Raw genomic sequence first — 72,089 nt, forward strand, 5'->3', positions numbered from 1 at the left:
CAATTTAGAGGGCCCATTTTGTTTTTCATGGTTTTATATTTAAATAAATTAATATTAAAAACTGAAGATGAAATTAGGTGCCACCGTGCCACACGACCAAACCTTATCCTCCTCTTTTTTCTGCGTTCTGTCTCTCCTCCAGCTCTCCTCTCGTCAATTCTCATCGACCATTCGACCTCAGTACCTCTCTACTTAGCCTCTCATCAAAGATTCCGACTTGCTCAACAAGAACGACACCCAACCCAGACGCCTCAGCCTCATCGACGTTTCTTGCGAGGACGATTCCCTCATCGACTCCTTCGCCTCAGGTCATCTTTTCTTTCTTTCACTCTGTTAGGTTTTCCGACGAATTTGACTATCTCTTCTTGATTTCAAGCTTATTGATCTTGTTTCCTGCAATTACAGCTCAGATGAATGCTTTGATTTGTTTTTGGAAATTCAAACTCACTTGAAAGCTTGTTGCTTTAGTAATTTCCGATATCTAAATTTGGGGATCTTTTGGATACCTGGTTAGGTTTACAGTTAGATTCCCGAGTTTTTATATTAATTTTATTGAAAGAGTAATCTTGACTTTTGTTCTTGTTTGCCTAGTTCAAAATTAGAACACAAAATTATGATAAGCTAATTGATCAGTTTGCAGGTAAGAAGGCAAGGAGATGGATTTTCAAATGAATATCAATCAACACGGCTAGAATGTGTTATTTTGAGGGTTTCAGATCAAAGCATCTTTTTGTAATTATTTTTTGCTGCAAACTTTATATTTGTATTGAATATTTAGCCTCTTTTGTAGGCTAATTTAATGATATTGATCATATATTATTGGTTATTTGATTTTACATTGTGAGTTTGTTCGAGTATAAATTTCATATGAGATTGAAGTTTGGAGGGCCGCATCTTAAACTTTCGCACAGGGCCTCCGAAAAGTTTGAGACGGCTCTGTGGGCAACTCCAATTCTTCTACAATATCTCCACCACTTATGAGCGGCTCCAGATAAGTTCTCATCTACACTTTCTTAATTTGAGCTAATACTGTACTTCACATGCTTCATTGATTACTACAATCTAAGCATGCCTACAAATTAAACGTGATAGTCTCGATATCATATCTATTATGCCTACGTGTTAATACTTAATTTAATTGTCTATCAATTAAAAATAGCTACATGTATACATATGACACTAAATAAGTGTAACGTACGGTACTTAAAATCCCCGCCCCGAGTGAGGTACCCCAACGGGGTTACGAGGCTAAGGCAATCATTCTACCCGGGGCCACGCCACAGGGTATCGGAGGCCAAAGCCACCGGACACCCCAACTGGGTTACGAGGCTAAAGCCATCATTCTACCCGGGGCCACGCCACCGGGTAAAGGAGGCCTACCGGCCCTCATTCAACCCCATTGGGTTAAGGAGGCTCAAGCCCTTATCTACCCATCGGATACATGAGGCTCGAAGCCTATCTACTCCACAGGGTGCTAAGGCTCAAGCCTATCTACCGCACCGGGTACACAAGGCCTACAGCCTCTCATAAATCCTCTACTCGAGTGAGGTACCCCAACGGGGTTAAGAGGTACAATCCCTTATTCTACCCGGGGCCACGCCACCGGGTACCCCCACGGGGTTACGAGGCAGAATTCCTCATCCTACCCGGGGCCACGCCACCGGGTACCGGAGGCCTACAGGTCCTCATTCGACCCCACCGGGTCAAGGAGGCTTAAGCCCTCATAAATCCTTTACCCGAGCGAGGTACCCCCAACGGGTAAGCCAAGGTCCAATCCCTTGCTTCTGAGTCACCTGACCTCCCGAGCGTTCTCTACACTTGGGGGACTTATTCATACTACTTATCACAAGTGGAGATAGTACCCGACCGGGACTATCATTGAGCTTCACGCTCATACTTTTTGTCTTATGGTCTATTAATGGAAATATTGAAATTTTTCACCTATTGTTGATCGCAACAGTTAAATTTATTTTACATCCCATTAATAAGACCATAGGACAAAACTCACACAACTATCACCCGCTCGACACGAGCGAACTCAAGTCCTAACTTCGATTTTTCTAACTACGTGACTTGGGGGACTCGGAGAGTAATAAACACTCCCGGTCCTAACACATGCGCATCATATGCATACAGCATATACATATCATTATGTACATGTCATCGTGTTCATCACACATCTATGCATCATATGTACTTCATATGATCTCATATATGTCGTATTTCACACTCGACAAATATAACCATCCACACCATGTGTAACATGCATTTCACATAAACATTCATACACCTCGATGCATTTGACTCAAATGTCACTTAGATTGCTCTAGCGCAATCAATATGCTCTTTGTACACTCTTATCTTATTTGCAGGTACTAGCTAGATGATGGGCCCCGTGGCACCAACCTGTCATGGAAACTTCACTAGACCTGGAAGAGTCCCTTCTTACTTACGGAGTTGGGGGACTAGTATAGGTATGGCATTCAACAAGGTCATCACTCATACTTGGCGGCATCATATTTAAACTCCCCAACCAAGAAGCGCCTCTTACTCGGGGACTTGGGGGACTTGTTGATATCACTTATACCACATACCGCCAAGCATAAGCAACGACCTCTTAGGTGGGCCCCTAGTCCCACCTACGACATGCATTCGGTAGTCCGACACCCGAGCTACCTCGCTATGGTGGAGGTCGGCCGGTACCTTGCTAGGAGGCCACCCTCCCATGCTCTCCAAGAGGCTTCAAGAGAAGTAAATATGTGTATTATGTCCCACATCAGAAATATAGAATAGAATGGGACTTCCTTTAGCTATAAAGGGATTTAGCTATAAAGGGAAGTCCTCCCTTTCTTAGAGAATGATGGATCCATGATCCCCCAACTTGTATCACTATCAAAGGCTACTTGGCCTCACTACTAGTAGAATCTCTAAGTGGACGTAGCCTTGCCTCAAGGGAAAGGTGAACCACTATACATGCTTGTGTCTCTCTCTCTCTCTCCCCATCATGATCCATGCTTAGTTCCCATTCCGTATTCTCACACAGAAACAGCTGAAAACCTTTCATAACCAGCCTTGCCCTGTAACATTTGATCCCATCAACATCTTGCTTAATCATGTAAATCCACTTGTTATGCAATGCTGTCTTGCCTGTTGGTAACTCAGCTAACTCCCAAGTATTGTTGGACATGAGAGAGTCCATCTTATCTTGTATAGGACCCTCCCACTTAGCAGAATCTTCATGTTGCATTGCATCATCATAACTCAAGGGTTCACCACAGTCAGTTAACAACAAATAGTTAGCACAAGGCGAATATCTATCAGCTGGTATTCCTTTAGTACTTCTTGACGATACTCTTGGTAGAAAAGGAGGTGTCACTGGCTCAACACTAGGAACTTGTTCTTCAGGTTGTGTGACCTCAGGAGCTTTTTCTTGTTGTTGTTCCTCCCCATGATTTACCTTAGACACATCTTCATTGGACAATTCTTCCAATCTTGCAAACTACCGATCTTTTCTTACAGGACTTTTACGCTCTACTGCTTGCCTGTTCTTGTACATCACCTCTTCATTAAAGAAGACATTCCTGCTCTTTACAACTTTCTTGTTATGCATATCCCAAAACCTATAGCCAAGCTCATCACCGCCATAGCCTATGAATACACACTTCTGACACTTAGGATCCAGCTTGCTTCTTTCACCGGACTCAATGTGAACATATGCCGCACAACAAAACACTCTTAAATGCGATAGGCCTATCTCTTTTCCACTCCATTTTTCCTCAGGTAGGTGATGATTCATTGGTACTGATGGTCCAAGATTAATTAAGTAAGCAGCATTATTAACTGCATCAACCTAAAAGATGTCTAGCAATCCTGCGTGTATCCTCATACTCCTTGCGCTCTCATTCAGAGTCCTATTCATGCGTTCAGCCACTCCATTCTACTGTGGAGTTCCAGGAATTGTCTAGTTCATTCTTTTCCCATTCTCTGCACAATACACTTTGAAATATTACCATAGTATTCACCTTCATTATCCGACCTCAGGCATTTAACCTTTAACCCAGTCTCATTCTCTGCGATCGCCTTCCACTTCTTGAAAGTATAAAAAACTTCTCATTTATTATTTATAAAATAAACCCATATCTTTCTTGTGGAGTCGTCAATATAAGTCACATAGTACTTTGAGCCACCTAACGAAAGCTCCGGTGCAGGCCCCCACACGTCAGTATGAACCAACTCTAGTTCTGTATCTTTTGGCGACTTGCCACCCTTTGAGAAACTAACAACCTTTGCTTCCCAAATATGCAATCTTCACAAAGCCCAATCTTCACTGAGTTCACACCATGTAGTTTACCTTTCAACTGAAGACCGCCATACCTTTCTCGCTGATGTGCCTAGGTCTATGATGCCATAAGTATGTATCTTCACTTTTCTCAACGATCGAAGCACCTTTATTTTTCTCAACAACGCCAATAAAATTCAAGGTCGTATAGAGTGTCCCTGTCTTTATTCCATATGAGCTAACACCATAGCTCCTTTACACACCTTCCACGTACCTTTCTCAAAGGTAGTGCGACATCCTTCATCATCCAACTGACCCACAGAGATCAAATTCCTCTTCAACCGCGGTATGTGTGTAACATTGGTCAAGGTCCACGTTCCACTATTCCTGAGTGAGATCTTCACATCACCCCTTCCCACAATCTCCAAGGCTCCACCATCAGCAAGAAACACTATGCCAAAATTAACATGTCGGTAATTCCCCATGAGCTCTTGTTGTGAAGTTGAGTGAAAAGATGCTCCAGAGTCTACGATCCATGACTCCAACGGTGCTTCAATAACGCTTAGTACAAGTTCATCCGAATCAAACTCAGTTGTGTTTGCCATCTTCATTGCATCCTTCCATTGGTTACTGTACATACCTCCAATAGTATGGAGGATTTGCTACATCACCAACCATAAGTAACACCCTCTTAGTGGGCCCACAAGCCATGGTGAGACCCAACCGCGATATGCATACCGTAGCCCGACATACAACCTACTCCGTGGTAGTCGGAAGCGGCCAAGACCTCGCCGGGAAGCAACCTTTCCGGCCTTGCCAATATGCCTCCACAATATGTATTTCTAGACTAGAATGAGACTTCTTGTCCCACATTGAAGAAAATGTAAAGAAAGGAGCCTCCCTTCCCTATAAAAGGAGACTCCTTCCCACTTACTCTACATCCCATTACAACATCTCTTGTAATCATGTTTGGGCCGCAAGGCCCAAACACATATAGTGCAATATTGAAGTGGACGTAGTTTCCCACTAAGGCGGGAGACGAACCACTATACATCATGTGTCCCTCTTTCTCTCTCTTCTCTCTCATTCTCTACGTTAATTAGACCCCCTCGGTCACCAACATTAACATTGGCGCCGTCTGTGGGAAGCCAACACAAAGGCTTCGTCACGTACCATGAACTTTGGCCTGCTAGCGTCAAGTCAACGCTCGCTCAACGCCCATCAAGGCTGGTCAACCTCGATTAAGGTTGGTCAATGCCAACTCAAAAATGGTCAACGCTGCACCACCCAAAAAAATATATATATATTTCGCCCAATCCCATCCTTGGCGGCAACTCACTTAGCGGTAATAATAAGTTTTTGTTTGCTTCTCTACGCAAGAAGCTCGCACCGCTAGCTCAAATATTTTCTCATGAGAAGCTTGCTCCGACAAAACACCAAGTGCTAGCTCCAACTCCAAAAAAAAAAAAACTATGTGCCCATTTACTCTGGACACCTAGTACCGCCAAGCCTCAATCCCTCCTCCTTGTTGCACCGCCAATGTTCACATTCGCCTCCATGCGCTCATCATCATCAGCGTCAAGGCATGGCGTTTCATCATCAATGGTATCCGCTAGTGCAGCAATTGTGATCCGCCCAGCACAGCTAACGAAGCAACTGTCCGCCAAGCACGGCGGTGCTGTCACCGCTAGCAAATAGCAGGCATCAAGCGGTCAACGTCAATACTAAGCCCAAAATAAGAAATCAAGGTCCCCGCTAACTTTGCTCGGCCAGCGACAAGAGCTTCCGACTCATCCGTCATCAATTATTGGCTCCATCTTCAAACATGACAGACGACACACAGCATGATGACCTCGATGCACCGTCAAGTACCAGCGGGCAACTACCGACCGCCAAATTGCAGCACCAAGCATCAACCACTACGCAGGAACACAACCAGTCTTTGGCGCTCCGCTAGACCGCTGGATGAAGCTACCGCTGGGCATACACCGCTAGCCGTCGACGTCAACAAGCTCCGCTCCGCTAGCTGCCAACAGCTAGGATCCACCGCTTGCCAAAGCTCCACCACCGCTGGCCAAAGCTCCTCACCGCCGGCCAACCTCCGTTTCGTGAGGCTAACAGCCAACACCAACCTCCGCTTAGCGAGGCTAGCGGCCATCTTTGTCGGTGCAGCGATCATCTTTGTCGACTAGCCTGGAGGATGGACACCCATCTACTTCTCAGCCTGTTACTCCGCCAAGAATCTCTGTCAAAACGCCAGTGCTAGTGCAAGCAAGACGCTGTTTGCACAAAGCATCTCAGTCCAAACAAGGACAGCCTAGCGGCACCGCCAAACACACTCCGCCAAGAGCCATCCGCCAAAATCCACTTTGGATACCCAGACATGCTCTTGACACCCAATAGCTTGCTCTACGCACCCATGCTTCACCCAGAAAATTTCTCTCGGTGGCTCTTCCCTGCAACTCCACTCTTGCACCCACTTTGCTTGCAACTGCATGAAGTCGAGAACGCAGCAACTAAAGGAAAGGTAAGCAATCTCAGCCTCTTGGTCTTAATTATACCATAATGCCAACTTATTCCTTTTGCATATATATACATTATGACAGCTTGCCAAGCATAAAGCATATGTATCGCACAACGCATACTAGCATGCATAGTTTTAAATTGACATGTGTTCCTTGCTAGTCTCCCATGCTCCTGGTCAATTCATTAAGTTGTACCATGCTCCCGGTCAATTCAAGGGCCCATGATTTATATATGCTGAGCCTATATATACTTGTCATAAAGCCATATTTTATCTCATAATTAACATAATGGTCAGTAGGCACACAAGTTAAGCATGATTCATAACATGATACACTTGTCTGCTAAAGCTCTTCTTATCTCTTAATCCATCTGGTCATTGAGATATATATGAAGCTATAGACGCCAAACGTCGTATACTAAGGCTGCTAAATTCTTGCCTCTTATAAATAAGCTTGATAAACATACGGCACAACGCATGCCTATAGGTGTTTTACATGATCTACCATTACTAAGGTTTACTTTGTCTTCTGTGGTTACCTCAATTCATTTTCAGAGGGCATAATGGCATATATATAGATACATTTTCAGTAAACGCATACAGATGCTACACACATATGCAGACAATCTCTTATCTCAAAACCATATCTAAACTTCATAAGTATAAATGCCCCCATCATTCAGTAATACTGAGCCTTAGCATACTTTCTAACTAGCACATGTCATGCAGCAATACTTTCTAAATTCTAATGTTCTAGTAACATGCATGCCTACACCTCACCTCAATTGGACCACCTAGCTACGATAGCTAATCACATGTACATATATTGCTCGCTGCACCTTTTCATGTACATATTTGATAGGTGATTAACTTATTTTGCCTCTATCATTATCAAAATTGGCATTTACTAGCATGCCTCAATTAGTCTGCTGCACAAGCAACCTTGCTCTTTGTTCATATTGTAGTCATGAGCATATTCAACTACTTAAATTACATATCAAAGCAAGCATACACATTGCCGCTATGTATATAATCATCTATGTATAGCAAATGGTGATCTCACTTATGCCATATGATTAGTACACTCACACATAAATTATGCATTTGTACCATCACTGCCATGTTTCAATTGACATCACACATAATGAGAGTTTGTATGTTCCCTGCAAATTCGACACATAAAATAGATATATATGCATGGTGTCATCAACCACTACATTTGCTTATACACTCTGCTTACAATTTTATCAAAGTACATATGCAAATTATTGATGTTGATTTTACAAATCCACATATTAATCATCTATTTTGTTTCAAGGAAATTCAACTATTTCTACCGAGCATTCAACTACTTGCAAATGGTACCTCAACTACGAGTTGATGTACATTATCGGAGCACTTTATCCGCCAAAGAAATGGAGCGTCATGCTTGGACAACTCCAACATGATTTGGGTACTTGTATTAGTTCCAATTCCAACCTACTCCAAACCGGCACGAGATAAGTAACTATATCTCACTACACGCTCTTTCAATTAGAGCTATTGCCATGCCTTTACGTGCTTTTACTACTTCTAAAGCATGCCTACAATATATCATACTTGATATTCCTTAAACAAGCTTCCATGATATCTAATCATGCTTATAATACATGTTATATGTAGCACACCTACTATGCACACATCCTAGTGCCATGCTTCAAATGTCTTCATAACCCTTAAGCATGCTTACACTATGTTACTGGTACATGCTATACACATATGCCATGCTTCTATTTAATTGCGATCTAATTAAATAAATATGTGACACTCACTTAAACATACCATGTCATGTCTAAGCGCTTGTGACACTTGTGACTTAATCAAACATGCTCGGATAAACGATTTGCTCAAGTTACGACTCGCTTGGGTATCGAGCACGGCCACAACCTGCTTGGGCCATGCCCCGCATGCTTGCACAGCGCCTACCCGCTCAAATACACCCAACTTGCTCAAACATATCCAACATGGTTTAGTTAAGCTCCAAGTTCACAAACGCTTCATACTATCCACCGGAGCTACTCCCAAAATTTTATATGGACAACCATCACACTTGCAATTATCTAATATGCATGTCACATGGCAATAAGATCCATATATTATTACTTGCTATACTTATTTGTCATTGTTCATACAATTGCAAACTTTACATATACTCTATATGTAAACATATGGTCTAGCCTCCGGGCACCATCCTTTGTCAAACTCTCCCCACGGGAAAGAGACCTAAACTGGTCTACGACTCCACGAGTCTATGGTCCACGACCAACCGCTAAGCGGTAAGGCAACGCCTCATAATGACAATGACCGCTACGCGGCATTACAGTCAAGCTTTTCTCCTCAAGGAAAGAGTAAAGGGACAGGTTAACGCAGCCCACAGCAGCCATTGATCCGGCGGTTAACCTCCGACGCTTAGGTATCAAAGATTAGGTTCGCTACCTAACACCCACTGCTCATACGCAGCTCCCCTCATCAAACAATTTTCCGACCATACGGAGGTCTATAGCAAGGAGTTGGGGACTCCTCGGAGGGCCTAGCAAGGGGCCCACCAGAAAAAGGGCATAAGCGTTCGCTCCGACAAAATTCTAGATGGACGACGCACTTGGACTAATTATGCTCGTTATACGGCACAAAGCTACGCTTTGGTATCAACCCCGCAAGAATACCCTCATTGACTAGGGACTTGTACATACAACCCAGCATAATTAGCGACCGTTACACTATGCCTCATGGCATCAACCTCGAGCTTCCCGCTCACGAGCTCTAACGCTCATGCCTTCCCGGCACCCTCGAGCTTCGCGCTCAGACCTCCGCGGCACCCTCAAACTTCGTGCTCATGCCTTTACGGCATTCCCGAGCTTCCCACTCACGAGCTCTAACGCTCACGCCTCCACGGTACCCCCGAGTTTCATGCTCATGCCTTCACTGCATCCCCGAGCTTCCCGCTCACGAGCTCTAACGCTCACGCCTCTGCGGCACCCCCGAGCTTCACGCTCATGCCTTCCCGGCACCCCCGAGCTTCACGCTTACGCCTTCCCGGCAACCCTGAGCTTCCGCTCACGCCTTCCCGGCAACCCCGAGCTTCCCGCTCAAGCCTTACCGGCACCCCCGAGCTTTCACGCTCTTGCGTTCCGGCAATCCCAAGCTTCACACTCACGACTTCCCGACATAATACACATTAATGGAATATTGAATTCTTCTACTGTTTCTACTGAAGAATACGGTAACTAAGAAGCATGATGGGGAGAGAGAGAGAGAGATGACACCGGATGTATAGTGGTTCACCTTGCACTTGGGGCAAGGCTACGTCCACTTAGATATTTTACTATGAGTGAGGTCAAGTGACCTTTGTAGTGATACAAGTGTGGGGATCATCGATTCATCCCTTCCAAGAAGGGGAGGACTTCCCTTTATAGCTAAGGGAAGTCCCCATCTATTCTATATTTCCGATGTGGGATACAATGTACATATTGCTTCTCTTGAAGCCTCTTGGAGAGTATGGGAGGGTGGCCTCCCTACGAGGTACCGGCCGACCTCCACCATAGCGAGGTAGCTCGGGTGCCGGACTACCGGATGCATGTCGTAGGCGAGACTAGCCATGTCGCGGGGCCCACCTAAGAGGTCGTTGCTTATGCTTGGCGGTATGTGATATAGGTGGTATGTACAAGTCCCCCAAGTTCCCGAGTAAGAGGCGCTTCTTGGTTGGGGAGTTTAAATATGATGCCGCCAAGTATGAGTGATGACCTTGTTGAACGCTATACCCATACTAGTCCCCCAGCTCCGTAAGTAAGAAGGGACTCTACGGGTATGTTGGTGCCCCGGGGCCCTCATCAAGCTAGTACCTGCAAATAAGATGAGTGCACACAAAGCATATTTGATTGCGCTAGGGCAATTGAAGTGACATTTGAGTCAAATGCATCGAGGTGCATGAATGTTTATGTGAGATGCATGTTACACAATGTGTGTATGCACATATTATGTAATGTTTGAAGTACGAGGTATAAGTTGAAAATGTATGTGTTATGATAGTATAACGAAGTGCATATGATGCATAGATGTGTGATGAACACGTTGACACATAATGATATGTAATGTTGTATGCACGTGATACATGTGTTAGGATCGGGAGTGTAGTTACTCGCCGAGTCCCCCAAGTCACGTAGAAAAACAGGAATTTGGATTTAGGCTATGGTAGACGAAGCCGGTAAGGCTAAGAATGAAGCTCCGGTATCGAAGTAACCATTGACAATACTAGCAAGACTATGGCGTGACCATGATAGTCCCCCAAGTATAGGTTAGAAGAAGGAACTCTAACTTACTTAACCCGAACGTATAAGCCATAACCTGATTGTTTGGCTCATGTGTAACGGGAACGTAAGAGATGAGCTCGCTCATGTTGAGCGGGTGTGAGTTTTGTCCTATGGTCTTATTAATGGGATGTAAAAGAAATTTAATTGTTGCGATCAACAATAGGTGAAAAATTTCAATATTTCCATTAATGGACCATAACACGAAAGTATGAGCGTGAAGCTCAATGATAGTCCCTGTCGGGTACTATCTCTACTTGTGATAAGTGGTATGAACAAGTCCCCCAAGTGTACAGAACGCTCGGGAGGTGAGATGATTCAAAAAGCAAAGGATTGGACCTTCGCTTACCCCGCCTCCGGTACCAAGTGGGATTTTCCGAGGGCTAGAGCCTATGGTACCCGATAGAGTAGAATGAGGATTTGGGTCTATGATACCCGGAAGGGTAAATGAGGACTCGAGCCTCTGATACCCGGAAGGGTAGAATGAGGACTTGGGCCTCTGATACCCGGAAGGGTAGATTGAGGACTGAGGACTTGGGCCTCTGATACCCGGAAGGGTAGGATGAGGACTTGGGCCTCTGATACCCGGAAGGGTAGATTGAGGACCAGAGCCTCTGATACCCGGAAGGGTAGAATGAGGACTAGATGCCTCTCGTACCCGATAGGGTGGCATGAGGGCTTGATGCCTCTATTACCCGATAGGGTAGCATGAGGGCTTGATGCCTCTAGTACCCGATAGGGTAGAGTGAGGGCTTGATGCCTCTCGTACCCGATGGGGTAGCATGAGGGCTTGATGCCTCTCGTACCCGATAGGGTAGCATGAGGGCTTGATGCCTCTAGTACCCGATAGGGTAGCATGAGGGCTTGATGCCTCTTGTACCCGATGGGGTAGCATGAGGGCTTGATGCCTCTAGTACCCGATAGGGTAGCATGAGGGCTTGATGCCTCTAGTACCCGATAGGGTAGCATGAGGGCTGGATGCCTCTTGTACCCGATGGGGTAGCATGAGGGCTTGATGCCTCTAGTACCCGATAGGGTAGCATGAGGGCTTGATGCCTCTTGTACCCGATGGGGTAGCATGAGGGCTTGATGCCTCTTGTACCCGATGGGGTAGCATGAGGGCTTGATGCCTCTAGTACCCGATGGGGTAGCCTGAGGGCTTGATGCCTCTCGTACCCGATGGGGTGGCCTGAGGGCTTGATGCCTCTCGTACCCGATGGGGTAGCATGAGGGCTTGATGCCTCTCGTTCCCAATGGGGTAGCATGAGGGCTTGATGCCTCTCGTACCCGATGGGGTAGCATGAGGGCTTGATGCCTCTCGTACCCAATAGGGTAGCATGAGGGCTTGATGCCTCTCGTACCCGATAGGGTAGCATGAGGGCTTGATGCCTCTAGTACCCGTTGGGGTAGCCTGAGGGCTTGATGCCTCTCGTACCCGATGGGGTAGCATGAGGGCTTGATGCCTCTCGTACCCAATAGGGTAGCATGAGGGCTTGATGCCTCTGGTACCCGATGGGGTAAATGAGGACTTGATGCCTCTCGTACCCGATAGGGTAGCATGAGGGCTTGATGCCTCTCGTACCCGATAAGGTAGCATGAGGGCTTGATGCCTCTCGTACCCAATAGGGTAGCATGAGGGCTTGATGCCTCTGGTACCCGATGGGGTAGCATGAGGGCTTGTACAACGTGGCCCGGTGGGGTAACGTGAGGGCTTGAGCCTCCTTAACCCAATGGGGTTGAATGAGGGCCTGTAGGCCTCCTTTACCCGGTGGCGTGGCCCCGGGTAGAATCTGAGATTGAGCCTTGTAACCCCGTTGGGGTATCCAGTAGCTTTCGCCTCCGGTACCTGGTGGCGTGGCCCCGGGAAGAATGATGATATTAGCCTCGCATGATAGGAGGAGATTTACACAAGCATTGGACCTTGACTTACCCCTTGAGGGTACCTCGCTCGGGGCGAGGATTTTTAAGTGCCGTACGTAACACGTTGTTTAGTGTCACATGCATATATGTAGCAATTTTGATTGGTTTGCAATTAAATTAAAGCACGACATTAATAAATAGGCACAATGAATATGCTATTGAAAGTATCAAATGTTGTAAGCAGATGCTTAGATTATAGAAATCGTTATTGAAGCATGTAAAGCATTTGTATTAGCTCAAATTGAAAGAGCGTAAGTGAGAACTTACTTGGAACCGGTCGAAAATGATATAAACATTGTAAGCAATGACGGAGTTGTCCGAGTATAAGATTTCCCTGTTTTGAAAAGTGCTCTCATGGTGACATTCCAATTATGCTATTCAATTAAGGCTGAGTGCCTTAGTCTTATCGCATAGGCACAGTATGTATAGGAGGCTTATGTGTCCATACAGGAATAGAACAAGCTAGGTGTCAACTGAATATATCTTGCATGTGTTATTGAACAAAGTTGCAGGGCATGTGTAAGTATATCATGCTATAAAGAACCATGCAGGTTTGCATGGACATAACTGCTTGATACGTAGCCTTAATTGAATAGACCATGCATAGAATGAAAGCATGGGTTGCTTGAGATAATAATTGAAAGTGTGTATACGACAACTTAGCTTTGCATGGAGGCGTTGTTCACCGGGTTAGGCAGGCAACTGAGGCAACCATATCCGCCGGGGCCATGAACTCTACAACCCGTAACTGTGACCAAGATGATGATGAGGATCCCGGTGGGGAAGAAGTCAGAAAGGTCCCGGTGGTGTGTAAGTACCCAAAGTGCCAGAAAGATGGCTTCTTGATCGGGGTCGTGTTCGAAACTGCTCTGGGACTCTTGGTGGTTGTAATATTCATGGGGTTACGATCTCACCGCTGAGAGGTATAGTGGGCTGAGGACGGTAGAGAATGCCGATGAGATACCGGGAGGTGAAGCTCTGAGTGCCGGGAGAAGATATTGATAATACCAGAGGCTTCGACCAAGAAGGTGAGTAGGAAAGGGAAAACTCCTGGTGACCCAGAGGGGTGCGAGCGGGTCCGGTGATCCTATAAGTGGGAGCGACCAGGATGATGGTTGTGGTGTTACCGGAGGCTCAGGTGGGATGTGAGTTGCCGTTGCCGGGAGCTGAAAGTGTTGCCGGGGAGCAAAGTCGACATCGAAAAACGAAGCTGCTACCGGGATGAGCTGCTGATGAAGGTACCGGTGATGATCCGAGATTCTTGGGTGCCGAGAGAAGTTCTCTTTTTTTCTTTTTTTTCTTTTTTGAAACGCCGGACGTGTCTGATTCCTGGAGAGTAGTGGGTGAAGGAGGCCAGCAGGTACCCGATGATGGCAGGGGTACCGGTGAAGGCAAGAGCCCTGCAGATGTTGTGATGGCCAATGAAGGTGTTCCAAACCAGTCCCGGACGGATTGGGTGTCCAAACAAGTCCCCCGGTGCCCAGAGTTCGTTGTTTTTTTTTTTTTTTAGATACCGCTGAGGATGCATTAAGCAAAGTACCGGTGAAACCACCACGCTAAAGACTCGCAAAGTATCGATGCAGAGTGGCAAAATTGATGCCGGGAGGGGTGTTCCGCTGAGACTCGTGGTTAGTTACCGGACGGGAGCTAGCCGTGGGGTGATGGAGTTACTGGTGAGTCGGCGAGAGATGTTTCTGAGATTGCTACCAGTACCGAGACCGAGACCGAGTGGTGGGTCGCTGGAAGATCATCGCAGGATTCAAATTTGGTTCCATTCTGGCAAGTCACCGAGAATGGAGGATGCTGTCGAAGACATGGATGGGTGATGCCGGTGAAGAGACAAATGCATCGGTCTCCGGGGTTGGTTACTGGTACGCGGACGAGTTGAGAAGCTTGGCTACTTGCAGCGGTGACCGTCACCGAGATGTTGATGAGATACCGGGAGGATTAGAAATCAAAGAGGTCCCGGACGGTGCGGGTATCCAAAGTGCCGGATAGATGGTTCGTTGACCAAGGTAGTGATGAGGATATTGGAAGAGGACCAAAAGCGGGGTCTTCTCAAAGAGTCCCGGTCGGGAACTTTTGAAAGTGGATCTTGGTTGTAGAAGTAAGGGTACGGGGTCCTGTGCGTACCCGCCTACTCATGAGTCCCGGAGGAGTGGAGCTTGGGAGTAGAGGGTGACTCATGTACCCGATGCCTCAAGTACCGGATGGATCATAGTACCGGATGGCTAGAGTACCGGATGGCTCGTTGGAGGCTTGGGGAGGGAGGTGGGGTGTCTTGCATGTACCCATGTACCCGATGACCTGTGGTACCCGTACATGACTCTTGCTCAAGGTCGGAGGCTCGTTACCCAAACTTAGGGGCCCTCCTCCTAGCGCCAATGTTTCTACTGAAGAATACGGTAACTAAGAAGCATGATGGGGAGAGAGAGAGAGATGACACCGGATGTATAATGGTTCACCTTGCACTTGGGGCAAGGCTACGTCCACTTAGATATTTTACTATGAGTGAGGTCAAGTGACCTTTGTAGTGATACAAGTGTGGGGATCATCGATTCATCCCTTCCAAGAAGGGGAGGACTTCCCTTTATAGCTAAGGGAAGTCCCCATCTATTCTATATTTCCGATGTGGGATACAATGTACATATTGCTTCTCTTGAAGCCTCTTGGAGAGTATGGGAGGGTGGCCTCCCTACAAGGTACCGGCCGACCTCCACCATAGCGAGGTAGCTCGGGTGTCGGACTACCGGATGCATGTCGTAGGCGGGACTAGCCATGTCACGGGGCCCACCTAAGAGGTCGTTGCTTATGCTTGGCGGTATGTGATATAGGTGGTATGTACATCTACCATTTGTCGTTTGCAAAAAATCGAATTCTTTTCCCGTTCCATTAATACGAGCGAAAACCAAACAAACACAAGCGTTCGCTTATTCATCATTCACGAATTACAAACGCTTGCCTTCATGGCACTCATGCAACTTACACCGAGCATAACCTCGTCAACTCGACCTCGTTCGTTCTCTTGCACGAACCACGCGCATCATATGCAATTCATATGCTTATTCGTGATATGTTCACACAACCATACGCGTTCTCGAGTTTATACGTCAAATAATTGATCGTACTCGGCGCGATTCACATGTATACATCAACATGCATCATGCACCTCATACATTCGTATATGCCAATGCATATCAATGCAACTCACATACGTTGTCCAATACAACAAGCATCCTACGTGCGCATGTTCCTATATTTGTTTTACAGGTTGAAGAGTCCCTTCTTGCTTACGGAGTTCGGGGACTTGTAGGGGCTAGGCGCCTCTCGGACGTTACTTATGCTTGATAACTCCCCAACCAAGAAGCTCCTCTTACTTGGGAACTTCGGGGACTTGTACATACCTCCAATAGTATGGAAGATTTGGTACATCACCAAGCATAAGTAACACCCTATTAGTGGGCCCACAAGCCATGGTGGGACCCAACCGCAATATGTATACCGTAGCCCGACATACAACCTACTCCGTGGTAGTCGGAAGTGGCCAAGACCTCGCCGGGAAGCAACCTTTCCGACCTTGCCAATATGCCTCCACAATTTGTATTTCTAGACTAGAATGGGACTTCTTGTCCCACATTGAAGAAAATGTAAAGTGTTAATGTCTAAGATTGGGCGGTAGCCTAATCTTGATTAACACGGATCCAGTGGGCGGACCGCTACTTGTGGTATTCTCGGAGCTTCCGCTATTTGTCAAATAAAATACAAAGTGGATTCAGAGGGAGACCGCGCTAGGCGGTCTTCTCTTCTCCGATGCCTAAGTTAGCCAATGTATTTATGTTGATAGAACAACAGTAGGTAAGTAGTAAATGCGTAATTAATGAGGAGAGAGGAGTGAACCTTTTATAGGTAGGGAAGAGGCTGACCTCTTCCTTGTTTTCGATGTGGGACTAATATGGTTCAGTTCCCAGCTTCTGCTGCTTCTGCTGCTTCAGCGAGGCGATCTTGACGAGGCGCGTGGCGCCGCGTTAGCGGTGATCTGGGGGTGAGCCGGGGCTCAAGTGATAGCCCGCCTGGCTGTGTTTCCGTAGGTCACACCGTTGTGGCTATTGGTGCCGCTGGCGGTGGCTGTTGGTGCCGCTGGCGGTAGCATGAGCGTGGCTCATTATAGCTAATTATGCTTGGCAAATGCTCATGTAAGTACATAAAGGAAGGAGCCTCCCTTCCCTATAAAAGGAGACTCATTCCCACTTACTCTACATCCCATTACAACATCTCTTGTAATCATGTTTGGGCCGCAAGGCCCAAACACATATAGTGCAATATTGAAGTGGACGTAGTTTCCCGCTAAGGCGGGAGACGAACCATTACACATCATGTGTCCCTCTTTCTCTCTCTTCTTTCTCATTCTCTACGTTAATTAGACCCCCTCGGTCATCAACATTAATAGTTACAGTCTCTCTTGACATGTTGAGACTTCCCACAATGGCAACACCCAACGGACCACTTTCCTGACTTGCACTCGCTTCGGCCTTTTTCCGGTGCCCTAGATTTGGACATTTCACGATTGTTGTTTGAATTCTTATTAAACATTCTACCTCTATTTTCTATAGAGAGTGCAGAACTTGAAGGATCCTCAATGTACGTTATTCGGTCTTCGCATCTCCTTATTCAGAAGAGTGTCATGCACATCATCAAACTTCAACTTCTTTGTAGTCCCAGCTCCACTACAAATAGAGTTCACAGTCACATCCCAATCCGAAGGCCTGAAAATCAACAACACCAAAGCTTTGATGTGTTTGTTGAATTCAACATCCATCGACGCTAGTTGCTCGATAATATCACCAACTATCCCAACTTGCTGGCGAACAGATATACCTCTTTAGAGTGAACAGCTGTCTCATCAAGTACAATTGTTGAATGACATTTGGCTTCCCATACATGTTGGACAAACTATCCATCACCCCCTTCAACGTAGTCTCCTTGATAACAAATCGCCGTACTTCATTCGAAAGCGATAGTCGAACGGCTCCAAGGGCCATCCTATCCATCTCGACAAATTCTTCCTCCTTCATATCTATTGGAAGCTTGCCCTCTAAAGTCTTAGCAAGCTTTTTCATATTCAGGTAGTCCTCGATCTGCGACCTCCATAGGCTAAGGTCGTTACCGTCGAATTATCGACCCTCTTCTCAATATCTCCTATGCTCATTGTTTCCACTCTAGAGCCTAAGCTCTGATACCACTATGTTAGGTATTCGACCTAGAATTCCTCTTGTGAAAGCAGGCAAGTGAAAAACAATATAGATAAATGATCAAGAAAACAAACTAGAACACATGAACTTGCTAACGAGGTTTAGCAAAGAACTTTGCCTAAGTTCCCGGGTTGGTTGGGTTTCACTATAGAAGAAGAAGAATACACGAATAAGAATACAAGAATCTCTCACAAGAAGTTCTCACCAACTCTCAAGACCTCACTTGCTCTCTCTGTTTAATGCTTCAAAGACTTGTTCTACTACTACAACCAATGCCCCTATTTATAGCTATCTAACCCGAACTTATAAGACATTGGAAACCTATTCCCAAGAGATATAGAAACCATTACCAAGTGGGATTATGTAAGCAGGTAGGAAACAATCAAAACTCCTCTTTGATGAAGGATTAACAAATCCTTATCCTATGTGGAATCGGATGCACACACCTAACAACATACATACATACATACATACACACATGCACGCACGCACGCACGCACGCATACATACATACATACATACATACATACATAACACGCACGCATGCATACATACATACATACATACACACACACACACACACACACACACACACACACACACACACACATGCATGCATGCACGCACGCACGCACGCACGCACGCATACATACATACATACATACATACATAAGAGTGTGTGTGTGTGTGTGTGTGTGTATTTGAAACTTGGAGGCCTTTGATTTTCAAGAGACTTGTGCAATCGCACAAGCTGACGTCCTCAATGCTACCCCTGGGAATGATGAAAACTTCGTTTTTTTAGAAGAAAATGTGTCAACCACTTAGAAGCACCATCTTACCCAAGTTTGATAAACCCTTCTATTTGCTTAGGCTGCTAGCTCATAAGCCACCTCGATCGTTACAACAACATGCCATCTGATAGATTCATGCACATTGCTGCATATATAATAAATTTGATCCCTTCCACAAGATACTACAACATGGTATTATTCATCTTTCTCCGGAAATTTGATCGCATTAACAATACCTTGTGTATTCGATTCCAATTCAATTCGACTATTTGAGAAAACCCTAAACTCCAATGCTAATTGTAACACATTCGAGATTACTAAACCTCTGCTTGTCTATGCAAGAAAATGCCATTAATAAAAATTGTTTTGGCCTACTTCAAATTTTCCAATGTCATCCATTACTTTTTTACATGATAACATGAGCAACCAAACATTCATGAAGCACTCATATATATAATTCCAATAAGTAATCCTTTTTTTTGTCATTTTAAAGGATTTTTGGTAGGACTCTCTTTTGTATCATAAATCAGCATTTCGATCGTTCACTTTTTAGGTCTTTATGAATAGATCACTTCTGCAAATTTTTCAGCCAAATTGGTGATCGTTAAGGTATTAAACTAGATTAAGTTAATGAATGAACCAAATCTGTCAAACTTGAACCGTTCATGTTTATTGTTGGTATACATATACCTCCCAGGCACAAGTACCGGAAGCATAAGGCTTATCTAGCCATCACAAAGTAAGGAAAAAGCTCCCAGCCAGGGATCCCTATACCCCATGGGGCGATATCGGGAACCCCAAACGTCCCACACAGAATGAAATGAAACCAAGCTCCCACGAACCCACTACATGAAGGTCATCTCCAACGGCCGAAATATTTGGCGCTAGAAAGAGTCCCCTCGCTCCTTGTTGGTAGAACGACACACTCTACTAATGGCTACCAGCACTCCCGATACACACGACGACAATCAGCCCCACGATGGGGAGACCCACGAGGTCTAACGCACGCTTGAGAATTCTGAGCTCAAATACCAAGGCGTGCTCAGTCATGACGACCGATGCAACCACCGCACTCAAGATTGCGATGCGTGACCTCATGGAGACACGTGCCCAAGCCGAGGCCAAGCGTACAGCGGCAGCCCGCCGAGAGGTTGAAAATATGGCAAACCAGAACCGCATTCTCCGCGAAGCACTCCAGCGGCGAGTAACGAGGCACTGGACAGGGCTCGCCAACAAGAGACCCCGATACCAACCATTGGTGGTGTCCCGACACCTGGGGCAGTCCTGACCACAGACCCGGGTACCGGCCTAGCTGGCACATTCGTCTCGCCAACAGCAGAAACTTCCTGAAGCCTCGCGGGCCCCACACCAGGAAACACAAGCACGGCACCACAAGTGATCTACTTGAAATCACCTCTCTTCCCCAACCAACTCAGCACAGCGCCACCCCCCAACCCGTACTCGACATGGCGGGAACGTCAGGCACCAATGCAGCCGCGACCACCAACGCACTCATACCTCCATCCGACCCCAACACGCGTCTGCTACTCCAAATGAGCAAGACCATCGCCACCCTGCAGGCATGAATTGAGAGTGCAGAGAGCAGATCCGGTTGGCAACCGATCACAGCGGGATTCCAAGGGAAGATAGGACTATTCACACCCCGGATACAAGCCGAGAAGCCCCTACAGGAGGCAAAGCCCTTCAAGATCGAAAAATACAATGGCACCCGAGACCCATACCACCACCTAGAGGTCTTCCAGTCCCTCTTGCACGGGACACGGTACAAGGACGCAATGGCCTGTCACGCATTTGAAGAAACCCTGACAGAAGAGGCCTTACGCTAATTCCTTAACCTCCCCGCCAATTCTATTGACAGCTTCCAGGAGCTGGGAGACAAATTCCTCAGACTATTCATCCTGTGCGGCAGCAGGTATCGCACAACGCCTGACCTATTTAGGCTCAAGCAGAGGCCAAATGAGAGACTGAGGGACTTTGTCCGAAGATGGCAAAAGCAAGCTACATAGTGCCGCTCTCTCGACCCAGCCCTAGCGGTATCAGCATTTAAACAAGCCCTTTAGCCAGGATACTTCCTGTTACAAATCAACACCAACCCTCCCACGACATATGATGACCTACTCGATGCCGCCACTGCTTTTGCTCAGTTCGAGTATGACATCTTTGGTCGCGATACCAGCACCAATGCAAACCCAGTCAACATACCCCAACTCAACAACCACATCGGGACCGTTGACAACAGGAGCAAAGATCACAATAGAGACAAGTCTGCCCAACACAATGACAGAACTCCGAGGGAGCGGCCTGGTTACAATGATAAAAGGGACAAGAACACGGCAAAAGCCCCGAAAAGCCAAAGTACAACTTGTCGGGCAGCCGGTATCGCGATGCACCATACGGCAGTACTCGATACAGGGAAACCCCAAAATACAACGCACCTCGATATGAGATCTATACCACACTCACCGCCTCATAGGAGGACATTTGGAACAACCACAAAGACATCATCCCACGACCGCCAAGGCGTAAACCTAGTCAGGAAAAACAGCGAGACAATGGCAAATACTGCACGTACCACGAAGAAGCCGGCCACCCCACCAATATATGTTGGGCACTGAAAAATGCTATCGAGCATCTCATCCAAAATGACAAGCTCTCGCAGTATCGTACCCCCGCAACGGGAGCCAACGACATTGAGGTCTACGGACAAATACTAACCATACACGAAGGCGCCCCAAGAGGATCCGAGACCCTTCACCTGCCAAAGCGGCAATGTCCTCAGGAACAGGAAATATTGGGACTCAGTCATGGATGCCACACCCCGCAGGTGGAGTGGGACTAAATTGCTTTTCATTGTCAAGAGGACACGATAAGGAAACACCATAACGACCCTTTCTTGATCACTATGGTCATCGATCATTATCGATGCCACAGGGTCCTGGTCGATAGCGGCGTAGTGGTTAGCGTCATGTTCGGCAGTTGCTATGAAGGTTTGAACCGAGACAAGAAGAAACTCACCCAGGATCACGAGCCTCTAATCAGTTTTGCAGGAGAAATCACACAGCCCTTGGGACCCGACACTCGATAGAGGCAACACTATCGCCCTCATCCTACAACGTCATCCTAGGGCGAGACGCCATCTAGGGACTTCAGTGCTTTGTTGCAGGACACATGGTAATGATGAAGATACCTACACCGCGGGGCACCCTCACCATCCGAGGCGATCACCAGTTAGCGAGACAGTGTAACTCCCTGACCGTCGCGATAGGGTATGGCAGACGAGAAGTACTCCTCACCACTGACCTGCCCTCCCCATCCGACAAGCCTGACGACCCAAGAGAAGACCTCGAGACCCAGGACGATTGCGATACACGCAGTAAAAAGAAGGAAGATAAGTGGAAGCTCAAACACCCGAGACCAGGTACCTTGAAAGACTTGATATCAGTCTCCATATCCGATACGAAACCAGAAAGAAAGGTCAAGATTGGCTCCAAGACGGACCCACACTTTCAAACAGAATTAATTGCTTTCCTCAAATCCCGACAGGAGGTGTTTGCATGGTCATACGCTGACATGCCAAGAATCTCACCAGAATTACTGACCCACAAGCTCACCATCTCACCAGATGTTCCCCCCATCAGGCAAAAAAGAAGGGCCTTCACAGAAGAAAAATACAAGGCCATCAAAGCAGAAGTTAAGAAGCTCCAAGATATCGGGTTCGTCAAGGAAGTATCCTACCCGACATGGCTATCAAATGTTGTGATGGTAAAGAAACCCAATGGCAAGTGGCGAATGTGTGTCAATTACACTAATCTAAACAAGGCTTGCCCAAAAGATAGTTTTCCCCTGCCAAGAATTGACCAGCTTGTCGATTCCACCGCAGGCCACAAGCTCCTCAGCTTTATGGACGCCTTCTCGGGATATAACCAGATCGCCATGGAACCCTCCGATCAAGAACACACATCCTTCACCACTGACAAAGGCTTATATTGCTACAAGGTAATGCCATTTGGTCTGAAAAATGCTGGGGCCACATACCAAAGACTAGTCAACGCCATGTTTGCATATCACATTGGGAAGATAATGGAGGTATATGTCGACGATTTGCTCGTCAAGAGAATCACCATCGAAGATCACATCAAAAACCTGGGTATCGTCTTCGACATCTTACTCCAATATGGTATGCGACTCAACCCAGACAAGTGCCTGTTCGACGTCCTTGGCGGAAAATTCCTGGGCTTTGTAGTTAGCGAGAGAGGCATTGAAGAAAATTCAGAGAAGGTTCAAGCCATCCTTGATATGGCAAAGCCAAAAACGATAAATGTGGTACAATCCCTCACGGGTAAGGTTGTAGCTCTCGCCCTGACAGGACCCGCCCCGAATTTCACCCTGAAATCCAAGGTGGCCCTGCGGGGCCCACCTTAGTGATAACTCTACCGAGAACTGGTCGAGTCACCCCTAAAGTGGACTACCCAAAACAATAACCCACAATAGATCAGAGCCAAACAAAGAAGTGCGGAAGGTATTCGTCAACTATGCCTCGAACCATGTACGCCCGACCTCAACTAATAGCGCCTGCAAACTGGGCATTAGAAACCGAAAGGCCCAGGGGAAAGTAGACGAAAACGTTAGCGTGAGTGGACAAAAATAAACAATTTAAGAGAAAAAAAAGGATTTCATACTTTCCCACATTTATTTCATTAAAAACCGATGCATGCAACAATTAGAAAACACATTTAGATTTAAATCCAAGAATTTCAAAACAGTAAACCGACTAGCCTCGCTCGTCACAATATTCGAAAAATATATTGTAAAATCGAAATCTCGGTTCTCAAGAAGATAATACCAGCCCCGCTGGCTATAATGAAAATCAGACTAGCCCCGCTAGTCAAGCAACGATAAAATATGGGGAAGAAGTTTCACCATACGAAAGAAGGGAGCCTCCCAGGCTCGGGTCGGAGTGTCCCACACTCTGGAGCATCCCATGCTCTGCTCTTACTCACCCACAAACACATAGTAAGCAGGGAGGAGTACTAATAGGCTACCTAGCAATAAATATGACGACCCAGGTATGGCGGGTAAAAATCATACGAAAAATCGAAAATCAGTAAGGCTTCCCCAATATCTCACGAGAAAGTACATAATCCAACGACGTGGCCCCGCACGCCAACATATTCTCGAAATCATAAACCATTAGGCAAGAAATAATCGATAAATATAATTCCATCGAAAATCCCATTTTCGAAAAATATTCCAGAATTCTCAATATCGACGAATAGAAATGTATTATAAATTTCCGGAAATCACCTCGGAAAAATAATTCGTCGAAAATCATGCTTTCAAATAAAAGTCATATATCGGAGATACTTATCGAAAGCTCAAAATCCATTTCCGAATCATAATTGAAAATAATTCATAATTAATCTCCGAAAATAAATCATAAATCCAAATCCGAGCATAATAGATTCGTAACCGAAATTCATGTGGAAAAACAATGTCAAAATTATAATCCAAGGCAAAATATTATGCTCGATAAATAAAATGATAATTAAATTAATCAATAATTTCAAGATAAATGCATGCATCATTATTTAAAACAAAAGTCCACTCACAGTACTATTGGGCGACCACGCAAACGAGTTCCTTCATCTAGCCGTAGCTTGCAACATTGTCCTGTACACAATTATATTTCCGTAAACGACAATCCGATAAAATAAATACGAACCTAAACGAAACCCGAAAATCCCTATCTCCATTACTACTCAAATTCCACCCAAATCTCTTCCACAACACCAATTCCTCAATTTACATATTCCACAATGAAAACGAGGGAAATCCAACGGCCGGATTTCCCACAATTCCATCACAAAACTTCAAACTTCGGAAATTCACAAACAATTCCAAACTCCTCCAAAATTCACCAAATTTCACATACAAGCTCTACAACATATATACAATTTAATGGGCTAAAAACTGAAATTAAAACACTGCCCTATATGCCTCCACGCGCCACCAACAATGGCAGCGCGTGGGCCCCACGCGCCGGCGGCCACCACCTCCGATAGCCACTAAATTTTGGCAGCACCACCTACTCAACAGACCCAACATTTTTCACAACTACAACAAGTTCCAATTTTACCTTGAAGGGCTCCAATTTGGCCGGTGAAAAATTTCCAGAAAACTCCAAGAACCCTAGAAATTGCAAATCGTTAATTCGACCTCTACACTGCAAATTGAAATGAAAGACCTTAGGGGAAATGATCATTGGCAAAAACCTAACCTTCGACGCCAGTTTGGTGGCCGGAGACGGCCGGAATCGGAAAATATCGGTGTTGACTCAAAACTGCTACAGTGACCGTCCTCTTCTTCTCGTTGCTGCACCTTCCACAGTTCATATTAAGCTACGAAACGAACCCAGAAATGAAGAGAAGGAAGAGAGCTTTCCAACGACATCTTATACGTCAAAATCCGTCGCCGGATGGAGGAGTTATGGCCGGAAGAAGGTGACGAGGTCGGAGAGGAAGAGAGAATCGGGGAGAGAGAAAGGAGAAGGCTCGGTAAGTTTCCGAAAATGGAAACTTACCACAGTAACTCGGCTATTTATAGAAACTTACTATATGAACAGTAACTTTAGTATTTCGCTTATAACTTTCGCATACGAACTCCGATTTTTACGTACCACATATGCACGCGCTCGGTTTAACGTCCTCTATAACTTTCATGAAGAACATTTTCTCCAATTTTGACCCGAACAAAAAGTCAACTTTTAGGGCCACTAAAAGTGCTGAAATGACAATAAAAATGAAAGTAAATGTCGTTTACCGTCTAAATGACTAGTAAACGGATAAATTCAGGTTCGGGACGTTACAATCTCCCCTCCTTATAAAATTTCGCCCTCGAAATTAACACGGACAAGTAACAACTATACACGTCCTCAAATGTCACTTACGTAGCCGATCACATCATGTAACACATCTTCCGAGACTCGGTTCATCGTCAGAACAAATATCTCAATAACTTAACCATTACCACCAGTAACGGCACCAAGATAGTAAGACCACTCAATTCCTCCAAAGCAATCCTCTACACGTATTACACTCAAACAACAACCAGTTTTCCCGGACGACAAAACATCATTCACCAAGTCTTCCATAAATGGTATCCATGATGGAGAACAAATTGCACTCGTCCAATATCTTGTATCAAACCACACAACACACGGATCTGAAAGTGGTCCCACCACGTAACAATCCAATTTCCTCGAATTAATCACCACTGGACTACTCTACCATTATCAGTGACCAGAGTCACTAGGACACACGACATCTAGCCATAAAAATTCAAAATATTTATTCAATTTTCCTCTATAAATGGTTTCCAACACTGAGATTCCCAAGGAATCACCAAAAACTCCCAATAATATTTCAAATGCTACTTAACAACCGATCACAAAACAAAACACAATTTCTCGAAACTTGGTTCAAAATCAAAACCACCATTATCACCATTAGTTCCATTCCCACCAACGATCTTGATTTCCGAAGCAATTATAGTACGCAGAGACAACCCAAAAATATTGTCACTCATCTCAGACTCTCAAACACAAACTCGAACTCCGGTTTCCGCACCTTAATCCCTGCCCCAACAAACTTGTTGGCATCGAGGAAAAGACAACCACAACATTTTCCTCGAATCACATTTTGTAGCACAACTCGAAACTATAGAGTAGTTTTACTCTACCATCACTAGGGGTAGGCGCAAAACAGTTAACCAATCGAATACGCAAAGAAAACCCTAAGAGGTCGGCGTACGAGAGGCATAGCACCAGAAGAAAACCAACTAGCTTTGTACCTTACACACTTGATGAATACCACAGCACCGAATTGTACACGATGGGGAACCGCTGCAGTCGGGCAAAAGATTTAACGATACCGGCAAAGGATTTAACGATGCCGAGTCCAGGTACTCCGATATCAAAGAGTTTTCCCTCGCACTCCTCATCGCTGCTCGACGGCTACAGCAACACTTCCAGGCACACACCATTCATGTCCTAACCAACCAACCCTTGAAGTAGGTCCTCCAGAAACCGGAATCCTCGGGACGATTGGTAAAATAGTCCATCGAACTAGGCGAGTTTGACATCCACTACATGCCACGCGCAACCATCAAAGGGCAAGTTGTCGCAGACTTCATTGCAAAATTCATACCTCTGGAGGATAGCGAGCCCCCAAACGAGACAGCATCGGAAACCAGCACCACCCCAATATGGACACTTCACATCGACGGGTCCTCCAATAGCAAACTTAGCGGGGCCGGAATGGTCTTAACTGACCCAGAGGGGCATACATACGAGTACGCGCTACAGTTCAAGTTAAAGGCCTCTAACAACACAGCCGAGTACGAAGCATTAATAGCCGGTGTTCAATTGGTAAAGGAACTGGGAGTGAAAAGCCTGAACATCTTCAGCGAACCATATTTATCCCACTATCAGTCCCTCACAAAAGCTCTACTCCAGCAATGCCTTCCCAGCCACATCTTAAAGCGGACGCCGTCGCCAGGTTAGCGACATCATCACTAGACACCGATATTGAGAACCACAAAATGGAAAGTCCTAAAAAAGCCAAGTATCGATAGACCATTCTCAGAGATATTTGCCACAGAGAGCCAACAACCACCCTCATGGATGGATCCATTCATCGATTACCTCTCAAAAGGCATCGAGCCAACAGACAAGGCTATCGCTACAAGACTCCGCAAAAGGGCGACACTATACACAGTCCAAGAAGGAAAGTTATACAGAAAAGGACAGTCGTTCCCCCTACTGAAATGCATCTCCCTCGAGGAAGGACAGCGAGTTCTACTGTCATTACACAGTGGAATCTATGGCAACCATACAGGGGCCAGAAACTTGGCATTTAAGGCACTTCGTACTGGGTATTACTGGCCCACTATAGAAGAAAAGCTACCAGAGGTCCTCTGGGCAATCAGAACAACTCCAACAGAGGCCAATGACGAGTCCCCCTTCTGCATGTCGTTCGGCACTGAGGCAGTGATCCCTGTTGAACAAGAAGCTCAAAATGATAAAATGGCATGTTTTGATGCACTCACCAACTCGGAGGGACTGAGCCTCAATTCTGACCTCCTGGAAGAACGCCGAGAGCGAGCACACCTTTGCAACATCAACAACAAGCAACGTATCGCCCGATACTACAACGCAAGGGTAATGCCTCGCCTTTTGTCTGTCGGAGACTAGGTATACATACCAGGGAAGTCTTCACTAGGTTTGGCACCATCGGCTGAGGCCCATCGGGACTCCCAGGTACTATGCTATGGGCCGGGTTCACGGCCCACCATGGCGGGGCTCATGGGGGATGCCACCCCGGGCACCTAGGGCCCGGGGCATGGCTAGCACAGCCCATCTGATTACACAACTGAGGGCTGATAAGGCATCCGGAGAACAGCCTGCGTCCCACATCGAAGATAAGGGAAACTCCTTTCCCATGCTCGAGTATTAAAGCATCAGTACAACTACCTTTTACGGGTAATAACTCCTTTATCCACTATTTGCTTGATCCACGTATATATTAGTTTCTCACTCAGGCATCGGAGAGGTGTAAACCGTCCGGTACGGTTTACCCCTCTAACGCTGTGTTCTTGACTCAGGATTTAGGAGTTGGATCGGTACCCCAGGCGGTATAGCATTCTGTGTGAGGTACCCGGAGAAAGCCACCAGAAACATTGGCGCGCCAGATAGGGGAGAATCATGACCGAGCCGGAAGAAACGGTAGGTGAGGGTAGAAATGTCGCCCGGGAACTGATATTCTTTCCTGGTACTTCATCAGCAGGACCGCCAAGTGCCGGAGGAGAGGCGCATGGTCTCGGATTCTTGGACCTAGAGAACGCAAATGACCCACCGGTTATCCGGGACCAAGTGGCCCCGTTCTCAGAGTTGGAGTCGATGCGAGCTGAGATCGCAGCCTTCCGGGAACAATCCAGGATCGATCGGGAACAACAAAGAGTCGAGAGGGAAACAAACCTCCTTTCGCAACAGAGACTGCAGGAGCTGGAAGATGAAAACACTGCGCTGGCTCGAGCACTGGATAGAAGGCACCAGCATAACGAGGCCCTCACTCAAGCCATAGCTAGAGCATCCCAGGTAGCGACAGATGTAAATGCTGCCCCAGTAATGGGAGGCACCGGCCTCGCTCCAACCCCGTTCACGGGAAGTGGTCACCGGATGATCCACGTACCGGTAGACTTATACCCAGAATGTCTGAGTCATTTGCCACCACCGCCATTGCCACAGCCAACTTAATGTGACCCACCGGTAACTAATCCAAACACGGCGTTACTCTTACAAATGAGTAACTCCTTGCATGCCCTGTAGGCAAGGGTAGAGGCAGCAGATAATAGGGACACTTGGCGGCCCCTAACCACTTATAAGGACCGTCCGGGTCCTTTCACCCAATAGGTTAGAGGCGCCATTCGAACGAACATATCAAAGCCACTGAAGATTGACTATACGGGAGTAGGAGACCCGTACCAGCACCTACAGGCTTTCCGCTCACAAACAAGCGCCAAGGGATACACGGATGAGGTGTGTTGTAATATGTTTCAGGAGACCTTATCAGGGGAAGCTTTGAGTTGGTTCTACGAACTGCCGGCCGGTTCTGTAGGGAATTTCAAGGAGCTCGCGGACAAGTTCGTAGCTCGATTCATTTTGCGTACTGATGGGATACATACCCCGAAGGGGCTGCTAAAGATTCAACAGGGGGAAAATGAAACTTTGAAGTCCTTCGTTAATCGATGGCAGGCGGCTACCGCTAAGTGCCGGGACCTTAACAAAGAACTGGCTGAGCTGGCTTTCAAGAGGGGTTTAAGGCGCGGAGAGTTTCTCTACGGGATTAACCATCACCCCCCGGCTAGCTACAACGAGCTGATGGCTACGGCCATCAGGCACGCTCAAGCCGAATTCGAAACATATGGGGATAACGTCAGACCAGAGCTAAGGGTCTCCAACCCGGCCCCGGTGGTCAGCAATGAGCCACGAAAGAGGGAGTGGGTCCATAATCAGGATCGATCACCCCATACCTCGAGCAAGAGAAGCAAAGAGTCCTCGTCCAGGTCTAGCGGTTACGTGAACACTCAGCCTCGCCGGGAAGAAAGGGCACAGTAGGCTCCGCGAACACCACCACCACCCCGATATGAGGTTTTTACTATCCTCAACGCTTCGTATGAAACTATATGGAACGAGAACAAGGATGAAATACCTGGACCACCACCGAGGAAGTTCCCGAAGAGTAAAGTTACCCAGCAAGATACCGGAAGGTTCTATACATATCATGAGGATGCCGGGCATAATACCAACCTCTGCGTGGCTTTAAAAAATACAATCGAGTCGCTTATTCAGAGGGGCAAGCTTCAGCGGTACCTGCCTGCTAAAGAAGTAGGAGCTATCACTACTACAAAAAGTTAATCACACAACACTAATCACACAACAGAACAGAAATCATCTGTTGTGTGTTTAAGTAAGCTCGATTGTACAACGGTATTAGGGATATTCTGTTGTGTGAATGTCAACAAAGTGATAACTTTTTTATCAAAACTATATTACACAATGGAATTAAGTATTGTCCGTCGTCTGAGTGTTAAAAAATTTAGCGGCAGATTTCCCTCCACTTTGGAGTCTTGGTTGGCTCTTGAAACACTAAAATTTGGGCTACTAGGTACAACGGGTTTCATTATTTCCGTTGTTTGATTGAAAAACTTAGAACAAAGTTTGAGTAAGCTTGCTTGAATGTCTTCCCCTAGATAGGCCTAGTGTAAGCTGTGGTCATCAGACAACAGATTTAAGCTATTCTATTGTGTGAAGTAGGAACATAGGCGGCAAAATTTTGAGCCAAAATGCTGTAGGCGGCATGTTTCCCTCCATGTTTCCACATTTTGAATTTATGTAGTGCACTCATACGACAGTTGGTGAGCTTTCTGTTGTGTGAGTAACTTCGAATTTTTTGCTAAGTTTAATTGCCATGCCACATCGTGTCCAAAAGAAAAAAACAAAGAAAACAAAACCTAGCTAGCTTCTCGACCCTCTCAACCCTCTCTCTCGACATCAGTTTTACAATAGCCTCCACGAAACCTAGCCTCTCTCTCTCTCTCAGTCCTCGCTCTCTGTTTCGTGAACCTCTCTCTCCATCAAGTCTAGCCATCTGCAAGCGTTTAACGATGGCCAGCAAGATTGGACTCTGCGACTCGACTCGTTCTCCAACTCGTTTCGGGGGATCTCGAGCCTCTTGTCGTCGCCGTCGAAGACCTCGACGTGCAGCAACAGATTCATTCCATGCCAGTAGTCGTCCGAGCTCCACTAGTTTAGGATGAACGACAAGGCGTCGCCGGTGAAGGACGGCGGGAATGAGGCCTACTCTGGCTGTTGAGATTAGTGCTTTTTGGGTCTAATTTCAATTCTTTTCTGCTCCTGCAGGTGGCGTTGCCAATATGGACGGCGAGAACATTCCGGGCCCAACTTCCCAAACCCTAGTGCTCCCAATTCTTCCACCATGCCATGGACGGTGTAGCTGTGCCTGGGCTACTTCAATTTGGCGTGGGCAACACAGTCAAGGTTAGTTTCTGCACCTCTTGCTCTTACAAGTAATTCTCTTTCTTCTCTGTTTTAGTGGGTTTATTTCTTTGTGCTTATAATTCAAATTGAACATTGCATAGATGAAACCGCTCAGATTCTGGTTGAGTTATTGGAGGTGGCAATCACATCAATCGTTTTCCTGAAAGGAATTTATCCTGCAGGTTTGCTTTATTCTCATTCAATCACAAAGCCCAGTTCTTGTTTGTGGTTTCTGGGAAAATTTTTGGTATTGGGTTTGTGTTTTTCTTCCATTATTTGGGAACCCAGAAAGGAAAACCATAAAAGCTCATGTGTATGAGGGGTTTAATGTTTGAAATTGCTTGGTTTTTGGGTTGAAGGTGCTTTTGAGAGAAGGAAGTACATGAATTTGGTTGTTCATAGAACTCGGCACCCTGAGCTCAGAGATTATATCCATTCTGCTGTCTCAGGACTTCTTCCTTTTATCAAAAGGGTAAGTCCTTTGGGAACAAATTCCTTTGTTTTTGTTTTTTTTTGTTTGTAATATATTGTCTTTTGGGTTTTAGGGGTCATGTACATTCCCTTTTAGTTTTTTTTTCTTTCCCTTTACCCCTCAACAAATTGTGGTTTGTATCGACAGCTATTGCTAGTTGTTATCATTGCTGAGATTCTGAAGAACAAGATTGGCTGTTGATAAGAGTATGTTCTTGTGCTTTGCTGATAATTGTTTTTTGTTTTTGGTATGTGTTGATGCTTTGGAAACGAGGTCATAATTTTCTCTCATGATCCAAAATAAGATAATGTCTATTAATTGTCTATTGTCTGCTTTATACATGTTTTATTCACTCTTTCTTGCTTTTCACCACTATGAGAATGCTTGTAACTTGTGGTTTGCTTGAATGGTTTTTGTTGGAAGTGCATGTCCAGCTTGTGTCAATTCCTGACATGTTGCTATATTTGCAGATATCTCCTGCTGAAGTAGCTATGCAACTGGTAATTCAAATGGTAATTTTCTGTTGGAGATGTTCATGAATTGATTACTTACTGTAAATTTTTGGCTTGCCATTTGAAAGTTAAGTTAACATAGTTTACTTTGTGATCAGTGGCTGAACTTAATAGATGGAACATGTACTCAAGCTTAAATAAGAGCCATGGAGCACTTCCTTGGACTTCTAGAAATGATATGACTCTGCGTTCTGCAATGGTAAATTTATAGAGTTTATAACTTGAACAATTTGTTTGAAAATGGTAGCTAGTTTTTGATTATGTGTCTATAACAACTGTGTTGGTGCGTCTGAAATGATTTATGAAAAGATGAATGTTACAATTCATTGATCATTTCTTTTTGTTATGTGTTTATCTTGTATTCAGGCTGTCGAGTTGTCAATCTTCTTGAATGATAAAAGGTTGCTATCCACACAAGTAAAAGCACCTGCCCAAGCAAGGCAAATGGTATGTTTATTGATTTTCTCAATTTATACTGCAAATCCTCCGATTCAGTTCTTCTTGTTAATATATTTTCCATTAGTACTTTACTGAAAGAACTAGTGAACTTCACTGTAAAGGGTTAGAGGTGTGACTGTCATCTTGTGCATTATTCATGACCATTGAACTTCTAGTTGTCTAGTCTCTCATATTCCAGAGAAGCAATCATGTTATGTGTGCTGACCTTATGATATATGTAGGGAGCACTTAGAGTTTCCATGACAAGTCCAGGACTTATCTATGAGCCTTATGCACCTCGTGAAAAAGTTCCATTTTTTCAAGAGGTTAGTAATTTCTTTTATTATTCTTCGAAATTGTTGTACAAGCCTTCAGAGTAATGGAACTCTACTGAGAGTTAGTAGCAGTTTTATGCACGAGCGGCAATAATAAAAATATTATTATAAACTTGTGGATTGAGCATTTCGATCAGTTAATTCCGAGATTTGTTTGGAGTAGCTTTCCCCTCACTCAAGAGGCATCAGTTGTCAAGAAAAAGAGGTACTGTCGTGCACCAGATATTTACCCAGCTTATCTTCTTTGTATTTTCTTTTCCCAAATCTATTTAGCTGATTTGTTTTCATGTATCCTCTTTTTTTTTTTTTTTTTGGCATTCAGTGGTTGAAGTTTCAGGTTTCTTTCAAATCATACATACCCTGTTGTGTTAACTATCTTACTTACGCATTGTAAAGATTTTTCAATTCGGACATAGTGTTCTTTTGCATCTGCTTTATCTTTGTCTTAAAAATCTAATCTTGGTGCATCATGAATCCATTCTAATCTAGATATTAAGAATAATTATAGATATTCACTAATCCCATTATCTAAGATAAGTTCTAATAAGCTTGAGTCTTGCAGGCTTTAATGGATGAAGCAAGGTTTTGGGGAGCTTTTGGATTATACGCTACAATAAATGTGGTATGTAGCGTGAATGCGTGATTAGTTTCTTTAGTTGGATAGTTTTCTCTTACAATGTACTTTAGTACTCAAGGGGATGAATTGTGAAACTACTTTAGTATATATGGTTTTGAAGATTTTGGTTCAAAATGGTTTATGGCATCTAGTCTTAACCCTTGAATTATTTCCTAAAGTTCTATGAATTCTCTTTATCCAAAATTTCTTAAAAAGCATGGTTCATATAATTTCTTGCAGGTTATTTCGTTCCTGACATTGTGGTGGCTGCAGTAATTGGAGTTATGACCAGTTGGTCTGTAGGCCCTCTGGTACCTATTTGTGGTCGCTGGTTAGCCAGGTCATCCATTTTGCAAGTCTTATTGCATCCTAGTGTGCTAGACTTGGCTCCGTCATCTCAGTTCTTTCCATATAGCACGGCTGCACCCAAGAGAGTTGTCTTCCAGCATACTTTTCTTACTGCAGGTATCCAAACTAGCACAAGTTATCATGTGAAATGAAGATCATACTCTCTCTCTCTCTCTCTCTCGCCATTGATATATTCCAAGCTTGTTCGTACATGTTTAGCTGTACACCTACTGGTATTTGATAGTTGAAAATAGAGAGATCTGTTTGGTTAGTGAGAAAATTAAGATAAGAGAGATTGTTGTTATCATATTTTGAACGATTTGCTTTGGGTGTTCTAAGCCTTATCTTCAACAATACTGTTTTTGATGATGATTATCAGTTCTTTGTAGGAATGTGGATTTTTTATGTTAATTTTTTTTTTTTTGGCTTTTTGGTTGAATGATATTTAAGTAGGATAAAGGCTAGGTCTTGAGGTTTAATTTTTAGGAATGATGGAAAAAGAAACAATGAGTTTATAGTTGGTTGTTTGGACATTCCCATTGAATAAATCTACATCACAGTCCAGCTAGCCGGGACAATTTCCATTTGGTTTTTGATTCTTCGATCCTTTTGGTTTCGGACGTGGTTGATAATCAGTACAAATTGTATATAATTGTTATTTCAAATACTTTGCCTTAAAACAAAACAACGAGAGCCTCCAGAGTCCGTGCAGCCATCAATTAACCTCAACCTCAATTGGTGCAGCCACTGCCCTTTCTCTCCCTCTCACTCTCAGCAGTAAGACCAATTCTTTCTTACTTTCTTGTATCAAGTTTTGAATGCTTTTGTTTTTCTTGTCTCATTCAATTTCAGCTTCTGGGTTAAAGCTAATATAACTGATTTAGGTTTCAGATTGCTTTTCAAGCTATGCAAGTGTGTGATTGTATCTCAATTTTTGGGTTTTTCTTTCTCTTATGATCTTCCCTTTTAAATTCTTGTTCTTTCATCGCATTTTTTGTATCTGTTACTGGGCCTTTTTAAAGTTTGAGCTGAAAGGTAGCTACTTCTTTTTCAGTCATTTGTCTTCTTTATTTTAAGGTGTCGGCGGCAAAATGGGACAAGAGGCAGCTACACTTGAGGATTCTCCAGTTGAGTCCTTGCTGGAGGTAGCCTACTCCCTTTTCCAAACCTCAATTGCATTTTTGGACTATTGAAATGATATCTAATGTTTTCTAAGGTCGATTAAGAGGTGATTCTCTCAGTGGGACACAACGTATGATGAATTTTGGTAAGTAGCTTCCGTCTTATCTGTTTAATATGCATATTATATGTTTAATATGCATATTGGCTATTGATAATAAATTTGTTCCTTCCTTCATAAGGATGTACAATTTTCTTTTTCTACTCACATGACCAATTAATCTTGTCATTTCAGGTGACAAATACACCTATTTCTAGTTGTTTATCACTAACGTACTGAAGCTATAGAGATTAACGGGTAATCATTTCTAAGCTAAACTTATCACTTGTATATATCATATCTAGTGTCAATTGTGTAATGCTGTTATTACTTCTGCACAGACCAAATTTCATCAAATTACTAAACAAGTGTAAATCTTGCAGGCCAATTGCGAGTGAGACATTTGAGGTTTTATTGAAGCCAATGGCAGCTGAAGGCTAAGAGCTATCGAGAATATGAATGTTTTTTTATTCATGTGTAGCTAGCTAGGAATGCTCTTGTTTGGTGCATTATCTAGTTACTTGATTTTATGGATGCTTGAATAATGGTACTTGAATGATATGGATTAGAATACTGTTTATATGGTAATATATCGAGCATTATTTCTGGATAAACGTTTATATGGATATTCTTCTTGTTGTCCAAAGTTAAGTCATGCAACACAATGCAAAATAATGTGTTGTATGACTGTAAAAGAGTTCAAAATTAAGGCTTCTCCTACAACAGTTACTGATATTAGCCAATTCGATTACAATATTCACACCACAGTTAATCAAATATAGCTGTTGTGTGAACCAACAACAGAAAATAACAAATTTTTGTTGTGTGAGATTCATAACACACAACAGAAATAAATTATCCCTGTTGTCTGAATCAATCAACAGACAACAGATATCATTTCATTGAGTTGTCTGTTACTTATCTCAGACAACAGAGAAAAAATTCTATCTGTTGTGTGTTATGAATCTCAGACAACAAATGTGTGTTATGAATCTCAGACAACAGCTAAATTTCATTTTCTGTTGTCTGAATGGCCATGTCAATGTCGAGGCATCCCCGTGCATGTGATTACACGCATTTTTATGCATGTAATTGTATCTAAAACACTATAAATAAGTTAATCCTCAAGTCAATTTTTATGTAATTAATTCACTTTTATTTATTGTGTAGGAAATAAGCGGAATTGCGGAAATCAAGGGAAAATTGTGGAAAATTGGAGCAAATTGGAGTTTCCGACAAAATGACGAAATAGTCAATGCGGATCAACCATGGTCAATGCCAATCAAGGGAACGGAATCTAATTGCCTCCGATAGTATTTGCGGAAATGAATTGAGAAGAAAGAAGAAAGAAGAAGGAAGAAGGAAGAAAGAAGAAAAGAAAAAAAAAAGACAAGGAAAAAAAATGATAATAGCAATAATGACCTTGCTGACGTCATGATGACGTCAGCATCAGAATCCATCCACCCCCCCCCCGGTGCATGTCCTTCACCATTTCTTCCCCTTTCTCTTTATTTTTATTTTATTTTTTTTATCTTCTTCCTTTCTTCCTATCACTAGCTGCCACGTGTCCTATATTCTATCTTCTTCTCCTTCCAGCCTTCCACCACCGAGAACCATATATATATATCAATTCTAATTATACCTCATATCCATCAACCCTACAGCAGCTACAGAGCCGCAACACACTACCTTTTCTATTCTTCTTCACCTCCTGCCGCACTCCCCACCATCACCCTTCTCTCTCTCTTCTTCTCCAACACACCCAAAACCACCCCTCCACACCATTTCTTCTCCTCACTAAGAACCTCCTCATCAAGATCTACCATCACCTCACCAAGATCCATTTTCCTCCTCACCAAGATTCACCTCACCAAAATTCCATCAAATCTTCATCAATTTCTCAAAGGGATTTCAAGGAGCTTCAAGGGATCTCATCTACATCAAGACTTGAGATTGGGTATAGTGGGAAGCCATAAATCAAGGCTTGTCATAATTGCTCCATAGCAATTTGTGACTTGTTCTTGTTACTTTCCACTCCTCTTTACCTTTACCTCTTTAATTGATGAATATTGTTGTTGATTTGTGGATGGGTTGTGAGTAGTCTATTTAGGAAGCTAGGGTTTGAGCCCTAGCATGGATTTAATGTAATAAATATGTTTTGATTTAATGGTTTTTAATTTCGTGTTTGGCATATGTTCTATTCTATAATATTTGGTTTAGATGCATGCTTAGGAGCTTGATTAACTCTTGAATGTGTAGATGAGCATATCTAGAACAAATTAGGGGACCTAATCACTTCTCTAATTTATGGCTAGGACACTTGTTTAGAACATGGTTAGTTACAATACCAATTTCGATTGCCGTATTGGCTAGCTTGGGAACCTTGATTCTAGGACTCTTCGCCTTTTGGTGCAACTCGAGGCCCTAACAAGGCTCTAGATTGTCCCAATTGAGTTTCTACGACCCTTGATCCGGAGTAGGAATACCATTTAAGGAATCTAATGACCCATGAGCCTTGAAAAGCCTTGGGTGCGGTTCTTGATACCACTATGAATTGAATGACCATTGTCGGAATATATTTATGCATTAAATTTGGCTAGGAGGATACCATAGTGACCTAATTTTCATTTCTTGATAAGTTTCTATTATCTTTATCTTTATTTGCAATATTAATTTTCAATTGTCAATTTTATTTTTCACAATTAAAAAAATCAAATTTTGCAAACCACTTTCATTGTCCATACCATTTGGTTGTGAGCTTCCGCATTTATTTGTGGTTCTCTTGACCAATTTTAGGCTTGGTTGTTCCGAGCCGGGCATGTAAATAGTTTGGTGCTATTTTTCTAGATTTTGTGAATTGTTAGTGACTTAGTAATCGGCATAACCAAGGATTGGAGTTAGCTTTTCAATCCCCGTGGTACGATAATTTCGGGTTCAAATATTTCCCACTTCTTTGATGACCGTGCCCTTATTGCGCGTAAGTTGCATTTAAGCACACAAATCAAATGGCGCCGTTGCCGGGGATTAAAGTGTAATAGCTTTAATCCCTTGGTTTTTGGTTGTTAGGTCACTTGCATTATTTTCTTAGTTTTAGTTAATTTTTCTTAGTTTGTTTAGATTAAAAAAAAAAAAAAAAAAAGTGTGTTTCTTTATTTTACTTTTCTTATTTTGAGTATTTCATACTTGTGTGTTTGTTTGTTGAGACATTGTGATTATTTCTATCGAAGTGACGGGCCTTGTATTACTTTGTAGTACATGTAAGACATGAGCATCGATAGCGATCGTCACTTGCCTTGACTTGTTTGTTAGTTTTTTATTAGGTTTCCTACTTAGTCGTTAATTTCTTGCATTGTTGATTTTCACTATTTCTTTGCTTTGCTTATTTTAGTTTCTTATTTAATTGTTGTCTCACCTTCTCTCCTTAACCCCTCCCATTCATTGTGAAAAGTGAAATTGGATTCTCATTGCCTATTTTGTGAATTTTTGAGTACTCATTATGTGGTCTCATTTTTGTTCCAAGGTGTATGAACAAAGTATCTTCTTCATATCAACCGATCACTCTTAGAAGCGGAAGGGTATTGAGTGAGGACACTAGAGGGAGATCAAGAAGGAGGATTCGAAGGCCATTAGTGACCGAGAGTGCTCCACCTCGAGTTCTTGATCAAGAGAGAGTACCTTTAAGACATTCACAAGGAGAAGTCAACATGGGAGACGCACAAAATCCTCCTCAAGGCAAGACCATGAGGGAGTATACTAGCCCAACTATTGTTGATCACCCTTCTTGCATTGTACTCCCTCCATGTGAGCATCATTTTGAGATCAAGCCCACTACCTTGAGCATTCTCCCCACATTCCATGGCATGCCCTCAAATAATCCATATGATCATATTGCGGAGTTTGAAGAAGTGTGTACCACCGTTCAACTACATGGTCTCAATCCCGATGGCTTGAAGCTTAGATTGTTCCCTTTCACACTCAAAGACCACGCAAGGAAGTGGTTGAGCAAGTTGCCTCCTAGATCCATACGCACTTGGGTTGAGATGCAAGAGACTTTTTTGGGAAAATATTTTCCTCCTTCAAGAACTTCCAATGTTAGAGATGAGCTTGTTGCATTTCGACAACACCCACAAGAAAGTTTCCATGAGTGTTGGGAGCGCTTTAAGGATCTTGAGATGTCATGTCCTCACCATGGGTTAGAGAAGTGGTTTCTTGTGGACAAATTCTATAGAGGATTGATGGCGGACCAAAGACAAAGGGTTGACACTTTTAGTGGTGGAACTATTGCAAGCAAGCTTCCCGATGCCGCTTGGGACACATATGAAGAGCTTTCTCTCAACTCACTTCAATGGGATGATCTTGATATGAGAAGACGTCAAGTGCATAACAAGGAGAGTACACCTAGCCGAGGTGGTATCTATGAGGTTCAAGGAACATCATCTGGGCCTTCTATGCATGAGTTCAAGAGGCTAGAGAGCAAGATTGACCAATTTCTAAACCAAGTGAACCGGAATCCTCCTCAAGCCCAAGTCAAGATGGCAAATTCTACATCATGTTTGCTTTGTGAGAGTCTAGCACATTCCACTCAAGAGTGTCACTTATCATCCAAGTTTCCCGACTTTATTGAAGAACAAGTGAACCAAGTGGGTAATTTTGTGCCAAGGAACCAAAGAAATGATCCTTACTCTAATACTTATAACCCCGGTTGGAGGAATCATCCCAATTTCTCTTGGAGAGACCAAGGAGGTTCATCTAGTGCGTTTCAAGGTGGAAAGCAAAGCTTTAGAGGTGGCCAAGGTCAAGACTCATCAAATGTTGCTAATTATGGCAATGCACACCAAGGAAGCACTCATTTTTCACAATATGGTCAACATGGACAGCAAGCATATGGGTCTAATTCTCAAGGCCAATCTACCTCAAGTCAAGGATTTCATGGTCAAAACACCCCTCCCGGGTTTACACAAGGTGTTGGCTATAGTGGTAGCAAGTTTCAAGGCAATCCTAGCTCATTTCAAGGCTCCCACCAAGGCGAGAACTACAATTCCCCTCCTATTCTTCAAGGCATTCCTATTCAAGCTCCAAATGAACCAAAGAAGCCTAATTTTGAAGACTTAATGGGAGAGTTTCTCAAGGTTCAAACTTCTACTAATGCAGATACCAAGCAAAGCATCTCTTCACTAGTTCAAGGGTATCAAACTCTACAACAAGGCATGGCTAGATTAGAGGTACAAGTGGGCCAAATGGCCACCAACATGAGTGAGAGACCAAAAGGAGCCTTACCTTCACAACCGGAGCCAAATCCAAGAGGCCAAATCCGTGAATGCAATGCCATTACCACTCTACGCTCGGGGAAGGTATATGATAATCAAGTTTACATGCCCACATCTTCTAGTTTCCATACAAATCCTTTATTTGATGACGATGTTGATTTGCATTCATATGGGGCCAAGAGGAAAGAAAATGTACCTCTTGGCCATGTTGTTGATGATAATTTGCATTTGCATCATGATACTTCATATTACAAGGAGGATGGGACCGGAAGGGAAGAAAATGTACCTTCCGGTAATTATGGAGTGGGTGATGTGACTTTGAATGCAAAAGGAAGAAATAAGGGGGTGGATAAGGTAGCCGGAGGGGAAGAAAATGTACCCTCCGGAGAAGCTATTCTTGGTAAAGGTTATGGTTTCTTGTCCTTTGAGAACAATGCAAACAAATATGGGTTGATTGATAGTGGCAAGGAAAGAGCTTTGTTGAGAAAGAAGACTTCTAGGGATGAGGATGTCTTGGACCCTAAATTAGATGGTGAGGCCATGAAGGCTAGGGACCCATCTAAGGCCGATGACACCTCTAGGAAGGTTCTTGATGACACTAGACCCACCACTCATGAGTTTGAGCCATCTACTTCTAGAGACAAAGAAGGGAGGAATAAGGAGGATCTACATATGCATGGTAGCTCTAGGGATAGGAGTGGTCCGGTCTACTCATCACTAGGCGAGGCCTTGAGGGCTAAGAACCCTAGTGGGACTGTGACTACCCTTAGGGGCACTACCGGAAGTCTCACATTTGATCCACCTCTTGATTTGAATGCACCGGAGCCACCACTTCCTTATCCTAATGCCGCAAGAAGAGATAATTCAAAGAGGGGTAAGAAGAAGAGTGGTTTGATGAGGGAGATACAAGAAATATTTAAGAAAGTGGATGTCAATATCCCATTGATGGACCTCATTCATCAAGTGCCGGTGTATGCTCAATTTCTCAAGAGCTTGTGCATGAATAAAAAGAAATTTAAAGCCGATGAGACATTTGAGTTGAAGGAGGAAGTAAGTGCAATTATCCAACGAAGGCTACCACCAAAGACGCAAGATCCGGGGAGCTTTACAATAGGGTGTACTATTGGGGAAAAAGTGTTTGAAGGAGCTCTCATGGACTTAGGGGCGAGTGTCAATTTGATGCCCTTAGCTATATACCGGAAGCTACAAATTGGAGAGTTGAAGCCCACATCAATTAGATTGCAATTAGCGGATCGTAGCACAAGGCGTCCGGTGGGAGTTGTAGAGGATGTGCTAGTGAGAGTAAATAAGTTTATTCTACCGGCCGATTTTGTAGTGTTGGATATGGGTGAAGACCCCTACCTTGATAATGAGTTACCTATCATTCTAGGCCGACCATTCATGGCAACGGCGGGTGTGAAGATTAATGTGTTGAAGGGTACCATTCGACTCAAGGTGTTGGGTGACAAAGTGAAGATTAAAGTGTGCAATCCATTCTATCCGCCGGACATTATGAAGGAGGTATTCTCTATTGATTTGGTGAAGGGTAATGAAGCCAAGAGTGAGCGGATCTTTGGACCCTTAAATCCTTCCAAGCCTACAATCCGTGCACAAGATCATTTCTCACCTATTTGGGGCTATGACCATGAGCCACCATTGAAGCATGATGATGTAGTTCCTACTTCTACTTTGGAGCCTACTATTGAGCTTGAAAAGCAAACAACCCCTACTCTTGAGACTTATCAGCAACACGAGAAGAAGAGTCCACCATTAAGTGAAGCACACGAGGAGTCCATCAAGAAGTTTAGGGAGGTTTGTGGGGTTGTCAAGAAGAAGGAAGGATCTAAGAGGTATGATTGGCCTCCACCTCCAAGCTACAAGCTCGCCTCTTCAATTGCTAGATGTTTTGGAAATGATAGTGAGGCTAGCACAATTGTTGTGGGTGGTAAGAAGACATCCTTTGAGCCACCTTGAGGAAGAAAAGTGAAGAAGACCGGCTTGGGGTCTTTAAAAACAAGCGCTTCTAGGGAGGCAACCCTAGGTGGTTTTGGAATTTTCTGGTTTATTTTGCATCAATAAGGCTATTTAGCCATCTTTTTTGGGAGGAAGGGAGGTGGCCGGAGTTGGAAATGTGAAGGAGAGTGAATGTGATAGAGAGCAGTTTCTGTCCAGAAATTGCAGTTCATTTTGGGTGACTAAATTTTCAGATTTACATGTTATTTTGAGCTGAATTTTTCTGTAGACATTCCACTATGTGTCTACTGTCTTGTGCCAAAATTTCAGCCTTGTTGAGTCACTGGAACTCTAGTTATTTAATGTTCAATGCATGGAGGTCAGAACAGAGACAGCTACTGTAGAGTGACTTTGGGAAGCTACACCTTCTATATCCCAAGCAATTTGGAGTTAAAATTTTTCAGAGATGTGTCTTCACATGTCCTCTATATACAGGAGAAACAGTTTTTGATTTGAATCTTCCTAGCTTCAGATATAGTGTTCCAAGTGACATGGGCCAGAAACAGGGCACAGCAGAAACTGCAGAACAGATCAGTGAGTTTGGAGGCCAACGATTTTTGACTCATAATTGATTTTCCAGTATAATTTTAAGAGAATGTAGCTTCATGAGTCTAGTTTCATATATCTTTGGTCTCACCCTCTTTGCACCTCTGGAGCTCTACTTATTGCAGTTTTGGTGACTGAGGGTCAGCAGCAGACTTCATTACCAGCTGGCAACTTTGACCAGCTATAGATTTCTTCTCAGTTGGAGCTCGGTGGCTAACTTTATATGGATAGAAAGCTCTTTGAGTATACTTTCCATTTTAAGTGGCCTCACCTACTTATCACTTTCTGAGTATGAGATATGGGCATTTGAAGACAGAAAGGTCATTGCTGAAAGTTTTCTGCACTCACTAGTTTTTGTTCACTCGGGTTGGTTGAACTTCTTTGCTCTTCAATTCTTCAATGGAGGCCATTATAGGGCTGTTGTGAGGTGTGTTGGAGGTGGCCAAGCCTATGATTTTAATGGAGGATCTTTGTCCTTATCCTTTGGTGGCCTATTTGTGATACATTGCTCTTTGGACACTACACATTTCTCAATGGAGTTGATCTTTTCATGAGCACCTAGAGCTATTATGGTGCATACATAAAGGAAGTCAAGGCCTTGTGCCTTGAGGTTGGTGCCTCACATTTGTCTTCTCCGAATGTCGTGAGCAATGGAGGTGTCTACAAAGGGGGTTTTCTGTAACTTTTCTCCGCATTTAGATTTTCATTTTCATAGTTAATTTTTGTGCCTTCGCCCGAACTTCACTCTCATGCCTAAATTCAACACGGATTTTAGCTTTCGAGCTCACTTTACAACATTGAGGACAATGTTGGTTTTAAGTGTGGGGGTGAAGGCTCGGACGCCTATGAAAAAAAAAAAAAAATTAGATTAGCTTTTTGTAATTATATTTTAGTTGTTAATGTCTTTTTCCAACCCCAATGACGAGCCATGGACTTAACGTGTTGTGATTGTGGATAGATTGATCATGATATAGGACTATGAATTTGTTTTGTAATTGAGTGCATATGTGATCTACGCTTGACTATATGTGTGCACATAGCCTATGGTTAGGTTGGTTCATCATAATTAGAGAAGCATATAGGTGATTTGATTAACTTGCATGCCTTATTTGTGAGCTTTTGTGCCTATATCTATAGTGTATGCATTGTTCATTCACTTTTTCTTTAATGTGTGTACAATTTCATGACATTGCGTATCTAGAACTTGCTTGAGACCTCTCGAGGCTACTTTTAGCTTGCGACATGATAGAAAGGATTGAGGCATTAGGACTATATACCACCATGGCCAAAGAAGCATGTGCCTAAAAATATTTACCACTAGATTGCCACTTTGAGCCTATTTATATATTTAGCCTTTTTGTTCTTTACCACCACAAATTCCTACCTAGCCTAAACACTTTTATCCTACCCTTCCATGGTAGTTGGTGAAGCGATTCGAGAGAATGACTTTATGTTTGAGTGCTTCAAAAGAAAGAAAAAGTCAAAAGTGTGAGGTTACAAAAGAATAAGTGTGGGGGTGAGCGATTTTGTTTAGAAAGGAAAGTTTCAAAAAAAAAAAGAGTTGTTTGAAAAGAAAAGAAAAAAAAAGAAAAAGGGTGAAAAAAAAAAAAAAAAAAAAAAAAAAGTCAAATAGAAGAAAATCCAAAAATAAAAAGAAAGTAAAGTATTGTATATAGTTTAGTGTGAGTTGTACATTGGATTTAGAGTGAGTGAGTTAGCATTTGAAAGCAAAAGTCTTAAATCTCTACAAGAGAGAGTTGCTCCACCGATTTCCATGGACTTTGTCTTTCCTTATCCTTCATTTCTATTAGCCACTCGCCCTTAGCCCCATTACAACCAAATAAAAGACCTCTTAATCTTGAATGTTGTGGGTTACCTAGCGGAGATGAGATCGAAGAGCAAGCATATGGCGATGCGTGTTGTGAAATTGCTTTTGAGTGAAACACATATAGCCCCTAAACACTTGAGCGGTAATATTTAGTGAACCTATGTGAGTTTAGCGGGTTATATCGGGTCTTCTATGTGCCTATTTGATTGTGGTGGATTGATTTGACACATGGTCAACACATGCATATACTTGAGCATTTTTCACATGTGCTTCTTAATTGCCTTACAAATTTATAGTTTCTATGTCATGCTTTGTCGACTTCATGGTCATGTACATAATTAGTTCTCCGAGGGTTATGGTTGGAAAGGCTAATACTACACTTCTTTTATGTATTTGAGTTAGTAGACTTTCGGATTATATTTCATTTAGTTTGCTTGAGGACAAGCAAAGTTCAAGTGTGGGGGTGTGATTACACGCATTTTTATGCATGTAATTGTATCTAAAACACTATAAATAAGTTAATCCTCAAGTCAATTTTTATGTAATTAATTCACTTTTATTTATTGTGTAGGAAATAAGCGGAATTGCGGAAATCAAGGGAAAATTGTGGAAAATTGGAGCAAATTGGAGTTTCCGACAAAATGACGAAATAGTCAATGCGGATCAACCATGGTCAATGCCAATCAAGGGAACGGAATCTAATTGCCTCCGATAGTATTTGCGGAAATGAATTGAGAAGAAAGAAGAAAGAAGAAGGAAGAAGGAAGAAAGAAGAAAAGAAAAAAAAAAGACAAGGAAAAAAAATGATAATAGCAATAATGACCTTGCTGACGTCATGATGACGTCAGCATCAGAATCCATCCACCCCCCCCCCGGTGCATGTCCTTCACCATTTCTTCCCCTTTCTCTTTATTTTTATTTTATTTTTTTTATCTTCTTCCTTTCTTCCTATCACTAGCTGCCACGTGTCCTATATTCTATCTTCTTCTCCTTCCAGCCTTCCACCACCGAGAACCATATATATATATCAATTCTAATTATACCTCATATCCATCAACCCTACAGCAGCTACAGAGCCGCAACACACTACCTTTTCTATTCTTCTTCACCTCCTGCCGCACTCCCCACCATCACCCTTCTCTCTCTCTTCTTCTCCAACACACCCAAAACCACCCCTCCACACCATTTCTTCTCCTCACTAAGAACCTCCTCATCAAGATCTACCATCACCTCACCAAGATCCATTTTCCTCCTCACCAAGATTCACCTCACCAAAATTCCATCAAATCTTCATCAATTTCTCAAAGGGATTTCAAGGAGCTTCAAGGGATCTCATCTACATCAAGACTTGAGATTGGGTATAGTGGGAAGCCATAAATCAAGGCTTGTCATAATTGCTCCATAGCAATTTGTGACTTGTTCTTGTTACTTTCCACTCCTCTTTACCTTTACCTCTTTAATTGATGAATATTGTTGTTGATTTGTGGATGGGTTGTGAGTAGTCTATTTAGGAAGCTAGGGTTTGAGCCCTAGCATGGATTTAATGTAATAAATATGTTTTGATTTAATGGTTTTTAATTTCGTGTTTGGCATATGTTCTATTCTATAATATTTGGTTTAGATGCATGCTTAGGAGCTTGATTAACTCTTGAATGTGTAGATGAGCATATCTAGAACAAATTAGGGGACCTAATCACTTCTCTAATTTATGGCTAGGACACTTGTTTAGAACATGGTTAGTTACAATACCAATTTCGATTGCCGTATTGGCTAGCTTGGGAACCTTGATTCTAGGACTCTTCGCCTTTTGGTGCAACTCGAGGCCCTAACAAGGCTCTAGATTGTCCCAATTGAGTTTCTACGACCCTTGATCCGGAGTAGGAATACCATTTAAGGAATCTAATGACCCATGAGCCTTGAAAAGCCTTGGGTGCGGTTCTTGATACCACTATGAATTGAATGACCATTGTCGGAATATATTTATGCATTAAATTTGGCTAGGAGGATACCCTAGTGACCTAATTTTCATTTCTTGATAAGTTTCTATTATCTTTATCTTTATTTGCAATATTAATTTTCAATTGTCAATTTTATTTTTCACAATTAAAAAAATCAAATTTTGCAAACCACTTTCATTGTCCATACCATTTGGTTGTGAGCTTCCGCATTTATTTGTGGTTCTCTTGACCAATTTTAGGCTTGGTTGTTCCGAGCCGGGCATGTAAATAGTTTGGTGCTATTTTTCTAGATTTTGTGAATTGTTAGTGACTTAGTAATCGGCATAACCAAGGATTGGAGTTAGCTTTTCAATCCCCGTGGTACGATAATTTCGGGTTCAAATATTTCCCACTTCTTTGATGACCGTGCCCTTATTGCGCGTAAGTTGCATTTAAGCACACAAATCAGCATGTCATGCCAGGCACATGCCTGCGCAGAATTCGCACAACGGAAATAATTATCTGTTGAGGAAATGAATATTGGACAACGGTGAAATCACCGTTGTGTGATTTTTCAATCACACAACACTCGTTTAGACCACAGTGAGGCTGGTCATCACACAACTCCAAATGTCTGTCGTCTGATTAACTTATTGTAGTAGTGAATTCTGGTTTCTGCAGCAGGTCGGGCTTGTTTAGGCTGCAAGGCTATCTTCCAGGTCGGACCCAGGTCCCTCGAGGTGGCGGGGATGGTCGAAGATCGAGGTCGTCCGCTGGAATGGCAGTGGCGGCTTGCTTGCTTGGTGTGGTAGCAATGCCTCCGGGAAGCTTCCTAGGGTTCCGGTGATCGACGGTCTAAGTTGCAGATTGAGGGCAGTGGGTGTGGGCTGGGCTTCTGGTTTCAGTCCATTCTCCCTCCTCTCTCTTGTTTGGGCCAGAGGTTGGGCCAGGGCTCTTGTTGGGCTTGTTGTGGGCTGGACTTCTATATGACTCTAATTTGAGGCTATTCACTGCTTTGAACGGTGGAAGGGTACACCAAAATGGTCTTAGACCCCAAGCCATTCATGGTAGATGCGGAGAATTAGGGTTGTATTTTGGAATAAACATAGTTGTTAGTTGTTTTTTCTTTGTAGCTTCCTTTTGGTTGGTAGTTTTGCATTTCCTTTTTGGATTTTAGTTTTCGCATTCCCTTATGCGTATTAGTCTGACTATTTGTGTAGTCAGTTGAGCAGTGATTGTAATGGGTGATCTTCAGATCCCCTAGATTGACCTTGTACGGTCGTCATGATCTTTTGATCATTGGAATATATTCCATTTCCCTCAAAAAAAAAATCTAATGGAAAAAACCCACTTATTATTTCTTTTCAATCTACACCCAATTATTGCCAATTATGATAAAATATTAGATTTCGTTTTTTGAAGAATTGCACAAATTGTCATAGTTCAAATCTGACAAACATAAGTTAACTAGCAAGATTAACGTCATCTTTAAATACCTTAATTGTAGATCTTTTCTATTGGTCCCATTATTATTGCAGTTTTCATTAAATTCATCATAATTGCTAGAATTATGGATTTTTTTTTTTACTTAATTTTTTGAATTCAAAGGTTATATAGATTTAAGTGAATGTGATATATATACCTTAACTGAATTATAACTGAGCCTTGACAATACAATGACCTAGCGCTCTACTAGGGTAGAGAGCGGCCGCTTCGCGGTGGTCGTATCTGAAACCTTCCTCCATGAGAATGGAGGATCTGGGATGCCGACGTGTTGAGGAGATGTTGGGCGGATCGGGCCTGTGCGTCGACCGGCTTATTTTCTTACAGTGGGATCTTTGTTGTGAGGTTTGGAGTCAGAAGTTCTTCGGGTGGTGGTTTCGCCATTTGGATCTGACGACAGAAACAGGGGGACTGGTAGACACAGCAAGGCAGTGTGGGAGTAGGTCGAGCGGATTGCTGATCCGATCTACCTTTACACTACGCGGCCGTGGAGAACAAACAGTGCTCTCGATTCACGGTTGTCGTCGCGTGTGGCAATGGCGGGCGGTAGAGCATGGATCCAGGATGAGTCGAAGTGGAGCTGCAGGTGTGGCGGTGCCATGTAGCAGTCGCGGGCTTGACTTGGTTCCTGGCTGCTGGCCGGTGCGGTAATCTTGGACGGCGGCCAAGAGCAGGAGTGGGGCACGGGCTGGGATGCAGGTCTATTGCTGGACCTGGATTTTGGGCTGGGCTGAAGAAGGGTAGGTCGGGCCGAGAGGCTGGGGGAGGACCCGGATCTGGGATCCTGGTGGGAATCGGGTCTGGATCCGAGTTCATGTTAAGGATCTGGATCGGGTCTGGAATTGGGCTAGGGATTCTGATTGACTTTGGGCCTATGTTGGTTGTTTGGGCTGGGCCCTGGATCTGTGGTACAAGCATTTAGGTGGAAGATTGTCCTTTATTTGGCGTATTTTTTACGTTGGAAATGCATGGATGGTCACATCACCGGTTACATTGTTAGAAGATTGTTCTTTTATGGGCAGTCATACTATCGATAACATAGGTGGAAGATTGTTCTCTTTTCGGCGTATGATCTACAAAGAATATGTTTGGTCGGTCATATCACCGGTTACTTTGATAGAAGATTGTCCTTTTATGGTCGGTCATACCATTAGTAATTCTTTAAATAGCTCGGTTTACAACCGGTGCGTCTTCAGATGCATTTTCGCGTCCAGTTATAGTCCTGTTAGGTCTTATTTCCGAAGTATTATTTTCGCATTTTTCATTTATGATGTAGTTTCTACATCTATCGTTTGTAATCTTTCTTATTATTAATGTAGTTGTCATTTTCTCTCAAAAAAAAAAAGCGAATGTGATATATACTTTTCTGTAATTTAAACTTTCTATTTTAAAGATAATTTTCTATTTTACTTGCAACGTAACCTAAGGATAGACTTGGGACATGTTTTATGTCAATGCCTTCTCGCCCAATCTATTTGGACTGCTTCTCCCTTCTTTTTTAATATTGATACTTCTAATCCTTTGCATGTTAAGGACTGGTTATTGGACAAGGCTAGCAGTTTGTCTTCTTCTCAGTTTGATAAGCTACTAGTTCTTATGTGGAGCTTATGGCGAAACCGCAATGATCAATTGTGGAATCGGCATCATAGAACAGGTTCCGCGCTAGTGGCTTCTGGCATGAGTTGGTTGGAAGAGTTTATTCAAGTTTGTGCTACTAGGAAGCCTACCTCATTGAGCCAGAAGGTTTCAAGGAACCGGTTTTAGAGCCCACAGCCTTCTGGTGTCATCAAAATGAACACGAATGGAGCCTTCCTTAATGGTATTTGCCATGGGGGTGTTGGTGGGGTATTGCGTGATGAGCACGGCAGTTTTTTGGCTGTTTTTTCAGGTAAAGTGCAGTTCATTACGTCACCACTTCACATTGAGTTACTAGCTATCAAGCATGGCATGCAGATGCTTCAACAGTAGATGACATCAAGGTTGGTGACTTGGAAAGTGATTGCCTTGTTGCTATACAATCTATTACTGATCAGGTTGGTGACCTTTCTCTACTAAGTAACATAGTAGATGACATCAAGGATTTATGTAAGTCCTTTCATTCCATTGAATTTCTTCATGTGAATAGGCAAGCAAATTTTGTTGCTCATAGATTGGCTAGCCTTGGTTTTGAATCCTCTATTCAGACCGAGTACGTGGTTCACTTCAGCTTTGACTATTATCTCGGATGCCCTATTGTATGATCTAAATCATATTTGATGAATAAAATCATTGTTTTTTGTTCAAAAAAACATAAAAAGAGGTTTAAAGTACTTAACCCAACTAATAGATTGTCTTTTTGTTTTTTAATTACAACCTAAACTCCTAAAGATTAGACACGGATGTTTAGCTAACTTGACTTCTAGGAATTTTCATATCAACCTATTTATTAGAATCATTTTTCACATCAACCTCTTTCTTAGGTATTCTATCTGTTGATACCACTTACATACCGCCAAGCATAAGCAACAATCTCGTAGGTGGCCCCGCGACATGGTTAGTCCCGCTTACAACATGCCTTCTGTAGACCGACACCTGAACTATCTTGCTATGGTGGAGGTCGGCTGGTATCTAGCCGGGAGGCCACCCTCTCATGCTCTTCAAAAGGCTTCAAGAGAAACAAATAAGCACATATTGTCCCACATCGGAAAGATATAATAGAATGGAACCTTCTTTAGCTATAAAGTGAAGTCCTCCCCCTCTTAGATGAGGATGGGATCCATGATCCCCACTCTTGTATCACTACAAAGGCTGCTTGGCCTCACTCTTAGTAGAATTTCTAAGTGGACGTAGTCTTGCCTCAAGGGCAAGGTGAACCACTATACATGCTTGTGTCATTTCTCTCTCCCTCTCTACCCTGCCTCATACTTAGTTCATGTACCGTATTCTCACACAAAAACATTGGCGCTAGAAGGAGAGTCCCTAAATAAAGGGTATGAGCCTCCAACCTTGGGTCCGAGCCAGCGGGTACGTGCAGGACACCCCACCCTCAACTCTACACCCAAGCCTCTCTTCTCTAGGTACCACGAGTCAGCGGGTACTTGAGTCAGCAGGTATGCGGGAACCGATGCAAAAAACCGTGTCGCTCACTCACACAGCTCTCTTGATTGGCCATGCATACAACCATGTAGCAAACTCTAGCCTCGTATGGGGTACCTGTCTATAATTAACCCACATGGTCACTCTTCGCCCCAGCAACAACTCTTGCTCATCACATGTATCACGTTGCCATGCAACACACCGGCACACATCTAAGAATCAAGGTCCCGGACAGAGCCGCTGGCCTCCTTCATCAACTCGCCCGAAGACACTAACTTGTACTTGGACTTGCTGGAATCATCTCTTCACCTCGGCCCTAACCACTACAACCCGACACCGCTTGCCAGCGAGCTCACACTGGGGTCAAGGTCACCCAAATTGATTTGGACACCCCAAATCCGCTCTCTACACTCGAACCTTCCTCTCTCGCATCTGCCTATTCGTGCACACTAGCCCGGAGTTTAGTCCCGCTGCCACAATCCGTTAATCACCACAGCTCCTCCCGATGATTCATCACCGCAGTTCTTCCCGGATCCCTCCTACAGACCCTAAGACAATAATCAACACCATACTCCCGGTACTTGCTCATCAACGTCTCTGCTTCCGGGACCTTCACTCAAACTCGTTGATCTACATAAGCCAGATGCACAACCGGGTACCACCTTCTCCATCACCGAAGACTCATCTCTCTCACACCTCCCAGCCCAACATCGGAATCAATGCAACCAGTCTCCCGGCCAGTAGCTTTGATTTATCCTCCCACACTGGAGGTAGACACACTCCGGGGAGACAAGCTAGTGTACTGGTGGGTATGAGATACCCTCATTTACAAGTATTTGAACAAAAATTTACAAGTATTTGAACCAAAATTACAACATTGAGAACAAAAGTTACCATATTCATTTACACTATTTACATATAGTTAAACAAAAATTACAACATTGACAACGAATTTGTTCAAAAGCTTGTAAAAATGTCGTAAGAGGTGTAATTACCATTATTAGAACTAAGATTACAACATTGACAATGAATTTGTTCAAAAACTTGTAAAATGTCGTAAGAGGTGTAATTACCATTATTAGAACTAAGATTACACAAAGTAGGACTCAAATTACAAGTTTGACAACAAAATTTGTTCTCACTTTTGCAAATGTGGGTATGAGATACCCACCACTACACTAGAATTTCCCCACTCGAGGATCCCAAAAAAAAAAAAAAAAGCAGAGATGATGATTTGCTCTGGACACTCGGTGACGAACACTCCTCCTGCTCTCAGCACCCAAGCAGCGACACTTCACATCTTTGCGACACAACACAACAGCTCCCGGCAGCAGACCTATCTCTCTCCGGCTCTCGGTCCTTCACCTCATCCCGGTAGCAAGTTTGGCACACCGGTCAACCTCACCAAGTCCCGGAATCGATTTCTCAAGCGGCACCTCTCGGTGACTCATCTCATCAGGTCTCGGTCTCATCCCTCCTAAAATCAATCTAGCTCTCGTTGACTCTCCCGGTAGGTGAACAGTCTAGCTCTTGGTACCCTGTGGTTTACACCCTTGAAAAAAAAAAAAAAAAAAAAAAAGGAGGGCGCGATCTCAACGCCCAAAGAACTGAAACCCAACGTACAGCTTACTCTGGGTACCCATGCTTCACCCCGAAAAATCATCTCGGTGACTCTTCCTGCAAGTCCACTCTTGGCACCAACTTGGCTTGCAATTGCATGGAAATCAAGAACACAGCACCTAAAACAAAGCTAAGTTATCTCAGCTTCTCAGCCTTAGTTATACCACGAAACTAGCTTATTCCTTCGGCATATATATACATTATGACAGCTCACCAAGCATGAAGCATATGTATTACACAACACATACTAGCATGCACAATTGTAAATAGACATATGTTCTTTGCTAGTCCCGGCCCTTATGCTCATGGTCATCACTATGGTCAACTTCCTTTAAATTAGAGCTACAGCATATTTCATCAGCCTATGATCTATATATGCCTCTGCCTATACTTGTTGCAAGAGCATACTTTGGCTCTTAATTGATATTGTGTTTAACATGGACACATGTCCAACTTAGACTCTATGGCACAGTTCATAGATGTCAAGTGTACATCTTACCATTATACAATTAAATATGATACATGGTATTGGCAGAGCACATCTAGTGCACATCAATATAACACATTTGCTATATCTACATTTTACTTCTTCAATTCCACATTAAATTGTTGATGATTACATGCCATGTCTAACCCATGACTACTATTGCATGATCTCTATTGCCATGCAATTTATGTGATTAGTACGCATTATGCACCTTGCCATGCCATTGTATACTCGATTTCATTTTTATTGAGCATGATTACATAACCTTTCAATTAAGGCATATATGTACTATTTTGTGCACCACAGACCTCTGGCAACACATACCATAACTACATAAATTACGTCATGTAATTTACAAGTCATAGCCACATTAATTGGTTAAAGGTTTTGGCAAATTATCATGCACTTGTTGCACTCAAGCTTTACACACCTCATAATTATACATTCTCTATTACTCAAACTATGGGCTAAACATCCATTTCTATTTTGAGAAGGCTTGATCACTGAAACCAGATATATTATCGGCACTACACTGTGATGCTACTTTTCAAAACATGGAAATCTTACACTCGGACAACTCCGTCATTGCTTACAATGTTTATATCCTTTTTAAACGGCTCCAGATAAGTTCTCACTTATACTCTTTCAATTCAAGCTAATGCAATGATTTACATGCTTTAATAATGATTTCTATAATCTAAGCATATGCTTGTAAATGTGATAGTTTCAATATCATATCCATTATGCCTGTGTATCAATGTCACGTTTTAATTTGATTGCAAGTCAATTAAATTGCTACATGTATACATATGACACTAAATAAGTGTAACATACGGCACTTAAAATTTCGCCCCGAGCGCAATACCCCCAAGGGGTAAGCCAAGGTCATATCCTTGCATAAATCCTCTCCAATCAAGTGAGGTACCCCAACGGGGTTAAGAGGCTCAAGCCCTCATTCTACCTGGGGCCACGCCACCAGGTAAACCTCATTCAATCCCATTAGGTTAAGGAGGCTCATGCCCTCACGTGACCCCACCGGGTCATGAGGCACAAGCCTTCATTCTACCCGAGGCCACGCCATCAAGTAAAGGAGGCACATGCCTTCTTTCAATCCCATTGGGTTAAGGAGGCTCAGGCCCTCACGTGACCCCACCGGGTCACGAGGCACAACCCTTCATTCTACCCAGTGCCACGCCACTGGGTAAAGGAGGCCTACAAACCCTCATTCGACCCCACCGGGTCAAGGAGGCTCAAACCCTCATAAATCCTCATCCCGAGCGAGATACCCCCAAGGGGTCAGCCAAGGTCCAATTTTTTACTTTTGAGTCATCTCACATCCCGAGCGTTTTCTACACTTGGGAGACTTATTCATACCACTTATCGCAAGTGGAGGTAGTATCCGACCAGGACTATCATTGAGCTTTGTGCTTATATTTTCCGGGCATCTGCAAACATCACGCTTATGACTCAAACGATACGTGTGAGTTTCGTGTTATGGTCTATTAATGGAAATATTGAATTTTTCACCTATTGTTGATCGCAACAATTAAATTATTTTTACATCCCATTAATAAGACCATAGGACAAAACTCACACAACTTATCACTCGCTCGACATGAGCAAACTCAACTCTTACATTCCCATAACACATGAGCCAAATAATCGAGTTATGGCTTATACGTTCAGGTTAAGTAAGTTAAAGTTCCTTCCTCTAACCTATACTTGGGGGACTATCATGGTCACGCCATAGTCTCGTATGGCCAATAGTTACTACGATACCGGAGCTCTATGCTCAGTCTCACGAGTGTCTTCGAAGGTAACCCAAGTCCAAATTTCTGTTTCACTAACTACATGACTTGGGGGACTCGGTGAGTAACAACACTCCCGATCCTAACACATGTGCATCATATGCATACAACATATACATATCATTACATATGTGTCATCGTGTTCATCACACATCTTTGCATCATATGCACTTTGTATGCTATAACATACATTTTAGACTCATTAACACTTGACAAATATAAGCATCCATACAATGTGTAAATTGCATCTCATACCAACATTCATGCACCTCGATGCATTTGACTCAAAAGTCACTTAGATTGCCCTATAGCAATTAAAATGCTCTTCGTACACATCTTATTTGCATGTACTAGCTTGATGATGGGCTCCCGTGGCACCAACCTGCCATGGAAACTTCACAAGGCCCGAAGAGTCCCTTCTTGCTTACAGAGTTGGGGGACTAGTATGGGTATGACGTTCAACGAGGTCGTCACTCATACTTAGCGGCACCATATTTAAACTCCCCAACCAAGAAGCGCCTCTTACTCGGGGACTTGGGGGACTTATTGATACCGCTTACATACCGCCAAGCATAAGCAACAACCTCGTAGGTGGCCCCCGCAACATGGTTAGTCCCGTCTACAACATGCCTTCGGTAGACCGACACCCGAACTATCTTGCTATGGTGGAGGTCGGCCGGTATCTAGCCGGGAGGCCACCCTCCCATGCTCTCCAAAAGGCTTCAAGAGAAATAAATAAGCACATATTGTCCCACATCTGAAAGATAGAATAGAATGGAACCTTCTTTAGCTATAAAGGGAAGTCCTCCCCTTCTTAGATGAGGATGGGATCCATGATCCCCACTCTTGTATCACTACAAAGGCTGCTTGGCCTCACTCTTAGTAGAATCTCTAAGTGGACGTAGCCTTGCCTCAAGGGCAAGGTGAACCACTATACATGCTTGTGTCATTTCTCTCTCCCTCTCTACCTTGCCTCATACTTAGTTCCCGTACTGTATTCTCACACAAAAACACTATCATTGCGAGTTGACCATGTTTATTAGGTTGAAAGTCTCTATATTATACCAATATGCATATACCTATATAATAAGCTACCTGACCATCAAAACACTTTTTCTAGTTAATTTGATTTCAAGTATGCATCTGATATATAGGAGGTTTCTTTTTGTATGACACCTCTATATTAGTATCATTTTTTTTCTGTATCATACCTCTTTGTTAGGCTTTGTACTATATTATACCTATGATCGTAGAAGATACGATGTTTTTTTAGCTTGAAGTTTTATGGTATTCAAGCCTCACTTACATATAATTATTTATTAGGTATATTAGAAATGTAGTACGTAGTTAAGAGTGAAGTTGTCATGGGATTAATATGACAAAATACCCAAAAAGAAGAAGAAAGTTATCCAAGAACAAGATATATACCTTACAATTAGAAATTTTTCGAGAGTGTAGAGAGGCACCGAATGTGAGCCTAGGAGTGAAAACATAATAAAAACAAACTTTTTCCCATTTCTTGACCCCATCTCCAACCGTTTTGTTTTCTTTAAGAACATTTCTTTAGTTGTTCCTCAGAGACACAAGCGAGAAGTACCATACCTGCTTGTCCCCCGCCCTTTCTTTCAAGCAAGAAAAATATTTTCTCTCAGTGCTTCAGTCAAAATCTCTTTCCATCTTTTGAAAGAATAATTAATCTCATCAAGGAAAAGAAAATTGAAATTCTATTCGAAAAGAAAATACCTACATATAAGGAAAACAAGAACTAAAATTTGTGCTGGAAATGAACTACGAGTCCCGTTCCCCTGGTCAGCAGCTGACCAGGGATTATTTGGTCACTTATCGTCCGATTGAAATCGGACGATTGACAGATCTCATCCCAGATTTCATCACTTATCTATCAACCGTCCGATTGAAATCGGACGGTAAGTGACCAAATAATCCCTGGTCAGCTGCTGACCAGGGGAACGGGGCTGAATGAACTACTATTGTAATGAGCATATATAGAAATATATACTCAAGTCAATAATCACAATATAAATTAAGGAAAAACTAAGGATGTAAACTTACTTAATATTATGATAGAGTCAAAATTAATTGACTTTTTAGCTTAATATTTTAAATTCAAATGGATGATAAGATTAAGGAATATGCTTAATTTAACTCTCCATAATCAGAAGGGCATATTAGATATATCAAAAAAATGAGAAAAATTATTAATTATAGACATATACTTTGTATGGAAGGTTTGCTTATATAGAGTGGGTGTAAATTGAAAGAAAAATATCTATGGGGTTTTCTCAATAGAAGCTTATATTTTTGGGTTTATATCTTATTTTTAGGTTTATTATACTCTAAATTACTATAATCATTATACAATTAAGTTTATGAAACACTTTTTTTTAAATACTATAAATAACTAATTGTTCAAGTAAATCTAGAATATATGTCTGTCCCACACTCTAGGTTATTACTTAACCTAGTTGTAATAGGGTTTTGAATTAGAGATATTCTTGGAGATATTCATAGATGTCCGATTAATTGTATAATTATCTTTCCTTGTACAACTTTGATTTTATGTCTTATAATCCTCTATATAAAGAGGCCCCTATTATCAATGAAAGTACGACTTAATTCTCCCCCAATTCAGTTTTCCTTAAACACGTTATCAGCACGAAACCCTAACCCTGAAACAAATAGCCAAACCATGATTCAAATAGCTAAAACCCTAAATATCTGAATACAAAACTTGAAACCTTTCATGCATCCGCCACACAACTTGAAGCCCTCAACCCCAGAAATCCAGAACCGGCTGGAAACCTACCAAACCGACCACCAAAAGCTTCAAACCACCAGTAGAAAATACTCTGCCAATTCACCACCTTCCGGACCTCCAATTGCTACCAAATTTTTCCAACAGCAGCCTCTTAATCCAAGGATTCACGAATCGGAAGAAGAAACTCAAAAACCAGTCTACAAGTTACTGAACCAGCAACCAAAACATCCTGCAGAAAAACTGGCAGAAGAAGAAAAGAGAAAAAAAAAAAAAGAGGCAGCCCAAGCAGCGGCCCACTGACGCAGGCCGACTGCTCGCCAGGCCCACCTAGGCGACATATCAACACACCACGTCAGCTCCGGCGACAGGTCACTACCAGCGACTTTTCCGCAGATTTTCTACAACTTTCTGACCATTTTCCGGCCAAATTTTTCGGCAACCTATTTCAAAGTATTTTTTACTAAAAGTCCCCGTTTTTTTGAATTTTTATTCAATTTCTCTTCTTTTTCTCGGGGACTTGCAAACTCGCTTCTTCTACCCCCCTTTCTTCATCATATGGGAGACCTAATTAAGCTAATAAATTGTAGGGGTTCTTGCTCACTCCAACCTTGGAGCTTGTTGAGATCTCCAAACTTAGAGTTTGTAGAGAATTTATGATTGACCACTTAATTAAGTCATTGTTTCGATCTAATCCAATACCTCTCGGAATTGAATTTCTTGGAAGTGATTACGCTAAGAAATTCCTAATTTCTTAGGAGCGATTACGCTCAGAAATTTTGTATGTTTTCGTGGTAGCTTTTTCCACTCCGAAACTAACCATTTTTCATGTTCTCTTTCAGGATGAGTAACCTAAACAAATTAGACTTTGCTCCATTGACAACAACAAGCTCTGGATATCACAGGTGGGTTCGTGATGTCTGCCAACATCTCAAGGTCGATGGAATCCTGGATACGATTCTCGAGCCTAGCTAGGACGTGCTAACTATTGAGCAAGCTCAAGCTTTGGAAGCAAATAGAGCAGCCTTAGAGGCAAATAAGGCGATAGCCATCATCCTAATGACTCGTCATATGGATGATTCGCTCCAGTACGAGTGTATGAATGAATAAAACCCCAGAAGGCTGTGGGTCTCACTCAAAGAAAGATCTAGCAATGTTCGTAACTCCCTGCTTCTTGCATGATCGACCTAGAAGTGAGATGGCATAGCCTCTGCTTCTATGATTTCAAGTCAGTTCTTGACTACAACTCAGAAGCACTTCGCATTAAATCCTTAATGGAATTATGTGGTAAAGAGATCACAGATACAATGTTGATTGAGAAGACTCTCTCTACCTTCCCCATCTCTGCATTGATGGTTGCTAAGAACTATTGAATCGATGTTACTGTAGGACTGATCACAAGGTTTCATGAGCTTATTGGATCTATGAATGTCGTTGAAAAGCATGAGAACATCCTTGTGAAGAACTATAATTCGAGATCCATGGAAACAGAGCATATTCCTAAATCCAATTATAGATGCGCCCCTAAGAGACGACACCAAGAGCGAAACCCTAATCTTAAGGATACTTCTGGACGTTCTGGTCCAAAATAGACAAACACGGAACCGAAGAGGTCAACATGGAAAGACAGAGGAAAGCAACGCCTCTGGCCATGTTGGTGGCGCCACCAACACTAAGAGCCATCTAAATGACGCTTTCAAAGTGCCTCAATCAATGGAGTCTGAGCAAAGAGATGGATGTTCTCGATGTGCAGTATTCGGTCATTGGGCACACATTTGTAGAGCTCGTGAAGAAATTTTCACCGCCTACAAAGCATATTGTGAAGTAAGAGAAGCTCACTATGTGGAACAAGAAGATCAAGAAGATGATTTAGAGTGAAGGGTTAAAGACTACAAATCTGGCTGAGATCAATAGATCGTCATTTCTGTTTAAGTCTTTATTTTTCCAAGAGATGTAATAGGCAATTGCCATATATTTTGTAGTAAATGCCATTGGTTTAGTTTTTCTTCACGTAGGCTCATCCAAAATGAGTATGATGTCTAGGAAGGTTTTGAGATAAGTGGTTCTTAAGCGAGCTTTGCTCCACCGACATCTCTCTACTCACCTGATCATATTTATTTTGGAGTTACCGAAAGAAGTCAAACGACTACCTTTGTTTTGCATTAGCTAGCATTTGGATTAGATTCTCCTAATGGTTAAGAGACAATGATGTACTTTGTTGGCTTATGAATAAAATTTCGAGTTCTTTTCATTATGACTCTATTTTGATTCTGAGCATATTACTTTGTGACTACGATGGCTGGGCCATCAGTATTAATTCAAGGACATGGAATAGCCCAAGTTCCCCTTGCCAAATGGCACCTTGATTACTGTCACAGAAACTCTCTACGCTCCTAGAGTCCTAGGGCAAATCGCACCTATGAATAACCAACGGATTCCATTCAAAAACTCATGTAGAGAACGGAAATGAGTTCCTTTGCAATACCTCTAACGATTGCAAACAAAGGCGCATCTTAGAGAATCGAAGTTTATGTGTCTCTGTAGTGGACTCTATGTCACTATTCGAGCTATTAAATCCAATAAAATTATGAGAGAAGATCTCTTGGATTTAGACACATATTTGGCTTTGTCACGACAGGATAGGTCATCCTAGTCATGATATGATGATCTGTCTACTAAAGACTTCACATGGACATCCTTTCTCTCGAGCGAAATGAAGCATGAATCAAAAGTTGATTCCTGGACTAAGTGTTATTGCCGCCGCCGTCCACCACCAGCCTAGGGCTGGCACAGACTCTATCCATAACGCTATGGATGGCGTCATCATGGTGATGGGACCCTAGGTGATGCTGCAATTACCGGCCAACTTTTCTTCAAATAGCGTTTCAGACGCTTAGCCCCAACCAAAATCGTCATTGGTTGCTTCTAAGGCCTCTCGCTAGTTTTACAAAGCCCGTTCCGTAGGAAAATTAGGACTGAGACCGTCCTTTGCAAAGGATATGAAAATACTCATTCTGTTCTTACATAGAGTCCGTGGGGATTCTGTGGACAAGTTCAACCAACTTGCGGACGTTTAAATATCTCATGATGTTGGCTGACAAGCAAACACGCTGGTCACGTGTTGTGCCATTGTCCATTTGTAATGCTGCTTATGCTACAGTCCTAGCACATATCATATGACAACGGGCTCACTCCCCGGATCATCCTATTCAATCAATTAGATTTGATAATGCTAGAGAGTTTACATTGAAGACTTGTGATGGTTATTGCAAGGAGACTGATGTTGGACATCATATCCTCATGTACACACCCAAATGGTTTCACGAAAACGACTACGATGGTAGTCCGGAGATTGGTAATGCGCACCCATCTTCTTATATCCGCTTAGGGTGGTGCAATATCGCATGCAGCTATGCTAATTCGTCTATGACTTACTACCACTCAATCTTCCTTTGCGTTACAGCTAGGGACTAGGTACAAGTAGATGTCTGCATCTCCCCCTGATGACTACGGTCATGGGAGTTCGGATAACTTCCGCAAACGATGCTACCAACATGTTTCTCGAAAGTGGAATTTAAGCAATGACTTAGTGAGCAAGTTTGTCACACTGTCCTCAAATCGAACCTAGTTCACTTTGATCTTGAGGAGAGTCTGTTGTTGCTGATTATGCTTGGTGTTGTTGCTTTTGATGTAGCCTTGCATCATTCGTTCAAAACAAACAGCATTATCCTAAATGATCGTAAGCTCATCTGTGGTAGGCTTCAAACCACAATTGTTCGAACATGCGTGATTAAGGATCCAATCCATATACATTCACGAACCACTTCGTGAAGAACAATAACCTCTGCATTGTCCGAAGATATAGCGACTAGGGTTTGTTCTGTAGACCTCCAAAATATCGCAGTCTTACCCATGGTGAACACTTGACCAGTTTGGGAATAACCTTTGTGTGGGTCAGAGAGATACCCAACATCAGCAAAACCTTCCAAAATACATGTCGTTTTGGTATAGGGATAGAGGACTCTGGCTAGTGTTGGCGGCGTTCCTGGTGTGTGAAGGGTCCAAATCTATCATCTCTCTGTAGGGATAGAACAAGCCCATATCAATCGTACATCTCAAGTATCGAAAGATATCTTTTACACCAATCCAATGGCGTCACATTGGCGCAAAGCTATATCTAGCTAACAAGTTCACTGCAAATGAGATTTCCGGTCTTGTTCATTGAGCTAAGTTCAGTAATGCGCCTATTAAGTAGGGCACTTTTGCCTCTAGCACATCTTCGTCATCATCCTTCGAACGAAGAGGATCATTTTCACGATCAAGACTACGGACGATCATGGGGGTGCTTGAAGGCTTGACCTTGTCAAAATGCCTAAACATCTATCAACACGATGCTCAAGTTCCAAACTGATACATAATCGTGTTCTCCCAAAATCGTTCATCTCAAAATGGGATTTCAAGTGTTCAACGGTTTCCCTTAACTCTTTAAGGACATCCAATGAAGATCATGTCCAACATGACCCTCGATAGAACCCGAAACTTGTTATGGAAGCGCGTGGGGATATCCATTCCCAATCAAGTAGTCACTTAGTGAGCGTTTCAACCTTATTGTAAACGCGCTTCATGATCTAGAGCCACTTGACTTGGGTAAATGAAGGTCACCATGAACCTTCATGTACATTCCGTATCTAGATCCCCATAAAGATACGTAGTGCCCACATTTGTAAGCTGCATGTTCAGTTAATCAGAAATTACCAAACTGACAGGGTAGTAGAGTGCAATGACATCCATTACGAGAGAATATGTCTCATCGTAGTCGATTCCAGGCATTTTGTGAGAAGCCTGGCGCTATAAGGCGAGATTACTATCTCTTTTTCTCAACACGCTTTCTAATGAAGACCGATTAGTCAATAGGTTTTATGTTAGGAGGTGTTGGCATCACTGGCTTGAAAACCTTCCTCTTCGTTAGAGAATCCAACTTAACCTGGATCGCATCTTTCCATTTAGGCCAAATTTCTCTACGTTGGCATTCATTCATCAACGGAGCGTGGTTTGATATCATCAAACTCAACAAACTCATGCGCAACAAAATGCACAACTACATTATCAATTATGATGAAGTTTCTATCCCACGTCTCATGTACACCAGTGTAATTTTCATAGAGCTCTATATTCTTAGGAATAGGTTCTGACGTTAAGGTGTCTCCCAACGATAACCATAATCCAGAGGATTCTCATGAGACTGATTTTGAGTCTTGATGATCAAATGATTGGAATGTGCCAAAGTATCCTTCGAACCCACGGGCCTCCCACACATCGTAGCTGGGGCTATGGCCTATAATGCCAGAGTGCCACTCTTTTTGGCGTTGGTCTCATGCCTACCTCCGTGTAGGGTGGCGCTACGTCCTCTCGTAGGGACGTCCTTCCTTGCAGGTTTATTACTGGAATTTTCGTGGCATGTCCCCACTATGTCTCATCTTGATCCCCACTAAAGTGACGAGATCACATATATCTGCTACAAACATGCCTGCAGGGAAGGACGTAATTACGAGAGGACGTAGTGCCACCTTACACGGAGGTAGACATGGCGCCAACACTAAAGAGAGTGGCACTCTGGCGTTATAGGCCATGGCCCTAGCTAGGATGTATGGAAGGCCCGTGGGTTCGAAGGATACTTTGGCACAACCCAATCTTTGGATCATCGACACTCAAAATCCGTCTCATGAGAATCTTCGGGATTATGGTTATTGTTGGGGGACGCCTCAACGTCAGAAAATATTATTGAGAATATAGAGCTCTATGAAAATTACACTAGTGTACATGAGACGTGGGATAGAAACTCCAAATTGCACATGAGTTTTTTGAGTCTGATGATATCGAACAACGCTCCGTTGATGAATGAATGCCAACGTAAAGAAATTTGGCCTAAATGGAAAGATGTGATCCAGGTTAAGTTGGATTCTCTAACGAAGAGAAAGGTTTCCAAGCCAGTGATGCCAACACCTCCTGACATAAAACCTATTGACTAAAAGGTCTTCGTTAGAAAGCGTGTTGAGAAAAAAAAATGGTAATCTTACCTTATGGCGCAAGGCTTCTCACAAAACGTCCTGGAATCGACAACGATGAGACATATTCTCTCATAATGGATGTCATTGCACTCCACTACCTTGTCAGTTTAGTAGTTTTCGAATAACTGAAGATGCAGTTACAAATGTGGTTACTACGTACCTCTATGGGGATCTAGATACGGAATGTACATGAAAGTTCAGGGTGAACTTCATTTACCCAAGTCAAGTGGCTCTAAACCATGGAGCGCGTTTACAATAAGGTTGAAATGCTCACTAAAGTGACTACTGGATTGGGAAGGGATATGTCCGCGTGTTTCCATAACAAGTTTCGGATTCTATCGCTATTCATGTTGGACATGATCTTTTTTGGAAGCCCTTAAAAAGTTAAGGGAAACCGCTGAACACTTGAAATCCGAGTTTGAGATGAACGATTTTGGGAGAACACGATTATGTCTCGGTTTGGAACTTGAGCATCGTGTTGATAGATACTTAGGCATTTTGACAATGTCAAGCTTTCAAGCACCCCCATGATCGTCCGTAGTCTTGATCTTGAAAAGGATCATCTTCATCCAAAGGATGATAACGAAGATGTGCTAGAGGCAGAAAGGCTTTACTTAAGTACAATAGGCGCATTATTGTACTTAGCTCAATGCACAAGACTAGAAATCTCATTTGCAGTGAACTTGTTAGCTAGATATAGCTTTGCGCCAACGCGACGCCATTGGATTGGTGTAAAATATATCTTTCGATACTTGAGATGTACGATTGATATGGGTTTGTTCTATCCCTACAGAGAGATGATGGATTCGGACCCATCCCACACCAGGAACGCTGCCAACACTGGCCTGCGTCCACTATCCCCATCCCAAAACGACATGTGTTTTGGAAGGTTTCGCTGATATTGGATATTTCTCAGACCAACACAAAGGTCATTCCCAAACTTGTTAAGTGTTCACCATTGGTAAAGACCGTGATATCTTGGAGGTCTACATAATAGACCCTAGTCGCTATATCTTCGAACAATGCAGAGATTATTTCTCTTCATAAAGTGGTTCGTGAATGTATATGGATTGGATCCATAGTTAGGCATGTTCCAACAATTGTGGTTTGAAGTCTACCAAAAATGAGCCTACAAGCATTTATGATAATGCTGCTTGTTTTGAATGAATAAAGCAAGGCTACATCAAAAGAGACAATACCAAGCATAATCAACAACAACAGACTCCTCAAGGTCAAAGTGAACTACGTTCGATCTGAAGACAGTGTAGCAGACTTGCTCACTAAGTCATTGCCTAAATTCCGCTTTCGAGAAACAGACTCCTGAAGGTCAAAGTGAACTAGGTTCGATATGAGGACAGTGTAGCAGACTTGCTCACTAAGTCATTGCCTGAATTCCACTTTTTAGAAACATGTTGGTAGCATCGTTTACGGAAGTTATCCAAACTCCCATGACCATAGTCATCAGGGGAAGATGTTAACATCAGGGGGAGATGTCTACATGTATGGTCTCGAAGCGTGAAGGGTGTGTTGTGCTCTTTTTTCCCTTCGACCGAGGTTATTTTCGTCTCACAGGGTTTTTGTTACACGACAAGGTTTTTAATGAGGCAACGAGAGGAGTACCACGTTTGGGCGACACAAGGGGGAGTGTTCATGTAAATCCAGAATATGTGTCTGGCCCACACTCTAGGTTATTACTTAACCTAGTTGTAATAGGGTTTTGAATTAGAGATATTCTCGGAGATATTCATTGATATCCGATTAATTGTACGATTATCTTTTCTTGTACAACTTTGATTCTATGTCTTGTAATCCTTTATATAAAGAGGCCCCTATTATCAATGAAAGTATGACTCAATTCTCTCCCAATTCAGTTTTCCTTAAACACTAATCATATAAACATTTCATGAAAATTCATTAATGATTTCCATGTTACTTTCTAAATTTCCATCATTTTTTTTCAAAAATTTACTTAGATCGAAATTTCCTCGATATTTCCATCAAAATTTCCATTTTTGGGACTGCCGATATTTCCTCAATATTCAATATTTTAGTCCTTGGTTTCACTAATGTGACATGTAAAATTATATCATAAATGATGATAATTTTAAAATACATCACACAATAGTTGGCAAAAAGTTAATGTTGGATACAAATTATTGAAATTTGTAAGTAAGGGGACACTGATGATGTATTTAGAAGTACAAGAGTATGTTTGAACCTAAATTTGGTAAGAACCTAAATTTGGTAAGACCCACATGGGCACATAGATCGGCATGGTCCACAAGAAATTTGGCTTAGAATCGAAGTTGAATGGTTGAAAGCGCTTATAATAGAGCATGTTCCTTGCCAAGTGAATTTCTTAAAAATAATCTTTCAGTTCCTTAACCACTCGACATCTATGCCGAAGCTCAAGGGACTAAGTGGTCTCTGTTTACACCAAAATTTTGCAAGGCCAAAGTGGCAGAGAGGTGGGTCGGGCCCATAAAGTATTTTTGCTTACTAAACCCACACCATAGCTATTTACATGAATTCAATGAATGAAGTGCGTTGGGACCGCGGTTGAATGGTCTTGGCATAATAAATTACCACAGTTGAATAGCCACGAGATAATGGACAACATCTATTGAATGGCCGCAACATAATGAATGATGACAATAATCAAATTCATAAAGGCCATTAGCTGCGGGCGCGTGTTAAAAGAATTTAGGAAATTTAAAAAGCCGCGGAGATTAAAATTTGAGACAATCAGCTTAAATACACGGTTATGAGTTTTAATTCCTATGTTAGCAGTTATTGCATTCAAATGCATGTAACCGTGCATTGATTCGCAACTTTGATTTCATGCAATTAATACGGTCTCGATAGTTAAAACCAAGATTTTATCTTTTCCTTTATTCAGTAGTGTAGCTTTCACTATAAAAAGGACCATAAGCATCATTGTTAGAGATCCTGACCAAATGCTCTATGCGATTACACAAACTTTATCTCAATATATTTCAACATTTCAATAACAGTTATCAATCTTTACATGTTGGATTAAATTCAGTTTACTCCCCTGAACTTTAGGCCTAAAATCAGATTAGTCCCTCTTTCTGAAAATCGATTACGATGGTCCCTATACTCTCAAATGACATCACCCGAGTCCAAAATTTGAATTTGGCTCGAAACATGACGTCAGCTGCTGAGTTGGAGACGACATGGGGGCCCACAATGAGGGCAAAATGGACATTTCAAATTTTTCTAATTTTTTCTCTATATTCTCTCTCTCCCCTCTATCTCCCCGATCTGCTCTTTCTCTCTCCCCGATCTGCTCTCTCTCTCTCTCCCAGATGCTCTGATCCGCCATCCGGATCGCCACCTCCTCCCCCTCTCTCTACGAGCGCCCCGTCCGACGCATCGCCGCCGACCCTCGACCGTGCCCTCACCCTCGTCCGCAAGTGCAAGCACAACGGCGTCCTCCGCCAGGTCTTCTCCATCACCACCACCGCCGACTTCCGCAAGGTGTCTGACCTCCTCGAGTCCTCCATCGGCGACATGAAGTGGCTCCTCTCCATCTTCGAGTCCGACGACGCCAACCTCTCCATGCCACCCATCACCAGCAACGACCCAATTCTGAGCTGGGTATGGTCCTACATCGCCACCATTCAAATGGGTAAGCTCCGGGACCGAGTCGAGGCGGTGAGTTCACTCGTCTCGCTGGCGAGGGACAACGACCAGAACAAGAAGATAATTGTTGACGAGGGAGGAGTGACGCCACTGCTCAAGCTTTTGAAAGAGGGGTCTTCGACGGAGGGACAGATTGTTGCGGCGAATGCTCTGTTTCATATCACTACGGACCAGGAGAGGGTTCGGATTATAATCGAGCTGAATGGGATTCCAATGATAGTTTCGGTTTTGGGGGATTCACCGATGAGGGTTCAGGTGATCACTCTGTGAAGTTTTCTTTTCTTTGTAATATGATATCAATGTTGTGTTTAGATGTGGAAATTGAGTGATACAGTTTGGGAATTGATAAGTCTTCTTTGACGATGGTTGGTTTTTTATGGGTTCGACAGAAGAAGAAGAAGAAGAAGAAGAAGGATGAGGAGGAGGAAAGGGAATTGGAGGTTCAGAAGAAAACGAAGACATCTTCTTCTTCTTCTTCTTCTTCTTTTTTTAAATCATTTTATTGTGAAAATGTCCGTTTTGCCCTTCTTGTGGGTTGAAAAAACTGAAAAGTGGGCCCCCATGTCAGCTCCAACTCAACAGTTGACGTCATGTTTCGAGCCAAATTCAAATTTTGGACTCGGGTGATGTCATTTGAGAGTATAGGGACCATCGTAATCGATTTTCAGAAAGAGGGACCAATCTGATTTTAGGCCTAAAGTTCAGGGGAGTAAACTGAATTTAATCCTTACATGTTTATCTTATCGTTTTCTTTACCGGTATTTATCTTTCCTACACTTTACATTACTGTTCTTTACATTCCTACAATTTATCTTTTTGATTGTTACTTTGCTGCACTTTATTTTCCGCGGTTTACATTCTTGTTCTTTATCTTTATTTGGTGCACTTTTACAATCCTGTGGTTTACTTCACATTATTTACTTTATTCAAATATTAAGAAAATCATCAAACAAATCGTCGTCACCTCACTTTGGCCTCAGTTACTGAGTTACACAGCACGAAGACTGCGACTAGGTAAGGCCGATCCATGCTAAAGTCCTTGCATTCAAGGCAGAGAAAACCCTGCTGCCGAGATAGATCCATCTTCGGCCCACAATCGACTGATAAGAAGTCAGATCTGCACAAAATCTACAAACAAAACAAAACCTCGCTTGGCCTCCTGGTCGCGAGTTGGCACACCGGCACACACGTAACCACTCTAGAAGGACAACTATAAGCTAAAGAAGCCCTTGGCCTAGTGACACGTGGCCGAGACGATTTTTGAGTGAACATCTTTTGGCACACCCGGTGGGACCACACTTGGTGAATGAGTTCTTATGAGCTGAATATACACATGATGCATGGCTATTCAAATCAACAAAATTTTGATACGTGACATAGCTATATCTACCATTATAACCATACAGTTCACCATAGCCATATTGGTCATTCTTATCATTTATAAAATCATAACCATCTACCATCGTAACTATATAGTTGACCATAGCAATATTGGTCATTCTTATCATTTATCAAATTATAGCTGTGTATGTTCGACTCATAAGAACTCATTCACCAAGTGTGATTCCACCGGGTGTGCCAAAAGATGTTCGCTCAAAAATCGTATCGGCCACTTGTCACTAGGTCGAGGGCTTCTTTAGCTTATACATGTTCTTCTAGAGTGGTGACGTGTGCGCGGGCGTGCCAACTCGCAGTCGGAAGGCCGAGCAAGGTTTTGTTGTTTTTGTAGATCTTGCTCAGATCTGACTTCTGATTAGTTTATTGTGGGCCGAGGAATGATCAATCTCAGCCGTGGGGTTCTCTCTGCCTTGAAGTCAAGGACTTTAGTACGGATCGACCTTACCTAACCGGAATGTTCGTGCTGTGCAACTCAGTGAGTGAACGTGAAAGTGTGAGTGACAATTCATAAATCTATGGGATGCATGTAGATACTCACAAGTCACAGTAAAATCAATATCAAAGTATAAAGTGTTACCCTAATGCCTTGACTCAATAAGGGTACGAACAAAGTAACGCATGAATGCTAGAAAACTCGTTTACTAGATCCAAACATTTTGGTGATGTCTCTTTTTGGTGATTTTCTTAATAAATGCAGGAATGTAAATAACGTGAAGTAAACAATAGGAATAATGTAAAAGTGCAGCAAATAAAGATAAACAACAAGAATGTAAACCGCAGGAAATAAAATGCAACAAAGTAACAATTAAAAAGATAAATTGCAGGAATGTAAAGAACAGTAATGTAAAGTGCAGGAAAGATAGTAAAGAAAGTGATAAGTTAAACACTCAAAGATTGATAACTGTTGTTGAAATGTTGAAATCTATTGAGATAAAATTTGTTTAATCGTGTAGAGCATTTGGTCGAGGACCTCTAACAATGATGCTTATGGTCCTTTTTATAGTGAAAGCTACACTACTGAATAAAGGAAAAGATAAAATCTTGGTTGTAACTATCGAGACCGTATTAATTGCATGAACTCAAAGTTGTGAATCAATGCACGGTTACATGCATTTGAATGCAGTAACTGCTGACTTGGAAATTAAAACTCATAACCGTGCATTTAAGCTGATTGTCTCAAATTTTAATCTCTGCGGCTTTTGAATATCTTGAATCCTTTTAACATACGCCCGCAGCTAATGGCCTTTATGAACTTGATTATTGTCATCATTCATTATGCTGCGACCATTCAATAGCTGTCGTCCATTATGTCGCGGCTATTCAATTGTAGTCATTCATTATACCGCGGCCCTTCAACCGCGGTCGCAACGCACTTCATTCATTGAATTCACGTAAATAGCAATAGTATGGGTCTAGTAAGCAAAAATATTTTGTGGGCCCGACCCACCTCTATGCCATGTTAGCCTTGCCAAATTTTGGTGCAAACAAAGTACAAGTGATTTATCGTGTAAATGTCAGGAAGATAAATAAAATTTACCCCTTATTTTTCAATTCTAGATCTAATTCAAGAGCTCAGAGGACTGGATTGGGGTTTAGGCCACTCAAAGAATTAATAATGCCCCAACTTGCTACATAAGAATCACTATGGAAATATAACGTTAGATACCAACAATCCAATTTTCAATTAACAAGTTCAAAATCATGAACATAGATAGCTACACATACATTGCCTTTGCAACACCAGAAAAATGCCTACTATAATTAAGTATGACGAGTTTTTTTTGGGTCCTTGACCCAAACCCCAAAAATGAGCAAAAGTTATCTCACTTACCTCAGCAACATATTTTTATTCCCACTTACCCAATTTAAACTAAATTGACATTTTTGCCCTCAGCCTAATTAAAAAATTACATCAAGCCATGCTTCTGTCTCTCTCCACCACGATCATGTCCCATCTCTCTCTCTCTCTCTCTCTCTCTCTTCAGTAACTGCCTACGATGCACTCTCTCTCTCTGATGAAAGAGCTCGCCGAGAAAGTTGACGTGTCGAGGACCAACCCGCCGGTGCTGTGCAACTCCGGTGTCGATGCACTCCCCGATCTTCACCTCCGGCGCGGCGTCGAGTTCTTGCCCAGATTTCTGCGTTCGATCCACTTTGCCGTCTCCTTGGCCTCACCAAGCGTTCGATCCACTCCGCCGTTGCTCCAGTGCTGTATCCTTCAGTGCTAGACGCAGGCCGGTGGCAGAGGAGAAAGGAGAAAGATGATTTGGTGCCCAGAGCTATTCTCTGGGTGCCCACACTACAAAAAACAATTCCAATGGCTACAGCAATTAGCGTCGGCGCAAAAATGCCGTCACTAATGGTCATAGATTTGCTACGGGAAACAAGCTGTAGCAAAATTGAAATTAGTTTGCGAC

At 42.9% G+C, this 72,089-nt stretch overlaps 1 protein-coding gene and 1 non-coding gene across 21 annotated transcripts; one reads left to right on the forward strand and one right to left on the reverse strand.

The window, feature by feature from the left end:
• The first annotated feature begins 31,164 nt into the window (after positions 1-31,164).
• LOC133735179 (DNA polymerase zeta processivity subunit-like) lies at positions 31,165-36,287 on the forward strand. Of its 20 annotated transcripts, none has more exons than XR_009858816.1 (11): positions 31,165-31,743; positions 31,845-31,925; positions 32,103-32,215; positions 32,686-32,727; positions 32,826-32,926; positions 33,094-33,178; positions 33,408-34,122; positions 34,357-35,241; positions 35,542-35,609; positions 35,681-35,731; positions 35,879-36,287. XR_009858816.1 is itself a non-coding variant. In XM_062162588.1 (5 exons), the coding sequence occupies exons 1-4, from the start codon at positions 31,620-31,622 to the stop codon at positions 32,414-32,416; spliced, it is 372 nt and encodes a 123-aa protein (XP_062018572.1). In that variant the 5' UTR covers positions 31,171-31,619; the 3' UTR covers positions 32,417-32,421; positions 32,686-32,725. The 20 variants fall into 20 exon arrangements, 1 of the variants encoding a protein (XP_062018572.1); XR_009858814.1 differs by having other exon boundaries at positions 31,166-31,743; positions 34,357-34,581; positions 35,166-35,241; positions 35,542-35,731; XR_009858813.1 differs by having other exon boundaries at positions 31,166-31,743; positions 34,357-34,581; positions 35,177-35,241; positions 35,542-35,731.
• Positions 36,288-39,771: 3,484 nt separating this feature from the next.
• Positions 39,772-39,878, reverse strand: LOC133741638 (small nucleolar RNA R71). Its single transcript, XR_009862071.1, has one exon. It is a non-coding gene; the product is annotated as a small nucleolar RNA R71 (small nucleolar RNA).
• Between the last annotated feature and the right edge of the window lie 32,211 nt (positions 39,879-72,089).

This window comes from Rosa rugosa, chromosome 3, assembly GCF_958449725.1.
Source record: "Rosa rugosa chromosome 3, drRosRugo1.1, whole genome shotgun sequence".
Classification (NCBI taxonomy): domain Eukaryota; kingdom Viridiplantae; phylum Streptophyta; class Magnoliopsida; order Rosales; family Rosaceae; genus Rosa; species Rosa rugosa.

Bases quoted from the DNA above. Each gene is read 5' to 3' on its own strand.
- LOC133735179 (XM_062162588.1), top strand. From the start codon at position 31,620: ATGGACGGCGAGAACATTCCGGGCCCAACTTCCCAAACCCTAGTGCTC. The intron at 31,744-31,844 runs GTTAGTTTCTGC...AACATTGCATAG, and splicing joins GCGTGGGCAACACAGTCAAG to ATGAAACCGCTCAGATTCTG. The intron at 31,926-32,102 runs GTTTGCTTTATT...TTTGGGTTGAAG, and splicing joins GAAAGGAATTTATCCTGCAG to GTGCTTTTGAGAGAAGGAAG.